The sequence below is a fragment of the Spinacia oleracea genome, chromosome 5, assembly GCF_020520425.1.
Source record: "Spinacia oleracea cultivar Varoflay chromosome 5, BTI_SOV_V1, whole genome shotgun sequence".
In the NCBI taxonomy this organism is placed as follows: domain Eukaryota; kingdom Viridiplantae; phylum Streptophyta; class Magnoliopsida; order Caryophyllales; family Amaranthaceae; genus Spinacia; species Spinacia oleracea.
In genome coordinates, this window is record NC_079491.1 from 91922648 (window position 1) to 91994736 (window position 72089).

Genomic DNA, 72089 nt, shown 5'->3' on the forward strand with positions numbered 1-72089 from the left:
CGATGGTGATTGCGGTGGTCGTCGGTGCTGGTGGTTGTAGGCAGTGGTGGTGGTTGGTGTTTGACTGAGACGGCTCGGTGGTTTTTGGTGGTAATTATGGATGGTTCAATTCACAGAGAACAAGAGGAATGAAAATTGAAATTTATTTTTGTTTTTGGGTTAGAATTTAGTTGAAATTATAGCTGATTTGTAGAATCAAGAAGAGTGAATGGGAAGGAAAATTTCTTGGGGCTTAAGGGTTGAATGTAGACTGAATTGAGGGTGAGGAGGAATGAAGGAATTCCTTCATTCTTGTACGTGAAGAGCAAGGAAAAGAAGTCAAAAGGAGATTGTGCTTTTAAGGGGAATTTTAGTAATTTTCCTTAGTTAGCAAATTTCTGAAAATTTGGTGTTATTTTAGAAAATTAATTAGAATAGTAATGTTTAATTAAAATCAAGTTTTCAAATAATTCTTTTTAAAAATATTGTTAACGAAAAATAAATTTAGTTTTCGAATAAAATAAGAACGTTTCGAAATTATTAGAAATCCGAAAATAATTAAGATTTAAAAAAAATATCGTTAAGCTCGTAAATATAAAATTAAATTATATAATCTGAAAAATAAATCGTGTAACAATGTTAAAATTCCAAACGAGATAAAGCTTCGTTAAATTAAAATAAAGTTTAAAATTAGGATTTAAAACGACTTAAGCTAAATAAAAATAATTAAGCATAATTAATCGCGTTTTAAAAATTCGGGGTATTACATTCTTACCCCCTTAGAAAAAGTTTCGTCCTCGAAACTTGAAAATTAGATTTATAAAATGATTGTTGAAAATTGAAAACGCTTGAATAAAGGCACGATGTTTTATTTTAAAACCACGATCTCAAAATTTTATTTCAATTCGAACAATGTCTAGCCTGCATTCCGCCATCATCTTTTAGGACTCCGCTTCAACTCGAGACCTAGAATCGAAGAGTAAAGAATGCAAAAGTGGCAAAATTATATATTGATCCTTAATCGTCATTAAGGTCAATTACATTTCGCCATCGTCTTTCGTATCTCCACTTGATTTAATATAATAGGATCGAGGAGCAAAGAACATAAAAGGGGCAAACTTGTTAGCATAGACTAGGCTCCTATTTTACTTTGCGAGATCCTGTTTGAAAATATTTTCCACCAAAAATAGTAGTTTTTAATGCAAAATTATAATTCTGAAAATATATGTATAAATAATGAAAATAAATATTTATCTATCAATTGCAAGACTCAAATAGTTGTAAAAGTTATTTATTATAATAATAATCTCGTACTCTGAGCTCAGGAGAACTTCCATCGAAGACGGCATCCGCGTATAACCATTAGATTACTAGTACAATCATGTCAGCATAAACATAATCCATATCATAGAGACATAATTCTTAAATTGAAAATTTCATATTCAACATAAGCATAACATTCATAATCATTTGATCTAACGCACGAGCATGGCTGACCATAACATAATCATTCATAGAAAACATAGTCATTCATACATCATATCGTTCATGGGCGAATAATTAGAGACATTTCACCTTCATTTGCTATTGGCTCCTTTGTTGCAGAAATCTTTGTCGTTGACTTTCATTATTCGATTCGTTTTGATTTCGATCTCTGATCTTTCTTCTGTGTTGAGTGACTTCGTTAACTGCGTTCGTTGCAGGGGTTCGAATTCAATCACGTGACTAGAAATATATCGTTAGACATACAACTTGGTTACTTATCCTTAGGTCGAAAAATCTCGTATTTTGCGGAGAATGCTAAGCCGTCAAGCATGCCTTTATCATAAACAATCTAGCTTCTAGAAAACTTAGTTCATATTACCTGGTTTTACAGACATGTCATTTTGTCAATTTCTATTCTCAACTCCATTTCATTCCTCAATCATTCATAACTCTTTTCGAATTTCATAACATTCATTAATATCATCAACCTGATAGACAAAATTCTTGATAACTTATTTCAATGCTTTATATGCAACCTCAATTTCATGTCCTCGCCATAAATCGTACTTTTCCTCACAACATTTTTGCAAAACCTTACATTTCCTAGTTCAACTTCCTTTATGGAGATTATAAAGCATCCCTTTTAGATAAATACACAAAAATAATCCCTATTGAAGACGCGGAAAGCAAAACCAAGAATACCATCAACCTAACTGACATACTAATTCCTTATTACTTGTTTTGGTATAATCCTCAGAACATCATGTGTAACTTCAATTTTATCTTTTCACCATAAATCATATTCTTACATAACTTTGAAAAGTTCTATGTTAGTTTCCTTATCATATCTGAATACACACTTAGGTACCTACAACCACAAAAACAATCATTATGAAGGGTGCGGGAAAGTAACTCATATATCAATTTAATCATAACTTAAACGCTTTAAACCTTGAATATCCTTGATTTAATTGGTGATCCTCCACTTATAGAATATAAACTCGTGCTTCTTTTGGTAATCTATCATTCAACCTTATTGACAGACTAATTCTTGATAGCTTATTTTGGTAAAATCCTCAAGATCTTATTCATGGGTCAACTCAACTGGGTCTCTTATCATAACTCATGTTGGGTTCATAACTTTTCTGTATAACTTCTTAGCTTCCTTACTCAATCATTCTAGATAATAGACTTTAGTACTTATAAACATCAAAATATTCATCGGAAATGTAACCCGAGAATCACTTTTGTTCATAACTTTAATACTTTAAAATTCGAATAATCTTAACTTAATTAGTGATCAACCACAACCTTATGCTCGCTTGGTACTCCTAACGTTTATACTATCCTTAAAGATTTCACATCCATTAAAATTCCTCAAAACCATTCATATCCACAAAATCTTTGAGTTCGTACCGTGCTTAACTTAACTTCTTCCAAGGAAATGCTTAAACTTTGCCTAGTCTATCTAGGGTAGAAAACTCATAACATGACATGTGACGATAAAAATAAATCAAGGGAAGTTCGATTCTAAAGCGAGAGAGAGAAAATCAAAATAATATCAGCGTTGGCGTCATCTTTATCCTTTATCATGTAATCTCTTACGTATGTTGACGGGCGTGATCGATTTAGCATTGTTGTTGTTTCGTTCATGATTGGTCGAGGTTGATGTTCCGGTATTTGTTGGAGGTAGTTTAGGACAATCTTTAACGAAATGATCTTTTCCTCGACATCGATAACAAGTATTCTTTTTAGCACGATATTCAATTCCATTCGTTAGAACATTTTGAGAGTCTCGAGTAGTTAATCCATATGATTGACCTAGTCTTCAAATTCCATCGAATTGGCTAGCGATCATAGATTGGTGGATTCGAGGGTGAATAGTGACGCAATTTCGTTTGCATTAGTGACTTTCGTTTTTCGAGAATCTTTGACTAATTCAGTTGACATCGTACTTTCCGTTCCTAATCGTTTCATCATCTTCTTGTGGTCTTGTATAGATTGGTCGTCATAGGAATCATCATGGAAAACATCATTGTGGATGACATCATTGTCAATGTTGCGGTTGTTGTGAGCTTCGTTCATGGCATCGTTAGTAACCTCGATAATCGATATTTCGCATAACATACTCAATCAGAAAAACATAAATAACATGAGAAATGAATCCCTTTTATCCCGTGCGTTCCTACGCTCACACTCATTTCATTTTAACTTAACATGATTTTAGAATATTCCTTTTTAACTTATTCCTTAAAAATCTTTGCTTAAAGCCTAATGAATTCTATTACGTGCAAAACCCGTAAGGTTTAGCACTTATGGTCGCAGAACCTTGGCTCTGATACCAAACTGTAACACCCCGACCTCTAAATCACTATTTAAAGCATAATTAGCAGCGGAATTAACCTAATTTGGTCGGGACATTACCTGCCGTAATTCCCTCTTGGAAATTACAAGGCAACATCATACATAAGCCATAAAAATCTCCAATTTAATATAATAATCATTTATATTCCCAAAATACAAGTACATAACTTACTAAAAGTCTTTAATTGAACTATTAAAACATTAAGCATAAACTAGGTGAATAATAATAAAGTGAAATTCCTCGCCACTACTCATGTCCATCGCTCCCCGCAGTACCTAAAACAGAAAACAAAACGGTGAGCCGAAGACTCAGTAACGACTACCCTAGCAACGTAAATTCATTTCAATTCATTTTATTTAATAACACAGGGAGAACAGAATAAGTAAAACATTTAATAAAACATCATATTTAGTTCATTCATAAACTTTTAATGAAAAACGTCATTCATAATCTTTTAATTAACATGCTAGTTGTCGCCAAGTACGAACCGTGAAGGAATTCTCCACTAGGCCTGGGCCCATAAGAGCCTGGTCTCATCATCGAACTGTAACAATGGTCCTGGCCCCTAAGCCTGGGCTCATAACCATGGGAGCCTGGGCTCGTAATCCATGGGTGGACAGGTGTCTGTGGTGCATGCATGCCCGATAGATAGGAAGATGGTAGTTTATATACCGCCAGACAAACCAGGTCTTTCACTTTTATTTATCATGTTGTATGTAATTTTTACCAAGCCTTGGCTTGTATTTCAGTTGAAATAACATAACTCATTTAACTCATAAAACATCATTTTGATCCTGGGATCAATAAAATATCAATTCTTTCATAGCATTGCATAAACATCATTTTATGAGAAAACTCAATCAAATCATATTATAGGAAACAATTCAATCAAATCATATTTCATCCCACAATCCATAAAACGCATTAAAACATTTAATTCATAAATTCAATCATAACGTCATAATTTTATAAATCATATTTATAAGGGGATTGCGGGTACTAGCAATAGCCTTTACCTCAACCGTAGTTTTATACTTCCCGTCTGATGGATCGTTCTTCCTGAGCTCCAAGTTCGATTTCTTTCAGAATATTAAATTTATTGAATTAGTATTAAACGATAAATAATCTAAAATTAATATTTTATAAATAATAAATTTATAAGCAAATGGTTTATAAATAAAGAATTTTTAATAATAATATAATTCCATAATTAAACGAAAATATAAATAATCGAAATTTTAATCGAAATATATATATTTATATATTTCATAAATCGGTTTGCATGAAAACATTATATAAATTCGATTTTTGTTACATAAAGCTATTAATTTATTTTATTAAAATTGATAATTAGATATAATTTCCTTTTTGAAAATAATAAACAATTTCATTAAAAACTAACTAAATTATCAAATTTATTAAGACATGCAAATTCATAAAGAGAAAATCTGAAAATGCAATTCAGATCCTAACTTACCAAAGGCCCAATTCAATTGGCCCAACCTTAATTTGGGTTTGAGGGGAAAATAGAAACCAAAGTTAAATATTCTGAATTTTGGGTTTTTGGTTTTCTGGAATTAGGGAGCACGAACAGGGAGGGAGGAAAGCACGAGTAACAGGGCAAGAGAAGAAGGGAAGAGGGAGGTGGCGGTTGGGTTGGGTTGCGTCGATTAATACGCCGGTGAGGGTGGTGGCTGGGCGGCGGCACGTTGGTCAAAAGAAGAGAGAATGAGGTGCGAATTGAGGAAGGAACCAGAGGAGAACGAAGGGGGGGAGGAGAGGAGGGAGGGCGGCTGAGCTGGGCGGCGACCTGGGTGTCGCAGCAGCGCGATACCGCGCCGGAGCGCGACGATGATGGTGAGGGTGGTTTTGCGGCGGAGGTGCGGTCAAGAGAAGGGGGTGAAAGGGTGAAAAGAGGAGGAAGCAGGGGAGGTATAGGGTGGTTTTTGGTTGGTTTTGGGGGAGGAGGAAGTACGGTGGTGGTCGGTGGTTATGGTGGTGGACAGTTGGTGGTTATCACGGTGGTGGTGGAAGATAGTAGACAGTCGGTGGTTGCAGGCAGGGCAAAGGAAGGGAGAGAGGCAGGGAATCGCGAGGGGAAGAAGAGGATGCAGGGAGTAGTACGGTGGGTGTGCGATGGTGATTGCGGTGGTTGTCGGTGCTGGTGGTTGTAGGCAGTGGTGGTGGTTGGTGTTTGACTGAGACGACTCGGTGGTTTTTGGTGGTAATTATGGATGGTTCAATTCACAGAGAACAAGAGGAATGAAAATTGAAATTTGTTTTTGTTTTTGGGTTAGAATTTAGTTGAAATTATAGTTGATTTGTAGAATCAAGAAGAGTGAATAAGAAGGAAAATTTCTTGGGGCTTAAGGGTTGAATGTAGACTGAATTGAGGGTGAGGAGGAATGAAGAAATTCCTTCATTCTTGTACGTGAAGAGCAAGGAAAAGAAGTCAAAAGGAGATTGTGTTTTTAAGGGGCATTTTAGTAATTTTCCTTAGTTAGGCAAATTTCTGAAAATTTGGTGTTATTTTAGGAAATTAATTAGAATAGTAATGTTTAATTAAAATCAATTTTTCAAATAATTCTTTATAAAAATATTGTTAACGAAAAATAAATTTAGTTTTCGAATAAAATAAGAACGTTTCGAAATTATTAGAAATCCGAAAATAATTAAGATTTAAAAAAATATCGTTAAGCTCGTAAATATAAAATTAAATTATAGAATCTGAAAAATAAATCGTGTAACAATGTTAAAATTCCAAACGAGATAAAGCTTCGTTAAATTAAAATAAAGTTTAAAATTAGGATTTAAAACGACTTAAGCTAAATAAAAATAATTAAGCATAATTAATCGAGTTTTAAAAATTCGGGGTATTACATTCTTACCCCCTTAGAAAAAGTTTCGTCCTCGAAACTTGAAAATTAGATTTATAAAATGATTGTTGAAAATTGAAAACGCTTGAATAAAGGCACGATATTTTATTTTAAAACCACGATCTCAAAATTTTATTTCAATCCCGACAATGTCTAGCCTTCATTCCGCCATCATCTTTTAGGACTCCGCTTCAACTCGAGACCTAGAATCGAAGAGTAAAGAATGCAAAAGGGGCAAAATTATATATTGATCCTTAATCGTCATTAAGGTCAATTACATTTCGCCATCGTCTTTCGTATCTCCACTTGATTTCATATAATAGGATCGAGGAGCAAAGAACATAAAAGGGGCAAACTTGTTAGCATAGACTAGGCTCCTATTTTACTTTGCGAGATCCTGTTTGAAAATATTTTCCACCAAAAATAGTAGTTTTTAATGCAAAATTATAATTCTGAAAATATATGTTTAAATAATGAAAATAAATATTTATCTATCAATTGCAAGACTCAAATAGTTGTAAAAGTTATTTATTATAATAATAATCTCGTACTTTGAGCTCAGGAGAACTTCCATCGAAGACGGCATCCGCGTATAACCATTAGATTACTAGTACAATCATGTCAGCATAAACATAATCCATATCATAGAGACATAATTCATAAATTGAAAATTTCATATTCAACATAAGCATAACATTCATAATCATTTGATCTAACACACGAGCATGGCTGACCATAACATAATCATTCATAGAAAACATAGTCATTCATACATCATATCGTTCATGGGCGAATAATTAGAGACATTTCACTTTCATTTGCTATTGGCTCCGTTGTTGCAGAAATCTTTGTCGTTGACTTTCATTATTCGATTCGTTTTGATTTCGATCTCTGATCTTTCTTCTGTGTTGAGTGACTTCGTTAACTGCGTTCGTTGCAGGGGTTCGAATTCAATCACGTGAATAGAAATATATCGTTAGACATACGACTTGGTTACTTATCCTTAGGTCTAAAAATCTCGTATTTTGCGGAGAATTCTAAGCCATCAAGCATGCCTTTATCATAAACAATCTAGCTTCTAGAAAACTTAGTTCATATTACCTGGTTTTACAGACATTCATTTTGTCAATTTCTATTCTCAACTCCATTTCATTCCTCAATCATTCATAACTCTTTTCGAATTTTATAACATTCATTAATATCATCAACCTGCTATTTATAGAAACCTGCTAGTTATGGAAACCTACTAAAAATAGTAACTGCCGTAATGGGTAGTTGTTAAAAGTGGCAAGTCATAAAAGATAGAAACCTGTCAGAATTAGGTGTTGCACTCCAACATAAATCCTAAATGAGATAGAAATTGCGAGAGAATCCTATTCCTAACATGATTCGAAATTAAGAGTTACGTATTAATTAAAATCCTAACGAGCCTAGAGTTCGTAACGGGCCCAGACGCATTCCGTCATAAGGTTAATACGCACTAAAAGACTCAATTAAGTCTCAAACACTCCGGATTCTAGGAATCCGAATCTGACTGAGAAAACAGCCCAGACCCTATTTTCAACGCCTGGCTCTGGGCGCCGAAATCTTCGGCGCCCAGGCCTGGGCGCTGAAAATACCTGGGACGTGTTTTTTCCTAATTCCTCGTGGATTAGAGTTCTACAATTCTATCTTTCCACGAACTCTGTTCTATAAATATAGCCCAAGTTCGACGTGAAAAAAGAACAACACACAATTATTATTCTGAGTATTGACTCTAAACCCCTAAGCCTAAGCCTCACGCTGCAAAACTGATCACGCGTTCTGTCGCAATCGATCCATAAATCGAACAGAACGTATCCCGTCCCATAATTTGAGATTCGTTAAATAAAAGGAGAAATAGCAAAGTCAAAGTGGTTAGTTTTCTGAGAACCGTGACGCACCTCTCAAGGGTGCGTCGTAATGTGTCCCTTTTCCATGGTTTAATTGCTTTCCTCGCCCTTTTATGAACTGTTAAACTAATTAAATCTGATTGTTCTATCACGCCTAATAAAGATAATATTTTGGGAAATTGGATTATCATGCTAGGTCCCTTAATACAATCTAAATCAGATAATCGCGCTCGATCTAGTACTATATGTTGCATATTGTTAAAACCAACTCAGATTAGTTTAATAGTTAACGCATGTCCCTTCAATTATTTATGCTGAGCTAGTAAGGATATCCTGCCTCTGGAGTTATCGAAGAGCGAGTACTCCTCTCGGTAGTTACAGTCCCCCAAACCCTCAATCTCTACCTTGCGGGTGTATGTTGAGAGATCCCCACACCAGGGATCACAAGGGAACCTACGGCCGTCGTGGTCAAACATAATTGCACTCCCTTTATGTCACGATAACCGGGTTTTGTCAGTTTTTCTCATTGTCGTTAAAAACTGAATGGCGACTCCTATATTACTAGTCAATTGGGTGTAAACTCACAGGAAATCCAATTACACTTGATTTGACAAAAAGAAACGTCACACCCACGAGGGACAAGGTCACGAATTAGCCTCGTGCTTTTTCGACCCCCTCACAGTGGCGACTCCGCGTGGGATAGTGAAGGAAATACTCGTGCTTGTAGGTAATCAAAATAGCCGAAGGGTGAAACGATCCTACCCCGCGTTTATTTCCCCATCAAGTTGGGACGACCTAAAAATCAGCATATTAATGTGAACGGACAGAACCGCATAACGAATCTTGGCTCCCTTGATGTTTCATCTCGGGAGTTGGGACTAAGGATACCCATCGCCAACTGGGGGGTGCATACGCTTCGAATGTTGTCCACTCGGCACTTTCGCTTGTAGTACACCCGTCCCAAACCCAATCGCTCGCCCATTAGGTCCCTCTCATTGGTGCATGCCCCCTTGGCTTACATCGTGATTGGCCTCTTGGGCGAAATTCGTCTGTTGAAGGCACTACCTCGACCGGGGCATGTGTTGGATCTGCGATAGAAGCGGTACCAAGCCGGCGTAAATACTACCCATAGAAGCCTATCATAAACTACATGACATATTATTACTTTGCCTCATGATGTAATGTTAGTTATGTGTAGCGAATTATGTGATTGTGTGTGACAAATAATGCTAGAAAACCAACGACCTTAAAAATTGCCCAAACATTCATAAACCAATTGGCGGAAGAGTTATACCAAGATACGTGTTCCGCAAACCCGAACGATCGCCACAAAAATAAGAGACGCTCGGGATGGCCTGTAACGAATCCCACAAACGCTGCACAACGCGTAAAGGACGTTATTGGGCAAGCACGCAAAATCGAAGTCGCATAAACAAAAGTAGACGCAAACAGAAAACGAGAACCAGCCAGGGACGCATTTTAAACACCCCTGGCTGGGCGCCATAATTTCTCGCGCCCTACGCTGGGCGCTGAAGTTGCTGCTTGGTCTTCTGGTCAGGCGCAGCAGCCTCGGTGCCCGCGCAAAAGGAAAATACGTAGCACAAAAAACCGTTCGTAAAAAAATTGCTACGAGAGCGTGAGAAAAAGCACTCGATTCTAGAAGCGACTTAAAAAAATAAAATAAATAAATAACTCTTTGCGTCGTTGTTAGGCCTCCTACGACGACAATGCTCGGCACCAAAACCGAACATGTTAAATGACCTTGAATGTCACATGGGCAAAGTATTCAAAAAATAATGTTCAAATAGAGTCTTCAAGGAAAAATAATGTTCGAATAAAAAATAAATCCGAGTCTAGACTAGGCTATGCCAAAGTACAATCTAAATCCTAAGTCTTAGTTGTCTTATCCATAGAATCGGTCCTAATGCTTGGTGTCGTTCTGCAAGTTAAAAGGTTAAACCATATTGAGTCTCCCTTCCTAACATTTAAAGCAATAAGCACCCATATGTAATTGTCATCCCTTGCTAAGAATCTACGGCCTCAATACTCTCTCTCACCAATAAAAAGAATATATTATGTAATTCAAGTATTTGCAAAATGGAAACAGTCACATTCTGAAAATCATTCCTCCATAGTCGCACAACCCCCAAAGTGAGCCTAAGGTGTCAATACCATTGGCAAGAAAAATTAATGGCCTCAAGGCTTATGATCACATTGGGTCACGACTATCGTAGTCCTCTCAAGCCACTCGCTCCTTTAAATACTCTTAAGTACGGACTAAAAGATTTTTCATGAATGCAACATGACGAACTATGAAAATACCCAAATCGGCATACCATAAGGCTACCATTGGGGTAAAGCAATACACGCTAAGAGGGAAGCCGCACTAATGATTCTAGTCTGGCAAAAATAAAAATTCTATCTCCCCAACTAACTACCTTGCCAACATTAAGCAAAATGGCGCATGACAAATGAACACCCAAGGGTTAAAATCTAAAGTGTCAACCAACGAAAGTTATGGTCCAAATCTGAGAGTCGCTTGGTCAAGTATTATAGGCTTACGCCACGTCGTTATTTTGAGTCTAGGCCACCTCCTTGTATTCATACACGGGTTATAATCAGAAAGATTAATGAAAGTTTGAGTCTAAATCACAACTTCCAATTAAATCCCAGAAACAGGAGTCTGAAAAGAAACAAAAAAAAAATTATTTTCGATGTAATTCTTTCGTTAAATTTCAATAAGGTAAAAATAACATTTTGAATCTACGCTATTTGCACATTTTAAGGAAACGACTAAATAGGCTTGCAAAGTAAGACAATTTAAAAGGTCCACCCTAGGCCTACTAAAGCTAAAGGTCCACCCTAGGCCTACTAAAGTTAAAGGTCCACTATAGGCCTACCAAACGAGGCTCACTCAGTCTCGCCTCGTGACTCAAAGACCACAACCATCTACCTTTTAGCCCAAATAAAAAATTTAAAGGATTTATGTTTGGGAGAAATCCCAAAAAAAAAGAAAAAAAAAGAGAAAAGGGAGAGCGAAAGGAGCAAGCCATGAAATACTTAAATAGAAAGAGAAAAGGGAGAGCGAAAAGAGCGAGCCATGAAATACTTAGCCCGTACCTCCCAAAGTGCGAAATTTACCCAAGTAAACGAAGGAAAAGAATTGAGTCAACCAATCCAAATCATAAAGTTCTACGATGTCTACCCTTTCCAATCCTTATGTCCTTAGACACCTTCGCTCTGGGGCCCCTGTTCAGCTCATTTAACCGATCCATGTTCTCATTGCCATAACCCAAGAAACCATTACCTCGACTCTTGTTCTTGAACTTGTTGTCAATTGCAAACCACGTACGGCCATTGACACGTGCGTCATACCCAAAGCCCAAACCTGCTCTTACACCACCATTAGCATAATGACCATATAACTTGTTTGGATACATCCTGTTGATATACCCTTGAGCCGTCCCCATGTTACTCATTGGCCTTGGTTGATGTAAACTCATGACACTAGCTTGAGGCTGCAAATTGTGAGTCCTAGAAGATGTAATCCTTATGCTTGACCAATACTTATACAACTTATCCAATCTCATTCAAACCATCTTTCAAGCCGTCTTGAGTCACAAATAAAAAAGAGACAAATGAAAAGTACATTCTACGCTCAACGTAAAAATAAAAATAATAAATAATAAAAAAGCAAACTTTGCAAAGCGCCTTTAAAAGTTCGTCTAAAAAGAAGAAAAAAAGCATTTAGCGCACCAAAAAAGATCCGCCCAGAAATCATTTTAAATGCCCACAGCTGGGCGCCGAAATCTTTAACGCCCCAGCCTGGGCGTTGAAACTCTCTGCCTGCCAAGTTTTGTTCAGAAGTGCTCGTCATTTTATCCGCACATACACGGAAAAATAACGAACACTTGGAGGGGTACAACACGTATTCAGATATACGTACCAAAAAATACGTGTACTCAAAAATTATGTACTCAAAAAAATATATAAAACAAATTTACGGCTTACGGCAAAGCAGCAGATTAAAATAAATTTCACCCTATTTCAAACATTACGATTCCACTTGAACGTACTTGTTTAAAATCGGCATTCTAAGAAACCATTTTCTAGGCTAAGAACTACGCAAGACCTGATTCCAAATTAAATCTATTTAAGGCGGATACGTAGGCAATCCATGATTCGGTCCAACCAATTTGCAAAAATATTAAAGCCTATAGAAAAACAAGAATAAAAATAGAAGTCCCTTATTGAAATTTAATTACTTGCAATCCAAGTCGAAAGAAAAATTTAAGTCAAAGGAAAAATCCAAGTCATTAAGATGCCAAAACAAGCACACATCGAAAGTAAATAAAGGCACGTACCCTTGCCAGAAGGAGCACTCACACTCCTAGGCACTTAGCCAAGACTCAAAAGATCGCTTTGCCTCAATTGAATGGGGGCTAGCGCAAGCGTCCATGACCTCTAAAGTACTCGACTTGACCCTCCCTAAAGCGAACTAACTCACTTAAAGACCTTCTTTCACCACTAGACATAGTCGTTCGCTTAAAGACCTTATTTCACCCCTAGACACAATCATAATCGCCAACAAGTAGTATAGGTAGTAAGCTTGCAATAAAGAGTATTGTTCTACGGCATCGCCCCATCGTTCCTTCGAACTCTGGGCACCCGTTCATGGTAATTCAAATGCTTGCGAATCTCCTTTGAAAAAAAAATCAGACATTGTCAATAGGACTTGACACTTAACCAAGGCTCACCCTATTCAGACATATGACGCGGGCATCTAAAATCGAAATCTGAAAGCATCATTAATGGGAAGACATAATAGCAACTGGGGGCTAAAAGATAAAAATGAAAGAACTAGGGAAAGACCTAAGTATACCTTGACCTTTTGTACGGACATACACCAAGTAAATCTAAGTCAATTTGAAAACTGTTTATATTCCCGCAATTCTGGAAAAGATGGCCCTAAAAGCCTAAAGCATATGCCAAACGGGCACAAGTATATCTTGACGCCTGCACCCTGGCTTCCAGCAAATCTTTAGACAACATTCCAAAAATCGTAACATATTTTGATTCACTCATGTAATCCTGTACGAACCCTTCTATAAGTCAACCTACTTAGGACACCTCAAATTGTACACAGTAGGACTCGGATTTCAAAAGATTTTCAAAGACTTCTTCGAACATAATAAAGTGTCGTTGGTTTAAGCTAAGTATGCGTTTATCTCGATGTTGCAAGTGAGTCAAAAGATTTCTAAATATGATTATGGGTAAAGAAAGGCACCTAGCTTTTGGTCAAGGCACACTTCAACATGTGACTACCTTGACCATGGCAATGTCGCACAATACGACATTTACAAGAGAAGTAGCAAATCACTACTCGAACGTGCCTCGCACTAAACGAGTCTGGTTCAAACTATTCATGATCCATGTCACCATGAACGCATAAAAACGTATGCCAAGCATTCTAGCACCAAGCCAATCCCGTAGCTACAATTGGGGGCTTGAGAAAAACACTCTAAAAGTGCTCGAAATGACGATTTTATCGCAAATTCTCGACGCTAATGCTATACACACGTCATAGGGGCACAATCCTAAGGTTTGATCGTGTAAAACGAACCTTAGAATGGCTACAACCCCTCCCAAATTCTAAAGCACTACTTAGAATGTATAAAGTCACCCCTCTATCAAGGGTAACTGAAAATCGCGAGTCACCAAAACTCCGGTCAAACTACTGCACATAACGCTCGCTCTATAAAGCACCCGTTACACAGTCTACGTCGTTCCAAAGCAAAAACGAAAGTCCTACCTGGGGCGCACTTTCAAAGCCCAGGACCAGGCGCCAGAGATTCCGACGCCCAGCTCTGGGCGCTGAAAATCAACTCCAGGCAAAGGCTGTCGAGGATAAACAAAAAAGAAACATCTATGAATCCTGGCATCGAACGAAGTAATAATCCGTGCAAACCCACGCAGAAGGTGCTACACTTGTTCGAGCACCTGAACGAGGCGTGACGAAGTACTCCAATGTAAAAAATAATAATGTTATCCCAACACCTGGAGGAATGTTCTAAGACACGCCGTTAGGCCACACAAGCCTACGTCGCACCATCAGTTCAACCATCCCACGGTACAAGTCTAAAAAAGGAGAGTAAGGCATATTGCACTAATGCGGGCACGACCAAAGAGCATGTGTAAAAGAGGCAAAGACTACTTATCGCCCAAATTCAAAATGCAAGCCACACGACTTCTACATTAAGGATTAAAGGTAGCAAAATATTACCTACCACGGAAGGGATAGCTCGCACCTACACGAGCGGAACCCCAAGGCATCTTTCTCGAAAGAACCTACAAAAATCGTACGCCAAAAGGAAGCATCCCAACATGCATACTTGGGGGCTCCAAGCTACGAAACAACCATAGCAAAATAAAAAAATCTCGAAGCAAATGTTTGAACAATCGAAAGGGCACGATGTTTGAGCCCACCTCGTGAATGGGCCTGAACCCTATCAAGCTTCTAAGCAAACTATTCAAAATCAGTCATTGCTAAAAAAAATGATTCAAACAAACTGATTAATGGACCGCACACAACGGCCATTCTATGAACGCTCGTTCGCACATACATATCATCTTTTCTAAGTATCGAACATTTAGGAACGCGTTCAAAAGAAAAAAAGAAAACGAACGAACAAGAGGCCAACTGTGTCATCAAGAAACCTCGCCAGAAATCATTTTCAGCGCCCAGCGCTGGGCGCCTAAATCTTTAACGCCCAGGCATGGGCGCCGTAAATGATCCCAGACCCAAAAAGGCCCCTGAATTCTATAGGGCCCTACCATATTTATTCGACTTGAAAATTGCCGATTCCTTTACTGAAAGTCGCACCTCACGCCTTTGTTAAGAGTAGCAAACCACCACAAAGATCGCTCGCACTTACGAGCACAATCCCAAACACGATCAAGGACATTACAGAATGCGTATCCCCAAGGAACCTCTTTGACAAGAAATGACCGTCAAGCACGAATGCTTGGGGGCTCGAAAGAAAATATATATTATGCAAAGTTAAAACAATATTCCCAGACTACGCTGTACGAAGTCCCGTGTTTGGATGTCTCAAAAAATAAAACCGGTTTACGACCTCAAGACAAAGGTCGCCATTGACACTTATACATAGTCCCCTAATCAAGGACCCAGGTAGTGACAAGATTGAGCCGTAAAGACTAGCTCAAAACCATGAAAGATGATGACCACAAGACAATGGTCCGTCTAAGCATGTTGTCAACCCACATTCAGGTTACAACTAAATCCGAGCATCCCTCGAAAGAATTCGCTCTTACAAGAATGAATAAAAGAAATTCTCAAAAGAAATCACAATAGGGACTTGCCCACCTCAATCGGGCAAGATCGCGCCACGAACCACGCCAGTCCCAAATCAAGAAAAAACGAATTCAGGGACGTCCACCCTCAGCGGACAGGGCTCGCCCACCTTCAGCGGGCGGGGTCTGCGTCACTACCCGCGCAGGTCCTCAGTTTTTGAAAAATAGAATCTTCAAAAAACAAAATGAAACAGGCTCGCCATCTTCCGCCGGCGGGGTCTACGGCGCAAACCACGTAGGTCCTTATTTAAAAAAAAAAAAAAAAATAAACACAAAACAAATTTCAAAATAGATTCGTCCACTTCTATCGGACGGGGTGTCCACCCTTAGCGGACAGGTTCGCCGTCTTCAGCCGGCGGGGTCTACGCCACAAACCGCGTAGGTCCTTATTTTCAAATTTCAAAAACAGATTCGTCCACTTCTATCGGACGGGGTGTCCACCCTTAGCGGACAGGCTCACCATCTTTAGCCGGCGGGGTCTGCGTCACTAGCCGCGCAGGTCTTTAGTCGCTGCAGCGATAACTTTTTTTGGTTTTCCGTTTTTTCCAAAAAAGAACGATGTGAGTAGCTTTCCCTTTTTTTCTTTAATTTAAAAGAATGGTTTTCCGTTTTTTCAAAAAAAAGAACGATGTGCTGGATTTTCCTTCGTTTTACGTCCCATAAAAACAAGGGGGTTTTCTCGTTTAGCTAACCCTGAAAATGAGAATCTTTTAAAACATTTTTACCTCGTGATTGGGCTTGGCCAGGCCCAATTACACTTTATAGCTTTGATTTCGAAAACATCTGTAGCTACTCCCAATGACAAAGTGAGGGAGTTCCTACGCCTCTTTAGATACTTCCAATGACAAAGTGAGGGAGTATTCTATACTATCCGTTGACAAATCCCAATGACACGTGAGGGATATGTCGACATTTCAAGTGATGACCCTTAAGTCAAATGTTATCACTCGGGGGCTCGTGAGACCCTCGCAAAACAGGTCACATACACCATGGCTTGTGTGACGCACTCCGTCCAGTACTTTGACCATCGTCTTACTCCAAGACTCAGTCAAAGTGGGGGCTAACTGTAGACACCTACTTTTGTCCCCATTCCTGAAAGGGAAGGTTCGATGATGAGAACGTAAATCTCCACTTGACAACGCATCTCCTATTAAATAACGAATCTCAATTCCCCTTTTCATTTCACCCGAAACCTGCTATTTATAGAAACCTGCTATTTATGGAAACCTGCTAAAAATAGTAACTGCTGTAATGGGTAGTTGTTAAAAGTGGCAAGTTATAAAAGATAGAAACCTGTCAGAATTAGGTGTTGCACTCCAACAAAAATCCTAAATGAGATAGAAATTGCGAGAGAATCCTATTCCTAATATGATTCGAAAGTAAGAGTTACGTATTAATTAAAATCCTAACGAGCCTAGAGTTCGTAACGAACCCAGACGCATTCCTTCATAAGGTTAATACGCACTAAAAGACTCAATTAAGTCTCAAACACTCCGGATTCTAGGAATCCGAATCTGACTAAGAAAACAGCCCAGACCCTATTTTCAACGCCTTGCTCTGGGCGCTGAAATCTTCGGCGCCCAGGCCTGGGCGCTGAAAATACCTGGGACGTGTTTTTTCCTAATTCCTCGTGGATTAGAGTTCTACAATGTCTAGCTTGCATTCCGCCGTCATCTTTTAGGACTCCGCTTCAACTCGAGACCTAGAATCGAAGAGTAAAGAATGCAAAAGGGGCAAAATTATATATTGATCCTTAATCGTCATTAAGGTCAATTACATTTCGCCATCGTCTTTCGTATCTCCACTTGATTTCATATAATAGGATCGAGGAGCAAAGAACATAAAAGGGGAAAACTTGCTAGCATAGACTAGGCTCCTATTTTACTTTGCGAGATCCTGTTTGAAAATATTTTCCACCAAAAATAGTAGTTTTTAATGCAAAATTATAATTCTGAAAATATATGTATAAATAATGAAAATAAATATTTATCTATCAATTGCAAGACTCAAATAGTTGTAAAAGCTAGTTATTTATTATAATAATAATCTCGTACTCTGAGCTCAGGAGAACTTCCATCGAAGACGGCATCCGCGTATAACCATTAGATTACTAGTACAATCATGTCAGCATAAACATAATCCATATCATAGAGACATAATTCATAAATTGAAAATTTCATATTCAACATAAGCATAACATTCATAATCATTTGATCTAACACACGAGCATGGCTGACCATAACATAATCATTCATAGAAAACATAGTCATTCATACATCATATCGTTCATGGGCGAATAATTAGAGACATTTCACTTTCATTTGCTATTGGCTCCTTTGTTGCAGAAATCTTTGTCGTTGACTTTCATTATTCGATTCGTTTTGATTTCGATCTCTGATCTTTCTTCTGTGTTGAGTGACTTCGTTAACTGCGTTCGTTGCAGGGGTTCGAATTCAATCACGTGACTAGAAATATATCGTTAGACATACGACTTGTTTACTTATCCTTAGGTCGAAAAATCTCGTATTTTGCGGAGAATGCTAAGCCATCAAGCATGCTTTTATTATAAACAATCTAGCTTCTAGAAAACTTAGTTCATATTACCTGGTTTTACAGACATGTCATTTTGTCAATTTCTATTCTCAACTCCATTTCATTCCTCAATCATTCATAACTCTTTTCGAATTTCATAACATTCATTAATATCATCAACTTAATAATTTGTTTTTGTTTTTGGGTTAGAATTTAGTTGAAATTATAGCTGATTTGTAGAATGAAGAAGAGTGAATGGGAAGGAAAATTTCTTAGGGCTTAAGGGTTGAATGTAGACTGAATTGAGGGTGAGGAGGAATGAAGGAATTCCTTCATTCTTGTACGTGAAGAGCAAGGAAAAGAAGTCAAAAGGAGATTGTGCTTTTAAGGGGAATTTTAGTAATTTTCCTTATTTAGGGAAATTTCTGAAAATTTGGAGTTATTTTAGGAAATTAATTAGAATAATAATGTTTAATTAAAATCAAGTTTTCAAATAATTATTTATAAAAATATTTTTAACGAAAAATAAATTTAGTTTTCGAATAAAATAAGAACGTTTGGAAATTATTAGAAATCCGAAAATAATTAAGATTTAAAAAAATATCGTTAAGCTCGTAAATATAAAATTAAATTATATAATCTGAAAAATAAATCGTGTAACAATGTTAAAATTCCAAACGAGATAAAGCTTCGTTAAATTAAAATAAAGTTTAAAATTAGGATTTAAAACGACTTAAGCTAAATAAAAATAATTAAGCATAATTAATCGAGTTTTGAAAATTCGGGGTATTACATTCTTACCCCCTTAGAAAAAGTTTCGTCCTCAAAACTTGAAAATTAGATTTATAAAATGATTGTTGAAAATTGAAAATGCTTGAATAAAGGCACGATGTTTTATTTTAAAACCACGATCTCAAAATTTTATTTCAATCCCGACAATGTCTAGCCTGCATTCCGCCATCATCTTTTAGGACTCCGCTTCAACTCGAGACCTAGAATCGAAGAGTAAAGAATGCAAAAGGGGCAAAATTATATATTGATCCTTAATCGTCATTAAGGTCAATTACATTTCGCCATCGTCTTTCGTATCTCCACTTGATTTCACATAATAGGATCGAGGAGCAAAGAACATAAAAGGGGCAAACTTGCTAGCATAGACTAGGCTCCTATTTTACTTTGCGAGATCCTGTTTGAAAATATTTTCCACCAAAAATAGTAGTTTTTAATGCAAAATTATAATTATGAAAATATATGTATAAATAATGAAAATAAATATTTATCTATCAATTGCAAGACTCAAATAGTTGTAAAATCTAGTTATTTATTATAATAATAATCTCGTACTCTGAGCTCAGGAGAACTTCCATCGAAGACGGCATTCGCGTATAACCGTTAGATTACTAGTACAATCATGTCAGCATAAACATAATCCATATCATAGAGACATAATTCATAAATTGAAAATTTCATATTCAACATAAGCATAACATTCATAATCATTTGATCTAACACACGAGCATGGCTGGCCATAACATAATCATTCATAGAAAACATAGTCATTCATACATCATATCGTTCATGGGCGAATAATTAGAGACATTTCACTTTCATTTGCTATTGGCTCCTTTGTTGCAGAAATCTTTGTCGTTGACTTTCATTATTCGATTCGTTTTGATTTCGATCTCTGATCTTTCTTCTGTGTTGAATGACTTCGTTAACTGCGTTCGTTGCAGGGGTTCGAATTCAATCACGTGACTAGAAATATATCGTTAGACATACGACTTGGTTACTTATCCTTAGGTCGAAAAATCTCGTATTTTGCGGAGAATGCTAAGCCATCAAGCATGCCTTTATCATAAACAATCTAGCTTTTAGAAAACTTAGTTCATATTACCTGGTTTTACAGACATGTCATTTTGTCAATTTCTATTCTCAACTCCATTTCATTCCTCAATCATTCATAACTCTTTTCGAATTTCATAACATTCATTAATATCATCAACTTGATAATTTGTTTTTGTTTTTGGGTTAGAATTTAGTTGAAATTATAGCTGATTTGTAGAATCAAGAAGTGTGAATGGGAAGGAAAATTTCTTAGGGCTTAAGGGTTGAATGTAGACTGAATTGAGGGTGAGGAGGAATGAAGGAATTCCTTCATTCTTGACTGAATTGAGGGTGAGGAGGAATGAAGGAATTCCTTCATTCTTGTACGTGAAGAGCACGGAAAAGAAGTAAAAAGGAGATTGTGCTTTTAAGGGGCATTTTAGTAATTTTCCTTAGTTAGGCAAATTTCTGAAAATTTGGTGTTATTTTAGGAAATTAATTAGAATAGTAATGTTTAATTAAAATCAAGTTTTCAAATAATTCTTTATAAAAATACTGTTAACGAAAAATAAATTTAGTTTTCGAATAAAATAAGAACGTTTCGAAATTATTAGACTTCCGAAAATAAATAAGATTTAAAAAAATATCGTTAAGGTCGTAAATATAAAATTAAATTATATAATCTGAAAAATAAACCGTGTAACAATGTTAAAATTCCAAACGAGATAAAGCTTCGTTAAATTAAAATAAAGTTTAAAATTAGGATTTAAAACGACTTAAGCTAAATAAAAATAATTAAGCATAATTAATCGAGTTTTAAAAATTCGGGGTATTACACAAAGTCGTGCAAGTAATTATTTTAGTCAATCAAATTAATTGGAGCACTAAAATTTCACACTTTCACATTGAGACATTCCAATATCATATTTTGGATAAAAGTGAAAACATTATCAATAAACATAATTTCTAAAGTTTAAGTAAAAAAAGGAGAAACCTTTATCAACATTAATTAGTTGTTAAATCGTGTAAAAATTATACCAAACGTAAAGAATAAAAAAGTATGGAGGAAGTACAATGTTTATTCCCCCTTCAAAACAAAACAAACAAACAAACAAACAAACAAACAAACAAACAAAACTACAATGTTTATTGTTTGTAATACCAAAACATATATAAATATTGTCTGTGGATTTTATAAAACTCTAAACCCTGAATTAAGAAACTAAAAAATGTCAATAATTTAGCTTTAGTTAGAATCAGGATGATCTAACCAATGAGGTCATCACATATTGGTTAATATTGAGGGTTTGTGTACGATAATCTCATATTCGAATCCCTATGCCTCATTTGTAATTTGTATTTACATTGCGGCTCATTTGCACCAAGAAAATCATGATCGGTCTGTGAAGAATTGAAACACAAAAAGTAACCATATAGATGATTTAATTCATCCGAGATTCTGTCGTAAACAATATCAAACATCATTTGCACAAATGAATTGAAATCATATACTCCTCCATTTTTTTTGTTGGTTACAATTTCTACTCTCACCCTTTTTTTGTGACAATACATGGTCAAGACGCTACTTTTAAAATGTGTAAGTGTTTGACAAGCTAACGGTTTAGGTATCGAGTAGCGATAGAGGTAGCGGTTGGGTAACTTTTGTCAAACGTTAAAATTAGTAGTGTTTAAAGGTAGCAGGTAACATTAGATATATTTGTAATGAAGTTTTAAACAATATAAATAACTTTTACGATACTAGGTATCCTCTATTTTGACGTCTAACCGTTAACCGCTACTCTAATTGTTACCTATTACCCGTAATTTTTCCGAACAAGACCCTATGCTTACGCATTTAGTGATTCAGACTTTCGCACCTTAGTGTCAAAATGAAGAAAAACAAGGCTTGATCTTAGTTTTCTGATGGATCAAAATGATCTCATATGTTTCTCTATTTCAGTGTTTCTGTGTGTTACAAAAGGGCTCAAAGTCACTACTCTCCTATATATATGCAAGCTATACAAAACCCTACCAATCCCCAACCTAGCTAGCTGTACAAAACAACAAGAAAGACATCAATCTTCCTAGGATCAAACAAGGAGAAAAACTAGGGCAAAATTAGTAATAGGACAAAATTATTAATTACAATCAACTATATTCACATGGAGATGCGTAAACAACATGAGGACCAACAACTAATCCTCCACCTAGCTACTGCATTGTAGTTGCACACACACATAAAGGTGGTTGCACCACCATATACATCACACCCATATTCTCAACACACCCCCCTCAAGTTGGTCCTGTGTTAAACAGTCCTAACTTGAACGAAAGAAGATTGTGTTGTTGTTCACTCAGGCCTTTGTCATAATCATCTAATTGTAGGAATGACCTGATGTGCAACACTTTCAGAATACCACTAGTAATTGGTCTCTAACATAGTGACAGTCCACATTGAGATGCTTAGTTCTTTCTTGAAACACAGGGTTATGATCCAAATACAATGTTGATTGATTGTCACTGAACATATCAATAGGTTTGGGAATTGAGTGCCCCAAATCTGAAAGAATGCCTTCAATCCACACTATCTCACTGGTTGCGTGCGACATGCACTTGTACTCAACTTCACAAGAATACTTGGATACAGTCTTTTGCTTCTTGGTTTTTCGAGGATACAAGAGATTTTCCCAAGAAAACACAGTATCCTGTCAATGATCATGCACTAAAAGCAAAACTTCCCCAATCAGAATCACAGAAACTTGACACTGTCAGTTATGAATCTACTGAGTAGAACAATCCCTGATTTACACTACCTGCCAAATATTTAATCAAATGAATTGTTGCTTGCAGATGTGGCCTTCTAGGTTCATGCATGAACTGACTAAGTTGTTGAACAGAGTAAGATATATCTGGTCTTGTGAGGTTGAGGTACAACAACCTCCCTATGATTCTTCTGTATATCTCTGGATCATCCAGGATCTCCCCATCATCAATGGACAACTTTACTCCCTTAGGGAAAGGGCACTTGGTAGTCTTGCATCCTTCTATTCCAGTGCTTATAACAATATCAATGATTAATTTTCTTTGGTTCAACATGATACCTTTACTGATTGGCCACCTCAATTCCAATAAAGTATTTCATTTGTCCCAAGTCCTTCACGGTGAAAGCTTTGTCAAGACCTTGCTTCACTCTGCCAATTTCTTGTTCATTATCTCATGTAATGAGTAAATCATCCACATAAACTAGGATTATAATCTATTTTCTATTAACAGTTTTAGAAAACAGGGAATAATCTCTCTTTGATTGCTTAAATCCTTGGTGAGCTCTATGTTCCATTGCCTTGAATCTTGTTTCAATCCATACAAGCTCTTCTTCAATATACATATCTGACCTTCAGTAGCTCCTTTATAACCTTTTGGGGGTTTCATGTACACTTACTCATCTAGATATTCATGCAAAAAAGCATTGTTGATATCTAGATGATGCAGCTTCTAATTCAATGCAGTAGCCAGGGCTACAAGAGTTCTTACTGAAATGAACTTGGCCACATGAGAGAAAGTATGCTTGTAGTCCTTTCCTTTCACCTTCTTTTCTCCCCTTGCTACCAATCTTGCCTTCAGTCTTTCTATTCCACCCTTTGGTCTAAACTTGATCTTGTATACCCATTTACTATCAATAACCCTCTTCTCAGATGGTAGTTCAGTTACCTCCCAAGTCTCATTTTTCTCTAGAGTTTCAATCTCCTCTTCCATTTCTTCAATCCAACCTTCATATGCTTTTTCCTCCCCATAGTGCATGGGTTGTCTTTCTCTTAGAACATTGTTCAGAGAAGCCATATACTCTTCAGTGTAGTATTCAGATTCATTCAGCATTTCCACAAAGAAACAAGATGCATGTGTTTCTTTGCCTTCCTTTATTTTTCCTGGTATGTCATAAACATAGTCTTTGAACTTTCCCCACACCCCCTTCTCTACTCGACTTCCTCACTATTTGTTGAATGTTCTCAACATCAACTTCAGGTTCACTTTCTTCCATTTCATTGTTCAGACTATGTTCTTCATTGTTCCTAACTTCAGGTTGATCTGTACTCTAATTATTTTCAGCAGTCTCCTGTCTCTCAAGCTCATTAAAGATATGAGATAAATCATCAAAAGACATTTCATTCTCAGAACTAGGTATTGAGCTGTTTTGCTCCACACCAAGTTCTGATCTAATTTTTCCTTTCCTTATCAGGAAAGGAAATATCTTTTCTTTAAAAACAACATCTCTACTCACAAAGATCTTCTTGGTTTGTAAATCCATTACCTTGTTTCCATTCTGACAGTAAGGATATCCTATTAGAACACACCTAATTCCTCTAGAGGAAAACTAGTCTGGAGGCCTTTGGTGAGGACTAGCATAACACAAGCTTCCTATGATTCCCAATTGATCATAGGATGGTTCCTTCTTCATCATCCTTTTATAAGGAGTCTCCCAATTCAATACAGCAGTTGGTAAGAGATTTACCAAATGTGTTGCTACTAAGATGCATTCTCCCCACAGATAACTAGGCATTCCTACATGAATTTTCAGTCCTCTAGATGTTTCAAGCAAGAACCTGTGTTTCCTTTCAACTCTATCATTCTGTTATGGTACACCAGCCACACTTCTTTGATGTATGATTCCCTTTTCTGCAAATATTTTGCCACATTCTTTCTGAAAAATCTCAGTTCCATTATCACTTCTTAAGGTTTTTACGTTAGTATATATTGAAATGATATTCAACATGAGAAAAGAAAGAAATCATAATTTCTTTCACTTGTTCTTTTTTGGACAGTAAATGTGTCCATGTTACCTTGCTGCGATCATCTACTATGGTTAGGAAATAAGTAGCACCTGTTAGAGCCTTAGTCCTGTAAGGCCCCCACAAATCAACATGAATCAAATCAAAGATATTTGCTGCAACTTATTTACTAAGTAGAAATGGAAGTTTGTGATGTTTAGCAACATAACAATTATCACAGAAATATTCCTTAAGGTTTTTAGACTTGTAGAACTCCAAATGCTGCATTTTAGACAAAGAAACATGCCCTGGTATAACATGATTTAATTACAAACTCACTACATTACTACAACTAGCTTCTTCATTCTCCTTGATTTCTGCTTCCATTGACATCTTTCCCTTCTCTTACATCTTCTCCCCAGTTCCCTTCTCATGCTTATACAGATCATTCACCTTCCTTCTAAAGAATCCAACCTTCTCAATGGAAGGGCCCTATAACATACATCCATTTTATCAAACAGAATACTCATATTTCCCAATTCCACCAACTTAGCAACTGACAGAAGATTGTGTTTAAAGTCACTAATATATAAGACATTATGCAACGTGATTTCTAGGTTCAAAAAAACATCTTCTATCTTAGTAACATGCTTAATGCTACAATTAGGCAAACCTAATTTCACTTTCCCTTTTAGATTTCTCAAGTTAACAAGAATTTCTTTGTTTCCTGTCATATGGTATGAAGCTCCAGAATCTATTAGCCAAATGTGAGATTCTGATGCATTTTTATTTAAAAATGCATTAGAACAACTGATCTTACCTACAAAACTGATATGACTTCTTCCAGATCCTCCTTGCTTCTCCATCATTGCCTTCATGACCTCCTGAGCCACAGAGGATATGAACTTGTTGTCCTGTTTTCCCCCACCTAACTCTCCACTTTGAGGTGTGAAGTCCAAAGGGTTGTCTTCCATTTGAGTTTCATCCTCTTTTATCACATTAGCAGCCTGTCTGTAACTCCCTTTTCCCTTAGGATTGTTCTTAAACCATTCTAGATAGCCAATTATTTTGAAGCATTCATCTCTTACATGCCCCTTCATCCCACAATATTCACACTTCTTTGCATCCTTGTCCAATTTCTCAGTCCTCATCTTCTTGTATTCTTTCTTGTTAAAGTTCTGCAGTGGCCCTAGGCTAACATTGTGCCTGTTCACAACAAGTGCACTGACTTCATGCCCTAGATCCATCTCTCCAATAATTTTCTTCTGTCTCTCTACTTGTAACACCAGATTATAACCCCTATGCACAAGAAACAATGGGTCACTGCTCAGAAAGTTTGTTTTCATCTGGTCATACTCTTCATTCAGCCCCATAAGGAACTTAACCAGTTACTTAGCTGCTTGTAGGTCAAGCATCTGCTTTGCCAAGTTACAACTGCATTTGGACATGGCTCCACAACTACATTCTGGTATTCCCTCCAAGTCTGCTATCTGATCCCACAAACCCTTGAGTTTACAGTAGTAGTCACTCACACTTGAGTTCCCTTGTTCTGCATCCCACAGTTCTTTCTTGAGTTGAAATAACGGTGGTGCTTTTGTCTGACCATACCGCTCAAGAATTTCCTCCCATAAAATCTTAGTGGACTGCATAGTCACCAAGCTTCCAGCTATTTCAGGTTTCTTGGTTGCTTGCAACCAAGATCTTACAATATAGTCACATCTGACCCATTTCTGTATTTCGTCTGCACCTTCTGTGGGTTTTGGATGCTTTCCTTCCATGAAAGCAAGCTTGTTCTTAGCACCAAGTGCTATCGTGATGCTTCTGCTCCAGTTCATAAAGTTATTACCATCAAAGATGATACTTCCCAGAGGAACAGAAGCATTTTCATTCACAGCAATGAACAAAGGATCTATGTAAGGGTTCAATGTTGGGCTTATTGTGCTTTCGTTTGCTGGTGCCATTTTGTTTCAAAGTAAACATTGGATGTTTTATTTTGGTTTGATAAGATCAAGATTAAGAACAACTTCTCTCACAGAATCTCCTTAATCCCGCTCTGATACCATGAAGAAAAACAAGGCTTGATCTTGGTTTTCTGATGGATAAAAATGATCTCATGTGTTTCTGTATTTCAGTGTGTTACACAACGGCTCAAAGCCACCACTCTCCTATATATACGCAAGCTATACAAAACCCTAACAATCCCTAACCTAGTTAGTTGTACAAAACAACAAGAAAGACAACAATCTTCCTAGGATCAAACAAGGAGACAAACTAGGACAAAAATAGTCATAAGAGAAAATTATTAATTACAATCAGCTATATTCACATGGAGATGCTTGAACAATATGAGGACCAACAACTAATCCTCCACCTACTGCATTGCAGTTGCACACACACAGAAAGGTGGCTGCACCATCATATACAACACACCCATATTCTCAACACAAAAAATAGAAAACCTTAATTCCCAATTATGCAATACATATTCAGTGTTATTGTTCAATTCTAGCTTTTAGACGTTATTTTACTTTTCCACTATTTATTATTCATGCATTTAACTATCTACTTTGGTAAGAATTTCTTTTTTGTGTTAATTTTTTTTTTAAAAAATGGAGAATTCAAAAGTACTCCGCATTACATATTACTTCCATTTTATAAAGATCTTTACGGTTACCATTTGCACAAATATTAAGACAAAAGTTGGAAAGTCTGTTGGATATAATAAAATATGGATAAAGTAAGAGAAATGTGTTAAAAAATGGGTGGGTGCAAGGAAAAAAAATTAAGAGAAAATGAATGGAAAATTGTAAATATTGTGGGATAAGAGTAATGTAGTAAATTTCCATGCTCAAAAATAGAATAAAGTAAAGATAAATAACATATGAAACGGACTAAAACGAAAAGTGTAAAGATAATTTTGAAATGGAGGTAGTAGTACGAAGTATCAGGTTCCCTTAGTTTTATCGACTAGAGAAGACCTTGATACATTGTTTTTTTTTTCAACTCAAGACTTTGTTACTTTTGTCATATTTATAATTGCAAAGTGCAGTCACATTTATAAAAGTTATGGGGCGACGAATTTATAGATTGGTGGGGAAGCAGAGGACGTGGACGGAGAGGTCCATATCAGATATGTGCCTACAAACACATATCTGAGGGCACGGTGGTAATATATATATATATATATATATATATATATATATATATATATATATATATATATATATATATAGAATTGCACTCAAATGAGAAGGGAGCTTAAAATGAGAAGAATGAGAAGGAATCGTGTGCGTTCATCGTGATTAAATCTAACCGCTGAAAACAAATCAATCGCGGTTTACTAATGGCATTTTCGTAAATATGAAAAAAATCAAATGAGCAAACTTCTTTCCTCATTTTCGCGTTTTACTTTTCTCTCTCCTCATTTCCAGAACTCACGTTTTCTCTCTTCATTTTCTCTCTCCTCCATTTTCACTCGCCACCGTGTTCTCCTTCGTCACTTGCTACAACCGTCGCGCCGCCACCATCTCCAAATTTGTGACATTATCAACGCGTTGTCTTCTCTTCTTCAAATTTGTGAGTTTTTTTTGTTTTTTTTGTAAATGTTATGGTTTGCATTGATGATTTATTAATTTCGTTTTTAATTTTTCTCATTTGAAAAGTAGTTAACATCAATTTTATTCTTGTTTTATGTGACTAGGTAGTAATTGAGGAAATTGCGAACAATTTTTGGCGAAATTCACTGCTCCGACAACTCTTCGCCGACGGTCACCACTCCGGCGACTTTTAACTCATCGCCGATCGTCTCAATATCTTCGTCCTCTTCTTTAGTGAGTGATTTTGGTGTTTTCAATTTTTAGGGTTATATAATGTGTAATTGTAGTTGATTTTTGTTGTTTGAAGTGAAATTGTGTAGATCTAATTTGACATAGCATTTAGTTTTTTTGTTTTTCGTGAATTATTTTTTATTTTTAGTTTTATTTTTTAATAAATTTAGGTCATATTTAAATAAGCAATTACTATTTTGTGAAATTGAGCAAATAATTGAGCAATTACTATTTAAAATTAGCCATTTATATTTATTTTTGCTCATTTTTCTGGTTTTGGAAAATGTGTTCATTTATGAAAATGATCATTTTTCATATTGTTCTGAAAATCATGCTCGTTTATTTTGTTTTATAATTTGCTCATTTAATTTGTCTGGAAAAGTGCTCATTCTTGAAAATCTTGATCATTTTATTAATGTTTGAATTGAAACATTTGCTCATTGTTTGTAAATGAGTAAAAATTATTGTTTCGGATTTTAGAAATTTGTTCATTTATTTAAAATGAGCAAATAAATAACTACTCATTTGCTTCCATTTTGCTCATTTCTGAATCAACAACTATGCCTACTCTAAAATTCCATTTTATTGACTTTTTTTGATATTTTTTTTAACAGTATACATGTAAAATGGCTGATAACACTTCAACACCGAAGTTGCCTAAAGATGAAAATGTCACTGCTTCAAAAGCTGCTAAACCGAGGTACTAAACTTTTCATTCTCTGCATTTTGAGACAATGAGCAACATAACTTATACGAGAAACTTTCTTCTTCTATTAAAATTTGCTCATTTGACCAAATGAGCAAAATTATATTTTCCAGGCAGTTACTGCTTGTTGCAAAATTTGCTCATTTGTCCAAATGAGCAAAATTACATATTCTTGGCAGTTACTGCTTCTGCCAAAGTTTGCTCATTTGACCAAATGAGCAAAATTTAATAATTGATTATGAATGTGTTTTTTTTTAATTTTAATGTAGCTTGCGAACAGTATCGTTCAAACATATTGCAAGGAAACCTACAATACCTATAAAGAAAGAACTACCCAAGTTGTTGACAAGGATGTCCCCGAATAGTATTGCTCAACTGAACAAGACGATTTCTGCTTCTCAACGAAGTGCAATCGAGAATGTAGGCTTTGGGGACCTTTTATCTTTGAAAATCTCCAAACTGCCACTACATCTAGGTTTGTTTCTTGTGGAGAGTTTTGATGCTAATACGTGTTGTTTAAGAATTCACGGAAATGAATTCTTCATCACTGAGAAGGACGTGCACGAGGTGTTGGGGCTTCCTCTAGGTGTTGAAGAGATCAACTTGGATAATGATTGTAAGGACGTAGAAATCTTGGATTGTTGGAAGAAACAATTCAAGAAGTTCATGAAGGAGAAAGCAGCGAAAAAAGCAAAAAAAGTTAAGGCAGTTAAAGGTGAAAATGTGAAGGTGAAGGAGACTTTCACTCAACTGATTCCTGTTGGGGTTCTTACTGATCATTTGAAGTCAAGTAAAGCATCTTCGGATATGTGGTTGAGGAATTACGTAGTTCTTGTTACTTCGACTCTTATTCATGGAGGACAGAACCAATTTGTTAACTGCTGGATTCTGCGTTATTTGAAGGAAATGAGTCAAATCAAAAATTTGAATTGGTGTAATTTTGTGCTTCAATGCTTGGTTAACAGTAAGATGTACTGGGAAGAGGTAGAGGGAAGATGGTTTGCTGGATCTTTGGTATTTCTTATGGTAATTACTGTTTTTTTCTTCTTTTTTTTTTTTTATAAATTTCATTCACATTCTCTTATTTATCATCTAATCTTTTTTTTTTTTTTTTTTAGCTGTTCTATGTGGATAAAGTTGCCTTAGAGGAAGTGCGTATTGAAAGATCACTGCCTATAATAAAAGGATGGAATTGTAATATGCTATCCACACGAGAAAAACTTGAGATCGAATTGGGTAGGATTGCATTCCACGGGATGAATGATGCAGTAGATAAGGGTGAAACATCTGGAACTCAAAAGGTATTCAATTCAATACCTTTTTAACTGCTTTTCCTTTTTTTTTTTTTTTTTTTTTTTATTATTTTGAGTTTGAATAGTATTAACTTTTTATCACTTTATTTAGCAACAAGAAGAGGTTATTGAAAATGAGAATCCCGAACAAAATGTACCGACTGAACAAGAAGTTCCTGAATATCAATCAAAGGTTAATTTTTGTATATTTTTATTTCATATTGTTTAAGCACTTTATACCCCTATATTAACACGGATTGTTTTTTTTTTCTTGAAGGAAAACGCTTCTGCTTGTCCTGAAGAGAATGAAGCCCCTCAAATTGTAGAAAATGTCAACCCTCCTGTTGAGAAGAACAAGTTTCAGTTGAAACAAGTAAGTAACATTTGTTAAAATGAGCATTCTGAAACTTGCTCATTTGTTAAAATGAGCAAAATGTAACTTGCTCATTTTGACAAATGAGCAAAATTTGAATTGTTCAATTGTCCAAATGAGCAAAATATAACTTGCTCATTTGTCCAAATGCGCAATTCAAATGTAAGTTGTTCATTTGTCCAAATGAGCAAAATGTAACTTGCTCATTTTAACAAATCACCAAAATTTGGATTGCTCATTTGTCCAAATGAGCAAAATATAACTTGCTCATTTGCACAAATGAGCAAAATTTGAATGTAATTTACTCATTTATGCATCCCTGATTAAATTCGTATTTATCCTCTCGGGACTCGTGTACCCAATTTCCCACTCCCTCGATTTATGCTGATCTCATGTATACGTGCTTATTGATTTCTCAATCGTTCAAACGAGCAATGAAAAAATACAGAGGTTTGAGTCAAAAATAAGAAATCAACAATCCTCAAACTTCCTCAATTCTATCACATTGATTTCACCACCATCATAGGATTTGAGTTGAATTCCCTAAGCCTGTTTTAGTTCCTCGATCAGAATATTCTCATTTAAAGTTCGAGTTTAAAGTTTTGCTTATTGTGTCATGTTTGTAGGATTGTATTTTGGAGTTGGCTGTTGCTGCTAATGAACTTGCAATGGCAATGGAGAAGTTTCAGCTAAAGGCGCAACAAGCATATTCTGATTTCCCAGATGATCAAAGAATTCAGTCCTTGAGAGATTCAGCTTCAGTTGTGTGGGACAACTGTTCTTCTACAAACAACGTCAACCAAACAGAGAATGTTGTTACTCCCAATCCAAATATAACAGAGAATCAATCTGGGGTATGATTACGACTTTGTATAATTTTTATCGATCACCTTAATTACTTTTGCTGTTGCAAATGGTTTTGATCAGTTGAAGACATATTTTACTAAACCAGGAAAATGAGTGTTCAATATATAGTCTTCCCAGTTAATAGCTTTTTGATCAAAGTAGAATATATCTGTTTCCAACCCTCTTTCTTTCGCTGCCATCCTTAACTTGTCGGTGAATATATCTTTGTGAATATTAGAAATGAGCTAGTAATTTTTAATTGAGTTATTACATTTTTTGTGTGGAATTTGGGATTGATTAAATTGAGGATTTTTGGTAGAGTTTCTGGGTGGTCTGGGAGGAGGAGGAAGAAGAAGATATTAGAAAAATTACTCATATTCATGTAAATGAAAAAAAAAATTTACTCATTCTTTTCAAATGAGCAAAAAAAAAAATTAAAATGAGCAAAAAAATCTGCTTATTTAAAACAATCTGCTCATTTGTTCAAATGAGCAAAAACATCTGCTCATTTGTTCAAATGAGCAAAGATAAGGACTGATTCATAGAGCTGCTTAGATTTCTGATTCTTTTTTTTGTGCAGATTCCTCGTGAAGAGCGTGCTGAAATTCCTCGTGAAGAGCGTGCTGAAATTCCTCGTGAAGAGCGTGCTGAAATTCCTCGTGAAGAGTCTGTTCTAAGATTTAGCCAAGATGAAGATGATGAGTTTTGGAGGAATCCGATTGTGATTAAAGCTTGGGATGATATTGTTGAAAAAGGGATACGAAACAAAAATGCAAGATGTGCACAGGAGCTGGTACCCCCGTCCTTTAGCCTTGGTCTTGACTCACCGCTTAATGAAACTGTTTCTGAAATTGCTGCTGATGTTTTACACAAAATTTTGAAGGATAACGAGGTTGAGGTGGATGATACTCTGCCAGGGATAGACACTGTTATTAAATTCCATGAAAATGCAATTTTTGAAGAAGCCGTGTTTTTAGAGAAAGAAGTGGCTGAAAGAGAACTGAGGTTGGATAGAAGGAGGAATCAGAAAAAGAGGGATTCACCAACAAAAGGAAAAGGACCCTGTGAGGTAAACAAAAGGCAGAAGGTGGAGAATAGGGAAGTTACTCTGTCGAAGTCTTTGTGCTCACCATATAAGGATCGAATGGTGAATATAAAAAGTGCGCTACACCTGCACAAAAAGCCATTGTGGATTATGTGATAAACCCTCAAGAACCTGCTGAGTATGTTTCTTATCATTTTTTTTTTTTAAAAAAAAGTCATTTAACTTACATTCTGATTTATTACTTGATTTTTTTTTTCAGTGAAAAACTTTTTGTGTGGAAAGTTGGTGAACGTGATGAATTTTCTTTGACAAGGCTTCATTTTCAGTCATTCAAACAAGGCAATGGAATGTTCTCTCCCATAATTGACGCTTGGTCGTTGATTCTAAATTCCAAAGAACAGTACAAATCTGATTCCTCACCAGCTCGTTTCTTTTTCAGTTGTCTACCAGCAGTAAGTTTTTATTTCTTGTTAAAAAATCTTCAATGATTTTGGTTGCATTTAAGTTTCTCATTTAGGGCATTGGCTATATCATCTCCTGAATTATCAGAATGCTTAGTCCCCCTCCCCTGTCTTAAGGCCAAGGGATGGACATTCAGCTATTTGAACAAAACATTGGCACATTGCTACAAATATTCTAAACGAATTAGTTTCTGCCTCTCTGGTGAGAAACTGTTTGAGTACGCTACTCCTGTAGTCTCCCAACCCCCTATTTCACTCAGAGTTTTCATTTTTCACTAAGTAGCCATGTCAGTTAGTGCTTGTGCCAGAAAGTTACTTCTTCTATTTTACTCATTTGACCAAATGAGCAAAATTATATTTTCCAGGCAGTTAGTGCTTGTTGCAAAATTTGCTCATTTGACTAAATGAGCAAATTTTCATATTCTAGGCAGTTACTGCTTGTGCCAAAATTTGCTCATTTGCCCAAATGAGCAAAATTACATATTCCAGGTAGTTACTTCTTGTGCCAAAGTTTGCTCATTTGACCAAATGAGCAAACTTTGCAGAATCGATGTTGGCTTTGCTTCGGCACCCCTATTATTGCATATCAGCTTATTCATTTGCTCAATATTCTCATTGTTTAAACATAAACACATATCGTCTTTTATTTATTTCTTACATCTATTTTTTATCATTTTAGGAAATGATTTTGGAATTTAGCAAGGAATCTGTTAAACTTAGGAATGCAAAGTTTTTAGAAGCAGCAGACAAAGAATTGAAGAGAAGTCGGTTTGAAATCAAGGATATTGCGTTGTATTTCTTCCCTGTTTGTCGGGCTGCCCATTATTTTCTTGTCTGCTTCAACACTCTCCTAAATTCAATGGATTTGATTGATTGGGTTGAAGGTTTTCCAAGTTATTGTAACCTTATGAAGAACCTGGTATACAATTATAATCTCTTACATTTGTTTATCTTAGCTATTGATATTTACTAATACACGTGTTATATTTTATACAGAGGTATGCATTTGCCCACGTGATGGGAAATCAGGGCTCGGTACAAGGTAACTTGTTGAAGAAAGATATCATGAATATGACTTCTTGTCTGCTGCCTTTTGATTGGCAATCCACTGATGCTGCGCACGAATACTGTGGAATTTCTCTTATGCGGCACATGGAGGCCTATATGGGAGTGAAAAAGTGGGATTGTGGTTTGAAGAAAAACGATGTAAGTATTTTAATATTGATAGTATTTTTAGTAGAAAATAGTTGCTTTCTACTGTTTTCTTCCAGTGATATATTTCTTGTTCAAAATTTTTCTTAAATCAATCTCTACTCTTCTACTGTAAGGCATGCACCATAATTTTACCAACCATATTAAATGAAAGCAGTAACAATCAAATTCAAGCAAAACAAAATTAATTTGCTCATTTGATCAAATGAGCAAAATTAATGAAAAATCTGCAGTTTTGCTTCCAAATAATCTGCAGTTTTATAAAGTAATCTGCAGTTTTTGTAGATTACTTTATAAACCTTTCCTCCAAATAATCTGCAGTTTTTGGATCAGAATTCTGGAATTTTTTTATAAAGTAATTCCTTTTGTTTCAAGTACTCAAGTTCATCGCAACATGGAAGGGTGTTTGCTGTTTACTAGGTCAACGCCACTAAATTTTGATTAACGGATGTTTTTTTTTGCAGCTATTGACAATGGACAAACTTGCTTCCAAATATTGCGTGGATATAATCAAAAGTGATATCAATGAAGCATCAGTCATCATAGACAAGAAAATCAAAGGCAAAACCAGAGTTAGCTAAAGATGATCTCATATTCTTCTAATTTCTGCAAAGAAGGAAATGATGGGTTGTTCTGCACTGCTGATTCCATTAGCGTCCTTGACTTCCGTCAGCCATCTGGTATTGGTCTTAAGATACCTAAGATTGGTGTAACTGTTCAGTCAGTATCTTCTCGAGGGGATTCTGTATATCTTGGTTGTAGTAGTGTTGTTTCAGCAGTAAAGAAATAGGTGCAATTTTGAAAGTTAAACATTCGGTCATTCTTTGTAAATGATCAATTTTGAAAGTTCGGAATTCAAACATTTGCTCATTATTACTAAATGAGCAAATATTAAAGTTTCATTCATTGTTACTAAATGAGCAAATAGGAGTCTAAACATTTGCTCATTATTTATAAATGAGCAAATATCAAAGATCTAATTTATATTTGGTGTTTGATAGCTCATTTGGTTTTATATGAGCAATTTTTTAATTTCGGAATTTAAACATTTGCTCATTATTTTACTAAATGAGCAATTTTAAATTTTAAATTTCGATATTTGAGCAAATTTTAAATTTCGAAGTTCGATATTTGCTCATTGATTGTAAATGATCAATATTTGAAGTTCGGTTTTTTTCTTTTGCTCATTGTTCCTAAATGAGCAAATATTAAAGTTCGGAATTTAAACATTTGCTCATTATTACTAAATGAGCAATTTTTAAAGTTTGGAATTTAAACATTTGCTCATTAATACTACATGAGCAAATGTTAAAGTTTCTAAATGAGCAAATACTAAATGAGCAAATAGGAGTCTAAACATTTGCTCATTTGTCTCTAAATGAGCAAATTTTAAATTTCGAACTTCGATATTTGCTCATTGATTGGAAATGAGCAAAATTTGGAAGTTAAAAGTTAAACATTAGTTCATTGTTTTTAAATAAGAAAATTTTGAATTTCAATTTAATATTTGCTCATTGTATTTAAATGAACAAAAAATATAGATTAGATTCTAAATATTTGCTCATTATTCTAAATGAGCAAATATTTAAGTTTCGAATCCAAATATTTGCTCATTTGTTTATAAATGAGCAAATTTTAATATTCCTTATGTTTTGCACTCCTCTACTGAACAATGCAGTTCAGATCATCAATGCAGTTCACAAGAAATAAATAGAACACTGAACTAAGCAGTGCAAGATGTAACACAAGAAATAAACACAGCAAAAATATTTTCTCATTTGTTTCCAGTGCCAATTGTATTCCACAATAATTAGTTGTTACACTTAAATACGTTCCAAAATGTACAAAATTGTACTCAAAAAGAATAACTAAGCAGGAAATGTTTATGTTGCTTTTGCTCATTCTTCCCAAAGCTTCCCTTGCTAAGCATTCAGCAGCTTCTTGACGATCATCTACGTGCCTAAATATGTCCACTGCTTCTAGATTCCTAGTTACCTGAGAGAGCCAAAGAGAATGTTTCTAGTAAATAATGTCCACTGATCCGGAAAGAGCATTACACAACTATGAATGAATACTGATCGAGTGAGTACATTAATTACTAACCTGTGATGTTGATGTTGATGTTGATGTTGTGGCATCAGATTAAACCAGACAGGAGATTTGAGAGGGGTTTGTAAGTTGGGGCATTGTGAAAACAAGGTTACCCTATCATCTAGTAGGCTGTAACCAAACAGAATTACACTTCCAGTCAGAGGTTTACAATAACCAAACAGAATTACACACAACAACTATAACAGAATAGAGATGGGTGGGTGATCAAGAGATCACGAACGTAACATTAATAGAGTAACCATTCTGTTATCTTTGCCACGTGAAATAAATAATTCTAGGTTAAAACACTTATTACTAGTCACACTTTCTGATCCGCAAAAGAGACAATATCTTCCCCTCTAGCCCTTACAGTAATATCGAGTTACAGAACCGACAACAATAAATGGTTACTCCATCTTGCAGAGTGGATTAAGATTTTGAGGTTTTTACTCGTGATCATTACCCCCAATCAGCACATAAAATTCAAAACCGCACCCAGTAATCCAGGAATCTATCATAGCTTACTTTATACTTTACCCGACCCCGACCCCCCTCCTCCTGACACACCTCTCCTTCAACCCTCTGTAAATTAATTCTAATCCCTCTCCAAAAGGAAAATGCAATATGTTGAGCTAACAACAATAAACAACTAGGCAAGAGTATATATTGACCATCAACATTTAGGGAAAACTTGCCCACCAGCAGAAAATCAGGAGGAGACTTACAGTAAGAAGGTATTAAAAGAATAATTGTGTTGATGTTGATGGTCAATATATACTCTTGCCTATCATCTAGTAGGCTGTAAGAAGATACAAATTTGAGATCATCATCATTAACAAAGTAGACACAATTCCCTTGGACTCCATGAAAACACCACACATCAAAACTTAATCTTAAGCTAGAATTCATGTAAACCCCATACATCAAAACTTAACTGGTGAAAAGGTGCCAAAAACACAGATTGACAGAAAGTAAATAAGCTGAATTTAATTTGGCAGTTACCTTGCTTAGGTTGTAGTTTTGTTCGGGCAGTTACGACTGTCGTGATAATCATATGCCCCACAAGCTTTACATTTTCTTTTGGGTTTCTGACTTTGCTCAATTGCTGCCTCCTTTTCTCCTACTATTCTATGTCTCTTGCCTTTATTCTTTGATGGTATTGGATTTTGGATATTGAGGTTAGAAGACGCACTAGGACCAACAAAAAGCTCCATCTCTTGAGTTTTTGTCATTGGCACACACTTTCCTTTTTCTACCAAATTCTTACTAAAATCTCTAAGATTATCGAGAAATTGTTGCAAATTTTCCTCATTTCCCTCTGCAAGGCCTACACAGTTAAAAATCTCCGACCAGACTTCCCCTAACATTTTAGTTGTTGTGTTCATCTTCCTACATTCTTCAAGGAAGTTACCATGCATATCAAAAATTAGCCTTTTGGTTGCCTCTTTTGTCCATCGATCAAGAATGTAGTACTCTGGAATCTTTGTAACTTGTCTTGCATTTAAAACACATATTGCATGTTTACATAAAATCCCCAATCTCTCAAACAATTTGCAAGAACATGATGTCATGAGATTTCCAGAATTAAATGTTACCTTACTTGTTTTCTGTCGAGAATGGTCCATGACTTGTGCGATTTCAATATTTTCTTCCATTCTAATAGAACTAATCCCACATCTGAAACAAGCCTTGTACACCTCATCCTGGAACATGTAGAACATTTTTCTGGTATACACCTCAGCTGCATGTTTCTCCAAAGGCAATGGAGTTATAAATTGAGGAACAGAGTGAATGGATTCTGTATTTAGCTTATCTTGCTTGTGCCTTTGTGCATCCATTGCACTTTCAAAACGCATGTAGAATTCTACAAGTGTCACATGCGGATTGGTGAAATTATTGAAAAAACTATTCTCACTTTCTGATCTAGAGGTAGTTCTTAAAATGCCTCCTAACCTGCATTCAATAGCTTAACATATGAAATTTATGACATTTAAAACAAAAAAGTAATCAAAAAATTTTCTGCTCATTTGCACAAATGAGTAATATTTTTGCTCATTTAGACAAATGAGTAAATTTTCTACACAAGTAACTATTATGGTTTGAACAGATTTCTGCTCATTTCCAAAAATGAGTACCTTTTTTGCTCATTTAGCCAAATGAGTAAATTTGTTTTGCTCATTTGTCTAAATGAGTAAATTTATTTTACTCATTTAGACAAATGAGTAAATGAATTTTGCTCATTTGCAGAAATTAAAGTTTTTGATTTTAAATGAGTAAATTTATTTTGCTCATTTGTCTAAATGAGTAAATTTATTTTGCTCATTTGTCTAAATGAGTAAATTTATTTTACTCATTTAAACAAATGAGTAAATGAATTTTGCTCATTTGCAGAAATTAAAGTTTCTGATTATGAATGAGTAAATATATTTTGCTCATTTGTTTAAATGAGTAAATTTATTGAGATGAATGCAATTCCAAAACCCCAAATCAAACCAAATTTGAATTACACAAAATGCAAACATCATCTGAACAATAAAAAAACAACACCCCAATTATAGAAAAGGAGCAAGAATAATTAATAAAAAAAACAAAAGTTGTACCTAATTAATCAAAAAAGGCACAGAAAAAATCAGAAACCCACAAATCTAATAAGGCAGGATTCAAGAAGACAGGATACAAGAAGACTTCAAAAAAGTGAATGCAGGACGTAACTGATCTGGAAAGAGCATTCTCAGCAACTTAATCTTAAGCTAGACTTCAAGTAAACACCATACATCACAACTTAACTGGTGAAAGGTGCCAAAAAAAACAGATTGACAGAAAGTAAATAAGCAGAAATGATATCAAATTTTTGATGAGATTAAATTAGATTAACAAAATAACAAAATTTGACATCAATGCATATTAATAAAGAGAGAAAATGCTGCCATACCTGAGATCTCTAAAGTAGCATGGTATCCAATGTTCTCTTATTGAAAACATATGTTGGAACCAACCATTCTCCACAAGGTTATATTGAACCATAAGCGAGTTCCAAGTAGCTTCAAATTCCTCGGATTCTTGTTCCATGTCCCACACACACTCATTTAACAACTTAAGAAAATCTTCATCTTGTTTGAGCTCAGGGCCTACTTTTTCAGGAACTTTTTTCATTATATGCCACAAACAAAGTCGGTGGCGAGTGTTAACAAACACCTCATTTATGGCAACTTTCATTGCCGGATCTTGATCGGTTATCAAATATCTAGGCTCACAATTTCCCATAGCATTAAGGAAAGTCCTAAAAAGCCATTCAAATGATTGAGCATCTTCTTTAGAAAGTAAACCAACCCCAAATGTTATGCAAGACTTGTGATGGTCTACTCCGGTGAAAGGAGCTAAAACCATTGAGTATGTGTTGGAGTCGTAGGTGCAATCAAAGGATATCATCTCTCCAAACAATGAATAATTTTTACGGCTAGTTGCATCCGCCCAAAACAGATGGGAAACATGATCATGTTCATCTAGGGCATAATCAAAGTAGAACCCATTGAAAACATCTCTTTTTCGTATAAAATTCTCAATTAACATCTTAGCATCATCACCCTTGATGTGCTCCTTCAAATCTCTATGAAAGTTCATAAAGTCTTTCATTGTGGCTCCAACATTGTCGTAACTACCTACATTTTCCTTAAATAGCCGAAAAGATTTCGTTGGCCCAATGTTCATTCTTGTATTATTATTCACAAAATTCTTGTGAACCATCGTCATTTTCCTTGAACTTCTCAAATATGGCATGGATGTAGGAGAGGCTAGGCAATGGTTATGAGGCTCAAAAAATTTGGTAACTTTGTATTCTCCATCTTCATTGATAAGATTCCAAATGATTCTAGCCTTGCAACCAACTCGCTTTGAGTTTCTTTTACGGCGTCGCTTCCCTTTTTCATCATAATTACCTTCGGATTCTAAGATACCTTCTCTACTACAAAGATAATACTTTTGAATGATACCTTTGCTATTCTTGTATACCGTAGCTGAACGAACGTCAAAACCACATATTACAGCATACTCCTTATAAAATTCGATAGCCTTTTCTAAAGTTTTGAATCCCATTCCTTCACGTGGTTTCTTATCTTCAACACAATATGGAATCCATTCCCTAGTTCCATCTTGAGTCAGATATGTTTCTGCTCTAGGACTTCGAATATATTCGATTGGTGTAGGTTGTTCTGTAGGCACTGTAGAGACTGGTGTAGGCGCCGTAGGTACTGTTCTATGCTCCATAGGTTCTGTTGTAGACTCCATAGGGACTGTCGTAGGCACTGTAGATACTCTTGTAGGATTTGCAGGCCCCTCCTTTGCAGGCTCTGTAGGCTCTGTTGTAGGAACTGCAGTAGGAACTGAAATAGGCAATGCACAAGCCAAAAATAATTACATATATTAAATGAAAGCAGTAACAATCAGATTCAAGCAAAACAAAATTAATTTGCTCATTTGACCAAATGAGCAAAATTTAATATTCCAGGCAGTTACTGCTTGTGCAAAAATTTGCTCATTTGACCAAATGAGCAAAATTAAAATGAGCAAAATTAAAATTAAAATTAAAATGACCAAATGAGCAAAATTAAAATTTGCTCATTTGACCAAATGAGCAAAATTAATTTGCTCATTTGACCAAATGAGCAAATTTACATATTTCAGGCTTTTACTGCTTGTGGTAAAGTTTGCTCATTTGACCAAATGAGCAAAATTTAATATTCCAGGCAGTTACTGCCTGTGCTAAAATTTGCTCATTTGACCAAATGAGCAAAATAATTTCTTCCACACATTTACTGATTTTGTCCATATTTGCTCATTTGAACAAATGAGCAAATAATTTCCAAAAAATCAGTTTTGCTTCCGTAATTAGCATAAATGAGCAAAATTAGCATAAATGAGCAAAATTGATTCACCCTAAATAGTTGTAACAACTTTGCTCATTTGCTCAATTGGGGGTTTACACTCTAAACAGTTGCAACAATTTTGCTCATTTGGTCAATTGGTTCACATCCTAAATACTTGCAACAATTTTGCTCATTTGCTCAATTGGTTCACACCCTAAATACTTGCAACAATTTTGCTCATTTGCTCAATTGGTTCACACCTTAAACAGTTGAAACAATTTTGCTCATTTGCTCAATTGGTTCACACCCTAAACAGTTGAAACAATTTTGCTCATTTGCTCAATTGATTATCAGTTGCACTCTCTTTTTTGTTTCTTCAAAAACCAAACAGCAGGGACTTTAAACCCTTCCTAAAACTCAACATGAGTAATTAAAAATTTATGCAATTTACATACCTAATTTTCGCAATTTTCATTCAAAATTACTAATCAACTCTATTCACTATAAATTAATTATTGTTTCATTTATTTTAATATTTTCGCAATTAAAAACAGGGGTTTACTCTCCCTTTCAATTTCTCATGAACAACCAAAGACACAATCAAAATTTATGCAAAATTCATTCAAAATTAACGCAATTTTAATCAATTCATGTTCACAATTAATTTGTAATTTGTTCAATAATTTCGAAAGTTTAGTTTTAAAATTAAAGCTAATTAATTTCAACTAAAAATTAAAAAAAGTACCTTCCATTATGGACGAATTTGAATAGCTTAGCAAGAAGGATGATAAAAACGAGTTGGAAGAATTAATTCTTGGTTTCAGCCATGGACGAATTGCTCATGATTTCTTTAATTCTTGTTTCTTGGATTTCCTAGGTTTTCGCCATTGAAGAGTTTTCGAAAGAAGAAAGAGAATTGTCGGGGTTTGGGGGGAAATTATGTGGCGTTATTTCTTGGTTTGGGGGTTTGTCGCGTTTTTTTCACGCGCCAGATCTACGGCTCAGAATTTCGCGAGATCTACGGCTACGATGGCTTCCTATTCTTCCCATTTTAATGTCCTTCTCATTGGAGGGGGACCCTATATATATATATATATATATATATATAAATCGGGATCTGGTGAGAACCACCCCTTAAGATGAGAACTGAGAACTAATCTCAGCCGTCGATCAAATCAATCTAACAGCTCATATTTCACCAGCTCAAATCAGTCATTAAGGGTGTTTTGGTAAATGTACGCCGCTGAATGACCTCCTTCCCACACATTAGCTGTTGCCATAATTCTTTCTCTCTCTTCATTCAGTTTTCTCTCTCCTCCTACAAATCCTCTCTCCTATCGGGTTTCGTCTTCTTCAACTTCGTTGATTCTCGTTGTTCTTGCAAATATCTTCATATTTTTTTGCGAATTTCTTCCAATTAATTTTCCAGGTACATATTTGATTTTTTGGATTTTGTTTCAGTTTTTGCTATTTTTATTTCTCTCTTCATTCAATTAGTATGAAGTTGTTCTTCGATTTTGCTGATTATTTGGTTGTTCTTCGATTTTTATGTTCATGTATTTGATTTGTGTTCAATTAGGTTTTTGAAAAATGTGTTGTTCCCTTATTCATGTTCCCTACCTTGTTCTATTGATAATTTCGACTGATTTTACAAATTAGGGTTTTGAATTAGTGTTTGTTTGTTTGTTTGTTTAATTTGGTTAAATTAGTGTTTTCTATTGATTAATTTTTTTATTATTCAAATGTGTTGTATATTTGTAAGAGAAATAATTGAGTCATCTTTAGCACCACTCTAGAGCAAAGAAGATCTGATATTAAAAAAAGGGAGGATTTCTTGTATGTTTTAAACCATAAAGAATTGTATGTTTTACTTTGAGTTGGTTTGCTGGGGTCTTGTACATGTTCTGTCTGCAGTATGGTTCAGGTAAGGTCTGCAGATTGTGTGCATTTCATGTTCTGTAGAGAGGCAGTTGCTAGTATTCAGATTGTGTTGAACATTTAGTGACATCTTTTATTTGCAGTGATAACAGATGGATGCTCCCAGCTCTGCAAGTTTGATTTACGTTGTTGTCTTTAGTTATTGTAGTATAAACCTATCAGTCATCTGTTAGGATTAAGAGTCTGCATATATCAGTGACAATGCAGACTGAAGATGTGCATATATTAGGAGTCTCCCTTTTAACTAGAGATGTGAAAGTGACAATGAAAGGTGTAGGAACTCTTGGAGAACTGACATTCACTGATAATTCAAGCTGCATAAGATTATAAGAAGCAGACAGTTCAGATTAAAATGGCAACTATTGTAATATTTAGTATTTTCTTTGATCTTACCTTTCTGCATTACGAAATGTTATGTTGCACTGATAACGTTTCATCATTGGCATGACATTTCTGCTGACTGAAGTTGGTTACAGCACCTGTCATTGGTGAGACATCGGTCTATCTACCTTAGAATGTGATTCAAGAAGTGTAGAGCCTGGTTATGAGATGGTAATTTGTGTTTTCTGCTGCAGGTGTCATGTGATGGAGGTGGAATCCTTTGAGAGTGAAGAAGTTGCAAAGCTTGTTAGTATCAAGGTCAGCTTAATTTTTTATTCAAGTCTTTTGTTTCTGTAGATTCCTATTTGTTTTGTTGGAGGCATTGAGATCCTTGGAGCTATATCTATTTAACGATATATTGTCTTCATACCAGGTTGACAGGGTGATAAGGCCGGATGTTGACATGGTGATAAGGTCGGATGTTGACAAGGCCGGATGTCAGACCAGAGAATGGGGCTGCTAGGTAAAAAAAAAAAAAGCCTTTGCTTTTGAATTATTTTGATTTACTTCAATTCTTTTGGTTTTTTCTTTACTTTTTTTTATTCTATTTAAAAACACCAGCCTACTAGCTCAACTGGTAAAACATTGTGCAAAAGCACAAAAGATGTGGGTTCGAATCCCTCGTAGGTTCGTTTACTTTAGAGTCTATAATGTTTACTTTTGAGTTTCCTTTATTTACTTTAGAGTCTATATTGTTTACTTTTGAGTATATATTGTCTACTTTTGAGTTTATATGATTTATTTCTTAGATTTTTCGAATTCTTTCGGAATTTTCCTTCACCTTGAAGCTAGTTAAAGGGTTGCTGGGTTCGTTTGGAGTTGGCATAGGAATTGTTCAATGAAATGACAAAGGTACTCATTTCTGTGCTATTTGATGATATTTACTTTTGAATTGATTCTATTTACTATTACGGATCCTTTATCTACTTTTAAATTGAACAAAAGGTAAAGCATATAAGTGTATTCTTATTACTCCTTTATTTTAAATAACACTAGCCTACTAGCTCAACAGAGGCGTAGAGCTTTGTGCAAAAGATGCGGGTTTGAATCACACGTAGGTTCATATATCTTTACTTTTGGTATTTATTCATTTACTTTTTGTATAAATTTATTTACTTTTAGTTTAAAAACCTTTACTTTGACCGTTTTACCTCATATAATTCTTTCTTATTCGATTACTTTTGCTACGTATATACTAACTACTACTCTAGATGAAAGGTCTCCTATTGGTTGATGTTAATCATTTACTTTTGAATCACTTCTATTTACTTTTACGAGGTTTCTATCTACTTTTCGATTGAATAAAAGAAAATTTATGTAATCTATTTTAGACAAAAAGTTTAAATATCCTCACAAAAGGCATATCAAGTGAAAGTTTTGGATCACAATTAAGAAGCTAAATACGTCATTTACGGCAAAGGCTTATACGAATTCATAACTTGCTTTACGAATTTACTTTTGAAGCAAATTGATTTACTTTTACCAAATTTTGATCTACTTTTTCAAATAGGGGGAGAAAAATACTTAAGGGGTGACTCCATTCACACAACTTACCTCTATGAATCTATACAACATGGATTTTTTTAGCAAACCCAGATGAATGACTAATCTCTGGAACATCCGAATTCATCCTTATAAATACATGTGTTCTCATCAACCTATGTAGGATTCGAACCTACATCCATGTGCAATGACACATTGCTCTCCCATTTGAGCTAATAGGTTTGTTTACTTTTAAAAGAAATTGTGTTTACTTTTGAGTTTATATTATGTACTCTTTAGAATTTTTTAATTACTTTATAATATTTTCAGTTACTTTATAGAAGAAAACAAACAAAATCCTACAAACCTACCACAAACACAACTGAGCAAAATAGGCGCCCCAAAAAACACTACTAAAAGAGTCAACAATGACCAAAATTGAAAAAACAGAAGCAACCCCATACACTGCTCTTTATGTCAACAACTGCCAACAACAGCCCAACTTCCAATCTGACCTGAAAAGCTCCTTGAATGCACCCAGCAATAACAGTTCAGACCAACAGTCAAAGAATAGAAAAATTATGTTGGAAAACAGACCCTAGCAGACCATATTATAACATACTCAGAAACAAACCAAGCTCACAAAATGTACACTCCAAACTCAAGCCAGAAAAAAACAACTCCCAGCCACGAGCACTTACCTCTAAACATTGCACGTTTTTTTAGCTCTGCAGCCAGGCTTAGAACATACACAAAAGAAGCTGATCTGCAGCAGCACAGAACAAAATAGAACACAAGCCACTGCATTTCTATAATAGTCGTCACAAGAATTCAGAACCAGGAAACCAGCCTCACGAGTTTACTTTTGAGCATAATTGATTTACTATTACCCTCAATTAAGAGCGCAAGAAGGACATCTGATTTTAATTTTGTAACGAACAACAACATCACCAACAGCAGGCTACAGAAGCAGCAACAAAACTATTAAGTCATCTGATTTTCTAGAGATTTAGGTTTACCTTTAGAGAGGTTTAGTTTACTTTTATAGATATTTAGTTTACTTTTGAATGAGCAGTTCTAAAGACCTGAAATTCACTGAAAAATAGGCACATATTGGAACAAGTCAGCAGAAAACCTCCCCTGCTTCATATCTGCATAATAGTGTCTGGCACGAGCATACCAATCATAACTCAAGTATGCTAAATCACCCACAGGAATGGATCTTCCAACTAGGCATTAACATTCCTGTGATCCAATTTGCTTCCTTTGGTCATTCTAAACTCTTAATAATGATTGTTTAAATTCAGCAGAACTCATAAGCAACAATTTTGGACAAATTAAAGAAGAATTAAGATACCTAAAAACAATCAAGCCTGAAACCTGATTTCGAAATCAATTCGATCAAATCAATATCTAACAATCTGAGTGAAGAAAATTCACATCCCTTACCAAATCACACAAATTCAAACCAAAATTCACAAAAGTTCAAGCGCAATAAACCTCGACAAAATTGACTAAAAATTCACTGAATTTGTAGTTATAGGTTGCGATTTTGTAGTGAATTATGGAAAAACACAAAAAAATAGGTGAAAATTACTTCTCCAAATCATATTACGGGACTCAAGTAATACCTGATTTTTGGCTTGCTTTTGCGATTGGAGTGAGTTATTCTTTTTCGCGTGAGAAACTAGAAGTAAATTCTTCAAATTAGCATTCAAATATGCAGCAAAACCATGACGATCTCCAAAATTTCGGGATCAATTTTCTGAAATTTTGAAAGAAAAATTGAAGAGAGAAATCGCAGTTTCAATTAATTAGTCAGGGGTTTGAAATTGGGTGAGGAGAGAGAAATTGACGTGAGTGGGTGCGTGAGGGAGAAAGGAACCGCGTAAATTCATTTAATTCGCGAGATATAATCTCAGCCAACCATTTTGTTTTAATCCAACGGTCATGAGAGGTTCTCATTGTAAGGTAGTTCTCATCTTAAGAGAGGTTCTCACCGGAACCTGGTATATATATGTACAAACATAGCCCATCGTATATAAGTCATCTAAGACATAATATAAGTATATAACCACACATTCAAAAAACTATCTTATACTTACTTAGTAGATTATAGATGGCTCATTCAATAACTATCATTAATTAGTGATATAACTCCGATTAAGGAAACTAGAAAATAAAGGTTAAATTATACGGCTTTGGAAAAAACCAGATTACTACAAAAAGATTGAAATTAAGGTCGTCGAAATGGTCTTGATTGATGAAAATGTACCTTTAATTATTTCGTATGTGACAAAGTATATTTGTTGTAGGTTTTTCACGTTGTTTATTATCATTCTCATAATTTTTTTTTGTCACAGGGGTCTAAAATTCAAGCCATCATAAAAAAATCTCTCATTGATAAATTTAAAAATCTTATGAAAGAAGGATCTTCACGCATTATTGCTAATTTTGGAGTAGAATCAAATTTGGGCAAATTATTAGAGGGCATTGAACAAATAGAGAGGAGAGAGAAAATGAGAGATGATTATGGGGATTGTTCTTGGATTTTTGTAGAATTTACTTTGCCATGTGAGTTTTATTCCCAGAAAATAAAAGAGAAGGGAAGGGGGAGAGAGAAAAAAAAAGTCAAAGTAAAGAAGAAAGGTTAATTAAGTATGGTTAGTTATTAATTGTAAATCAATTAAGGGTAATTTGTTGATTTTGAATTAATGGCTAACGGTGTCCGTTAGTCAATAGGGGTATTTGGTATATTTTCATAAACCTCAGGGTTATTTTGTGCATTTCTGAAACTTGATTATTTCGTGTATTTTTTTAAATCTCGGAGGTATTTCATGAAAAAACCGAAGAAAAAAATCCAGCATTTTCAAACATTATGAAAATCTAATTTCAGTTAAAGTATGTTGCTTGATCCACATGCTCCATGATTAAAAATTTAGCAATTTAAACCCAACATGACCATATGTCTTCATTTTATAATCTCATCTAAAATCAAACACACTAATGTGAAAGAAAAATCACAAAAGTTCAAATATAATTACCTGAAACAACAACAATAATCATCATAATCAAATGAATGATATGACTCTAATGTGATTTCTAGATTGTAGATCATCCAATTGTAGATCTACATTTTTTTTTCGTTGTCGCTTCTCTTGATTGTGATAATCACAAAAGAAATGGAGAGGGGAATAAGGGTCCAAAAAATTTATTTAGAATTTGCGAAATCATCCACTAAAGTTGATGATGTTCGAATGAATGAAGTTGAAGGATGAAGTTAATCATCGTTTTGCCACTGCCGAGTAGGGTGTGCAAAAATATCCGTTCCGTTTGATCCGATTCGAAATACGATAATTCGATCCGAAATTTTGGATATCCGGTCCAGTTTTAAGGTTTCGGATATTTCGCATCGGATATCCGAAAAAAATTCGGATTTTCGGATTGGATTTGGATGAACTTTTTGTTCATTTCGGATATCCGAAATATAAAAATACGGAGTATAAAAAAATATTAGAAATTCCGATAATCCGATCCAAATTTTCGAATATGCGACCTGATTTTAAGTTTTCGGATATTTCAGATCTGATATCCAAAAACAATCAGTATAAAACATGATTACTTTTTTAATTTTTTTTTGAAATTCGGATAGTTTTCGGATTTTCGTATATCATATCCAAAATATCCGATCCGGAAATTTCGGATCTGATACAGATCACATTTTCCCGATCCAAAATTTGGGATATCCGACATTTCGGATCGGATCGGATCCGATATCCGAAATTGTATACCCTTATTGCAGATAGTTACGAGGTAAGAAGTATGTAGCTTTCCTTTTTTTTTCCTTTTTTTTTTAATTTTTTAATTCCTAATATTAATCTTGGAGCTTCGTTAATATTATTTTTCAATCAACTTATTGGATTTCCCATTTCATCTTTTTTAATCACTTACTCCTATTCTATGTACTTTCTCATGTTTTATACCATTCGTTGTTGATGATTTAGAGATATACTTCCAAATAAGAAAACTTGGATTTGGTCATAAACTCTACCCGCGTAATTTTCATCTTTATGCTTACTTAAGGTCTTTAGGCCAGTAATATAATCGTATTCTCTATGTTACCTAAAAAAATCAACTACTTAAGAACGTATACAGGACGTGTGATACAAAACAATATAAAAAATGATATTGGTTGTTTTTATCAATTTAATATATGAAATACTTAAAAAAGACATATATTACACACACAAAGTAAAAATAAAACATATACGAAACTAAAATAGAAATTGATAAGCAAACACAGCCTTTGAAATGTAAAATGTGCAAGATTGACCATGTGCATTGCAAAGAGTAAAAAAAAACTATAATTTACAACAATTAGTTACTCGGGAAAAATTCTAGAGAGAGAAAGTCTAGAGAGAGAAAGTCTAGAGACAAAATACAACTTGTTCTCTTAAAACACAGTTTGAAGATCAGGGATCATGGATCCCCATCCGAAGCCACCAGATGATTCTTGTATGGTTGATATACCTATAACAGAACAAGGACCTAATGAAGTTCAGAATTCATCGAAGATTAGGATAACTCAAGATCAACCCAAGCAAACTTTTAGGGAGGTAGTAGCCCATTCATCGCAATGGTTCTTAGAGGCAAAAAAGATAATTAGTACCTCTATGGAATGGGAGGAACAGGAAGATATACCACCACAAGAAGATATGGCTGTTCAATTTAGTAAGGTCACTTTGGATAGGCTATGATCTCCATGGAAATTAACGTTAATGGGAAAATGTTTGGGGATTCAGGTTAAGCCGACGTATATGGAAACTAGGGTACGGTCGATGTGGAGGACTAAGGGAACTCTAGAGGTAATTGATATTGGAAAAAATGTATTCCTTTTTCGTTTCAGCCAATCAGATGATTATGAGAAAGCTTTGTTTGGAGGGCCATGGTTTATTATGGATCACTACTTGATGATAACCACGTGGAAACCAAATTTCAGACCTTCAATTAATAGTTTTGATAACATGTCAGTTTGGATTCGTATTGAGGAGTTACCAGTGGAGTACTATGACAAGGAAGCATTGTTTGAGATAGCGAAGATCATCGGAAAACCGATTAGGGTGGACTACGCGACGGACAAAGTTACCAGGGCCAGGTTTGCCAGAGTTTGTGTTGATCTTGAATTGTCTAAACCCTTGGTAACACGTGTTTGGGTAGGGGGGTGTTGGCAATCAATTTTGTATGAAAATCTCTCCACACTGTGTTTTGCATGTGGAAAAATTGGACACGTAAAACACATGTGCCCAACGAACGAGTGCAGGCCCAGGGAGGCAGTTAAGGCCCAAAGTGGGGAGCAAAATTCAGAGCATTCACAGAAAGCTGAGCCATTAGAAGATACATTACGTGTAACAAACAAAGACAGTAAGGATGGGGCGGTCCACAATGAGGATGCACAGGAAGGTTATGGGCCATGGATCATGATTCAACAGAAAAGGAACAATAAACCCAATAGGGGGAAACAAAGAGAAGACAATACCAAAATTAACGAATATAAGAAAGGAGGAATAGGAAGAGAAGGAATTGTAAAACACTATAGTACTTCAGAAGCTCGAAGGAATATGGTGGGACAATTGAATAACCAATGGAAGGAGAGAGTTTTATCGGCATTGCCAATTCCCAAGGAAAACAATAATGATGGAAACTATCGAGCAACGGAAGGAAGTAAAGGAACGAATGAAACAGGAGAGGCTGCCGTACACTTGTCTAACACCTTTGAACACTTGGCTAATGAGGATGATTCAGCTACTCCCAATTGCAATTTTCAAAAGGATTTAAATCTTGCGGTAAACCAAGATAACAAGTTAATGAATAATTCACTCATTACTAAAAACCTTTCAGCTCCTCTTACTCGTCTTCAGCAAGACTCATCTTTCACTCAACAAGAGAATGAGCAACAGGGAGAAGGTGCAAAGTTCGTGGATGTCCACTCAACCAACACACAGACAGTTCCAGAGGAGGGGAAGAAGCAATTGGATACAGAGGGGGCCACGATTCGGCAAAAACAGGGGGGAAGCAATTCAGATGGAAGGGGAATTGCAGTCAGCCCAATGTTCATTGACACAACCGAAAACTCTTCAACTTTTTCCGGAGGAGATAGGGATTCTACCATGTGCGACAGAGAGGGGACCAAGGATGCTGGAGGCGGATCTGTTTCACCCGAGTTACAGAAGACAAATGGACCCGATAAGAAGCCCGACACCCAGGCCCAGGTTAGAAATTGCGAATTCGGAGATAACGCGGATACCAGCGGTGGGGGCATCGCCGGATTTCAATCCTATCAATATGAGACCTCACCTGGTTCCACGAGCTCCAAGCGCAGTAAAGATCGTGCCCTTGCAGTTAGAAACTCATGGACAAGACATGGGAAGGGAATTTCACCATACGGTCACGTACGTCACACAGAGGGAGGTGGTAGGGGTCCAAATCCAGGCCAGGTACTACCAACATTTGCTAGACCCAATGAGAATCTTCACGTACATCACTCCGATTCGATTGGAGGATGTGGGGATGATGGGAGTGTCGGAACATTAGCGGGATTGGGAGGAGTACTTCCGGCCGCCAATACCAGGAACGAAGGAGGTATCTAGTGTGTGGTTGGAGAAGCCAATTCCAAGCTTAAATATGAAAATTTGTGTATGGAACGTGCGGGGAGCCTCAAGGGATGATTTTATCCCTCATGCATGGGCTGTGATAGATGATCAACATCCTGCAATTTTAGTTTTGTTGGAAACTAAAAGTGATGATCACAGAGCAAGAGAGGTTATGAGGGAGTTAAGGTTTGATGCTTACAAAGTGGTATCTCCAGTTGAAAGAAGGGGTGGCATCTGGCTTTTCTGGAAAAAAACGGTGGATTTAATCTTGTTTACGGCGGATATTAACCAGTTGCATGGTCTATTCCATTTTAAAAACATAAAACCAGAGGTTTTGGTAACGGGAGTGCATGCTCCAAGTGTTTCAGGTGCAAGGCATCAGTATTGGAGGGAAATGAAGGATAATCTCCCACCGCCGGAAACACCTTGGATGGTGGTTGGAGATTTAAATGAAGTAACCACTCAGGCGGAGAAATTGGGTGGTAGACCTTTTCGTCCAAGTCAATGCAAGGATTTAAATGATTTCAAGGATGCATCAGGGTTGGTGGACGTGGGATACAATGGCTGTCCATATACATGGACAAATTCAAGGGAAGGTTTAGGCTTGATCAAGGAGAGGCTAGATCGTGCGATGATTAATTCTCCATGGATGCAGACTTTTCCACACACCAAGGTACATCACTTACCACGAACTCATTCAGATCATGCACCTTTATTAATTTCCCTTTGTGATGATGTTACTAGAGGAGTGTATCCCTTTCGATGCAAAGAGGTGTGGATTGAGCACCCTCCGTTTCGTGAGTTCTTTGTTAATAATTGGGTTAATAGCAATAACAATTTTATGCTAGGTAGGCAGACTTTTTTAGAAAATGTTAAACTATGGAATAGTAATATTTTTGGTAACCTTAGGAATCAGAAAAAACGTTTAATTGCCCGTATTAATGGAATACATATTGCTTTAGCTCGTAAACATAGTAATTATCTGTACAATCTAGAGAAAATTTTACTCCAGGAATTAAAAGATATCTTTAATAAGGAAAGGATTATTTGGGCTCAAAAGGCGGGCATAAATTGGCGAAAATACGGGGATTATAATACTCGATATTTTCATATGTTAGCGACCGTTAGGAAAACCCGGGGTAAGATTTTTACCTTAAAAAATGACTCAGGGGTGTGGATTACCAATCCAGATGACTTAAAGAATATGGCAGTTGATTTTTTTGCAAAAATTTTTACCACTCAGAATTTAAATAGCCATTGGCCCATAATCACGAGTACTAATAATGATCCACTAGATATAGATTTGGGCCATTTACTAGGCCCAGTTTCAAGGGAAGAGGTTAAACATAACTTGTTTTCAATGGACCCTATAAAAAGCCCAGGACCAGATGGTATTCAGCCCGTTTTTTTCCAAAAGTATTGGGAGAATTTAGGAGATAGTTTAACAAATTTTTGTAAAAATTGTTTTGATACTGCCTCTATTCCAAAAATGGTTAATGAATCTTATATCACACTCATCCCAAAGGTATATAACCCAGAAACAATGTCAGAATTCCGTCCAATTGGGCTTTGCAACACTATTTATAAGTTGGTTACTAAAATAATTTCTAGTAGAGTTAGACCGGTCCTTTCGAAAATAATTAGCCCCCTTCAGTCCAGCTTCATAAAGGGTCGAGGCATCGAAGATAATGTGATAATGGTTAAGGAAATGGCCCATTTATTTCATAAATGTAGAAAACGTAATAACATTATGGCCCTAAAATTGGATCTAACCAAAGCTTACGATAGTCTTGAATGGAGTTTTATTAGGGAAACCCTAATGTTTTATCATTTCCCTCAAGAATTAATTGATTTGATCATGAGTTGTATTTGCACCCTAAACATTACGGTGCTTTGGAATGGAGAGATTACCAAAAGTTTTGCTCCAACGCGAGGAATAAGACAGGGGGATCCTCTTTCTTCTTATATATTTGTACTTTGTTTGGATAGGTTGTCCATCCTTATAGAGGATCAGGTGAGTAGGGGGGCTGGAAACCTATTAAAATGACTAAAACTATAGCATTGTCCCATGTGTTTTACGCGGATGACGTTTTCCTATTCGGGAGTGCCACTACTTCTAATATGAACTTGATCATGCGAACTTTGGGTACCTTTAGTAACATGTCAGGATTACAGATTAATATGAACAAATCAAGTCTTATTTTTCCTTTACATATGAGTCACGTGGTGCGCAATTCTATTGCTTCTCTTTATGGGTTTAAACACGGTACTTGTTTCGGAAAATATTTAGGGGTTGATATTAGACCACATAAACTAAAAATAGCAAATTTTATGGGCCTTTTAGACAAGACTTTAGATAGAATTCGGGGTTGGCAAGCGAAGCTTTTAAACATGGCGGGCAGATGTACTTTAATAAAATCAGTGTTGAATACTTTCCCTTTATATGCGATGCAAACTTCTATTCTCCCGATTAGGGTTGTTAATTTACTTGAAAAACAGTCCAGGAAATTCTTATGGAATAAAATTGATAGAAGTAGATACATTGCCAGAATTTCATGGAACACTGTGACTAAACCAATGGGATTGGGAGGGCTGGGAATTAGAAGATTAAGGGACTGGAATGTAGCGTTCATGGCAAAGTTAGGTTGGAAAGTTCTTAATGATCACGACAAATTATGGGTTAAATTTTTTAAGGAAAAGTATCTTAAAAAAGGAAATTTTTTAGATTGTATTCCAGGATCGCATCAATCTCCGATTTGGCGAGATATTTTAAAGGGGCGGTCCTTGTTGAAAAAAGGTTTAAAGGTTGGAATAGGGGATGGGGAGTCGACCTCCCTTTGGTATCATCATTGGGTGGGATCGGAACCTCTCTATAAAGTAACCACTAGGGAAATCCCGGACAATATTAGTCATTGGTATGTCAGAGATATTATTAAAAATGGCAGTTGGAATATTGAGAGGATTAGGGACTTGGTTCCACCCCATATTTGTGATCTTATTAGGAGTGTTCGCCTCTCAAAAAATAGAAATACAAAGGATTATATACGATGGATACATACCAAAGATGGCCAATTCACAATAAAATCAGCTTATGCTTTGTCTTTTGAGTCTCCGGATCCTGTTGCTACATCTGTGTCTAATTTTAACTGGAAAAATCTTTGGAAAATCAAAATTCCTTTTAAATATAAGATGCTTTTGTGGAATTGCTGTAATGAAATTTTACCAGTGGCACAAAAACTTTCTTCAATTGTGGAAGCTATTTCCCCCACTTGTGTTAGATGTTATCATGCTTTAGAAAGCCACCTTCATTTGTTTAGAGACTGTTGGGAATCCTCAATTATCTGGAATTACATTTTTGAAAGAACAAAGGTTGCAACTGTCATAAATTTGCAATTATTTTTTAATTACAGTTGGAGGGACTGGATCTCTTATAACTTAAAACAAAATCAAGAATGGAAGGTTATGTTCAGTACAGCAGTTTGGCATATCTGGATTGCTAGAAACAAAACAGTCTTTGAATTTAAGGTCACCAAGCCCTTTTCAATTTACAATGCCTTGTTCATAGACCATGCTTCTATTTCTTATATTCTTCAGGGGAAAGAAATAACAGTTAGCAGGGGTCCAAAACCAACCTGGTATCCACCCGCTTATGATTATTTGAAGCTGAATGTGGATGGCAGTTGGAAAGATTTGAATGAAGCAGGGGGGGCGTTTTTAGGGGGGTTTCTGGAAATTGGTACATGGGGTTTTCAAGCAAGTATAATGCTTCCACACCATTAGCAGCTGAATTATATGCCATCAGAGAGGGTTTAACCATGGCAGTGGATTATGATATACAGAATCTGGAGCTGGAAACAGATGCAGCAATTTTATTCAAGCTTCTTCAGAACCTGGATGGCACATACCATCATGAGTTGTCACCAGTAATTAACGACGTGGCATGTCTTATGAGAAGATTCAGATCAATCGAATTCACACATATTCCTCGAAGCACCAACAAGGTGGCCCATTGTCTTGCGCAATACTCATTCGCCATGGCGGTTGGGCACAAGATGTTTCTCAGTCCACCACCATTTGCTAGAGTTGCGTATGAAGGAGATCTGGAAGGATTGAGGGCAATACCAGACTTGAACAAGACAGGGGAGCAGAGTGCGCAAGAGGTGGGGGAGTCGAGTGTAGTAGAAACAGATGCACCAGCAATTGTGAGCACACAGATCCTTTTTGGAACAATACCAACTATAGTTACAACAAGTGTTGCGAGTTTGAAAAGCACGAATACAGGAGAGAAAGGGAAGCAACCAGTGAGTGAAGATCAGCAGCACAAGGAGTAGAAGAAAGAGTTTGTCGGCCATTCCAAAGCTTGAATGTCTACAACATGGAATATAATGTGTGATGGCCTAGATAGTTTTTTGTGCAAGTTTTTGATGTATTATAGAATACAGTTTTTCAATCTTTTTGGGGGTAGTGTTAGAGCAGCAATCCCAGGAGGAATGCCCACAGGTTGTAAACTTGATTAATAGCTAATATAATTTCTACTTTTGCGTTAAAAAAAACAACAATTAGTTACTCAGTATGATTTTTGCAATCCGAACTTTTTTTTACAGAAATAGTAGATATCATCACTCATTTAAATTATTTTATTTAAAATATCGGTACAAACTTATAAAACCGTGCAATTGCACGGTTACTATACTAGTTTGCTTCGAAAGAAGAGGGAAGTGAAAATTTTGAGTAAAATTCGTAAAAATAAAGGTGGGGTACCCTAGTTGGCTTATGGTGTCGATTAATTAAGGGGATAATGTGGCAATTCCAAGCCGATACGGTTATCAACAAATCAATCTCTATAATATAAAGGAACAGCTGAGGCCGTTGTAACATCACTTTCCGTGTCCCCCATGTAATTTACAGAAATACCCTTTACTGTTTCACAGTTTAAGCCAACTACAGACCTGATTTGATTGCCAAATTATTCTAACGCCCAAAAACGTGATTTATGGCCCATTAATTGTACAATTTACTGCAGTACCTAAATTAGGGTTGATTGAGCATTTAAATCAGGAAATGAAATAAAAATTAGGAAAGAAAATATTACAAATTATTGCAATCACCAAATGAAATAAAAATTATTAAAAAATAGGAAAGGAATAATATTACAGCTTATTCTAATTGCCAAATTAAAACAAATTTACAGAGTAAACCAAAAACAGTCTAAAAAAATCTCCAGAATTTGCAAAAAAAAAAAAAAAAAAAAAAAAAAACCATAAGCGAAAAAAAAAAAACGTTCTACAACACTGATTCTCAGAAGAAGAAAAATCATTCGCAAAGTTTGATTCTCAGAAGGAAGCCATTATCGGAAGAACCACACCACCGTTCTTGAAGTCGCTCCCATACAAGTAAGTATACTTTTCTCACGAATCCTTGCAAGAAAATAAGAACAGAAATTAAACACACTCTCAATAGAGATTCGTGAATTTTAATGCATAAACCAACAACAACAGAAACTAAATTTTTAACAAATTCATGAATTTTTAATTTATTTAATTCAAGGATAGAGTCATTAAAATCTGTTTGTACATAAAAAATACATGGAATTATTGTACGCATAAAGATTAATGTTTTTTTTAATAAAAACAGAAATTAAACAATTTTTTAATAAATAACAATTCGTGAATTTTTATGCATAAAAATAGTTCTTTAAAAAGATTGTTGCCATGTAAATTAAATCTGTCTAACTAACACACTTTTCGTTAATTTATTTTGCAGATTTGAAAATACAAGGTATGTAAGTTTCATGCTTTTATGAATTTTAATTAACCATTTCACATTTTAATTCATGCTTTTAATTAAATAATCTCTTATATTTTTTTAATCTCTAATTGCAGATTTCAAAATATAAGGTATGTAACTTTCATGCTTTTATGAATTTTAATTAATTATTCACATTTTAATTCATGATTTTAATTAAATAATCTATTATATTTTTTTAATCTCTAATTGCAGATTTTAAAATATAAGGTATGTTTATAGGGTTTTGGGGAGAGTGCAATAGCTTATGTGTAATAGAGATGAAGTAAATTTGTATTATTAGACTTATGAATTGGAAAATAATTGACTTGAATCAGTTTTTATGCAGATTTTAAGGTGGGTTTGAAGTTCATAACGAGATACAATAACGAACGACATACAATATGTGATTTAATTCTTTCACTATAACGAACAATCTCTTAAAAAAAATAGTAATAGGCATGCTTTTAACCGATTTTAATTAATTATTTCGGATTTTAATTCATGATTTTAATTAAATTATCTCTTATTTGATTTTAATTACTTTAAGTACTTTATTAAAATCGGTTCATTTTATTTTCTTAATAATTAATTTTAATCATTATTCCAGATTACTTGATTAGAGTTTTTAATTTATCTGAAGTAATTATTGTTGATTAAAAGAAAATAATTTAAATTGGTGAGTATAATTTGTTGATTATTATTGCTGAAAATTTGGTGATTATTATAATTTTATCGGTTATTGCTGATAATTTGGTGAGTATAACCTGGAATAATCGGTTATTGATGATAATTTGGTGAGTATACATTGGTGTGTATAAAAAACATTAGTAATGTAAATTAAGTCCATTAATAATGTAAATAATGTAAATTATGCCCATTAAAAAAACACAATCCACTAGAAAACATTCAAAACACTCTAAACAACAATTTAAAAAACAAGGTCAAACCCTAATTAATCCCCTACAAATCACACTAACTGAAAATAATAACATGATTTTCACTAAAATACTGAATTTCCGCATTCAACGCAAAAAAGTGAGGATATTTCTACCAACAAACAACACCAATTCATAATGCTGCTTGGGTAGACCAGAATATTAGGTGAACACCAAGATACAAATCGCCCAAAATATTAGATGTTATATTTGATTGTCATGGCCCACGATTTAACCAACTAAACTTAAGTTATAGACCATTGCTTACAAATATAAGATAATTGATTGATTTTTTGAGATTAGCTTGGACTTTTTGAGATTAGATTGGGACAGAAATAATACTCGATCATAATCATGGCTTTACATTATGTTTGGTTAAATCTATTTTTAACGAGATATTTGGTTAAAAAGATTGCTAGAAGTTATTTACAACTCCAAGCGATATTTATTTTTACGGAGTACTTAAAACCAAGCAAATGAAAAAGCGAAAGCCCATAAAAACTTAATATTTATCTTTACAAACAAAAGTTAATAAACCCAAGCAGCGGGAAAACGTAACGAAACAGTATTAATACTAACTGCTCCTATTAACACTCAATAAAATCATTTATACGTAGTTAATTGGATAAGATCAAAAATCATTTTAATATTTCCATATTATTATTTGCACCCATCAAAATCAATTCTCACATAATGGCCGGTCAAATAAAAACTCAAAGCAGACAACTTTATTTCTCCTTTCTTTTTCCACATTCTCTCAATTTTTACAGTATTTTCCAAAATCTCATTTTTTTCGATTAAAAACCCCACCAAGAATTTTAACAAAAGACACAAACTACGTCAACAAGAAGCCACACCATATTCTCAAAATCCTAATCTTATTGACTCTCAACAAAATTGATTAACTAAACAGAAAAAAATAATTTTCAAATTCACAAGTCAAAAACATGCAGAATAATTCAACCAGGATAAATTCAACAATACATCATATAAAAATTTCACAAAACCAATCAAGGTCCAGAATAATCAAACAAATCTACATCAAAATCAATCAAAATTTTAAAATTATAGTAAACCGACGCAAATAAGAGCTGAACAACATTTATTAATTAAAATCTTATCAAAATCAACCGAAACAGGAGCAGAACAAAATTGATTAAAAACAAAAAAAATTAAAACACAAGAGTTGAAGCTAAAGAAATTAAAGAAGATTAGAAGAGAGAAAGAGAGCAAGCCTCGCCAGCGCCTCGCCAACCGCCTTTGCATCTTCCTCTCCATTCCGTTGAATTTCAGGACATGCAAACCAAAAAATCCATAAAATTATTGCTTAAACAAAAACAACAGAAATACGATAAATCAAAACCAAAACAACAAGATCTGGAAATTTAGAAGGAAATAAAAGCAAAAAAAATCATAGTTGAGTAGTTCTTAGCAGGGTATAGTAACTTACACCAGCCTACTCGTCTAAGGTGTTGGAACTTGGAACTGTGAGCAAGCTAACATTATGCTCAAAACAAAGAGCTTTGACTAATTTGAAATATTCGGGCTGGTCAGTCTTCTACCAGCAAGCATAGCTGAGCATCATGCTTCTCTATCACCTTGGCACTCTGGTGAACACCACAAATAAGGCCACCATGAGCAATAGACTTATTCAATACAAGCTGAAGAGAAGTCATTAAGTCTATGTCTCCCCCAATGGAGTAGGGGTCTCAGTAGCAGGAACAACAACAACAACCTCCTCACTGAAATTTAACCAATAACCATACCATAGTCAAACATTTTATAAATTACAAACAAGTTTATTGACACGTCAAAGAAATCATATCAAATCAAGCATCCATTTGAAGTAAGTACATACCCAAACATTGTGTAAATTGATGCAAACTTCTCTTATCTTAAACAAGAAATAATCAAAGCGACAAGTCAATATTACAAACATATATTATGAAATATAATCCAATTAACCTACTCAATTATAGCAAACCAAGTTACTAATTTACCATTTACCCTCATGCTCAAATCAAATGTTATTCAATCATTTACCCTCATTGAAAAATCAAATATTATTTAATTAATCACAAACCCTCATCAACAAATCAAGAGTTATTCAATTCGCCTTACTAATTCAATTTTCTATAAATATTTATAATCTCTAACCTAAACTATTTCCAGAGCAACACTCTTCTGATATCAAAGCTATCACTTTCAATGATTTATCTGGATTTAAGAAAGATAGTGCGAAATTTCGCTTTAAATTGCTCAAATAATTTGAAATACATTCATCAAACACAACTTTAAAACGCTCAAGATAGAATGTAGAGCATTAAACCCAGTAGCACATGACTAATTCGAGAATTTTAGAAGCTTAATTTATGCATTTATGAAAAGTTAATTCCAAATTAAATTAGAAACCACAACATTTCAAAGCCTATAAAGCTTACAAAGACAAGATCTCATAAACCAAACATAAAAAGAACCACCAACGAACTCCAATCTTATTAACACTCAACAACAAATCATACCACCACCAAAATTCAAGAAACATATAAATAATTGACAAACCTAGAATGGTAACAACAAATCTCACCAAATTAAAACAAAGTTAAATATAATCTGACAATCGCATCGCCCAGCGCCTTCGCCACCGCCTCGCCAGCGAATCACCACCTTCCTCTCCAACCCATACAGTGATACGACATGCAAACCAAAAATGCAAAAAAAAAAAATTTAGTCAAGAAACAATTAAGCGAACAAACACAAGCAAAAATTAGTTAAGCAACAATTAATCCTTAAATAAAACCCTAAATACCCTATCTACAAGAAAATTTTAGCTTATATTACATAAAACCCTTATTCTGAGTTGAATTACTTAAATTAATGATTTTTTGAACAAAACTTATTATGAGTTAGAGAAGAGGTGAGAGGGAAAGGCGAGAGATTAACCTTATATTTTGCGTGAACACGATTAATCTTTTTCGCGTGGACAAATCGTAGTATTTTGATCGGATCTTCAAATCAATTGGATTTGACGTGGATCGCCATTTTTTAGAAGAGAAAAGGAAGTAGAGCAGAGAAATGAGGAGAGAGAAAGGATGAGAAACAACATGAAATCGGGTTAAGGAATGAAAGGAGCGGCAGAACGAAACAAAATGAAATAGGGTTAAGTATCGAAAGGGGCAAATATCTAACTGGGCTTTGAGAACCAAATGGGCCACTTTTTGAACTTTATTAAAACGATGTTATTGAGAGACTATTAATTTTAAAATAGTAATGTCGTGGTTTATAAAATAAAAGGACGAAAATTCTATCATCTAAAGTTCTTATAACAATATTAATACGAAAACAAAAAAATTTAAATTGACAAGTTATGTTTTATTACAGGAAATAGACTTTTGTTTTAGTGGAAAAGAAAAATAAAAAACATCAAAATAAAATATTTATTTTAATTTAAATTAAAAATTTCGTTTAAGCAGAAAAGAAAAGCAAAAGATAACAAAATAAAATATTTATTTTATTTTAATTTAAAACTTTTGTTTTAGCAGAAAAGAAAAACAAAAGGCATCAAAATAAAATATATAATTTATTTTATATTTTATATAAAAACTCGATTTTAATCTAAATATAACCCTAAAATTATACTTTTTTAAAAAAGAATTTGTGACCAAGTTACATTATCCACTCTACAATATAATTCGTACAACGTTTGTGGTTTTTTATTTATGGGTTTGTTACTGATTTTGATAGGGATATTATTATAGAGTTAGTAACTGGGAAATTGAGTTATATCAAAGATATTATCGGTTATTATGACCCTCTGCGGTATCCTCTACTGTATCCTTATGGTTCTTACGACTGGGATTTAAACAATCGAAGTTCGACTGATAATAAGTTAGCATGCCGGAAATTCTATGCATACACGTTTCAGGTGCATATTTCGAATAAATTTTTTTGTGCGTCTTATCCTTAAAATCTTATACTTGTATTTTTCTGACCAAAACAAGTGTTTTGTATTATAGACGCGACAACATCTTGATTCTCTAACTTTGAGAGGCGGTCGTCTACTCCAACAATTTGTTGTCGATAACCGTGTCAAAATACAAGCCAATAATTTCAGGTGGATTGCACTCAACCAAGATAAGATACGTGTTGATTTATACAAGGGTTTAGAGGATTATTTAAATGATGGAGAGCATAACTGAGATTCTGATTTTTCTTTGAGTTATGTTAGTTGCACCAAAATAATTTTAACTTTAATTCATACTTTCGCACGCATCGCGTGCATATAAGATTGGAGTTGATAATGTTGTGTATATTCTTTATATTGTGATAATATTTTTTTTCTTAACTTTTCAACCATGCATTTGTGATGGAATCTTCCAGTAGGTATTAAACCATTGGATAAAAATACTTTCTGAAGAAAAATATAGAGATAGTCATTCTACGATAATAATTATTGATTTATTAATGTTGGTTTACATGCACTCTAAAATTCATGCACACATCTCGTGCATAAAATACTAGTACTATATACTAAAAGACACACCAAGAATGACATGTGTCATCTCCTGGTGCGTCCTTACATTTTTTTTAAAAAAATAAAATTTGAATTAAATAATCTTTTAAAATATCTAATTCCCTGATTTATTTAATTTTTTTTTTCCAAAATTACGATTTCATGTGTATTATGGCAAGAATTTAACATAATATATTAATACTAATTTTAAAAATATATGTCAGGAATAGAAAAATCACAATTTTTATGATATTATTATTTTTATAATATCGTAATAAGTTGCTACTCCGTAATAGCAAGATAGTATTTTGATTTTCTCAAACCTTTTAAAAAAATTATACTCTCAACCTACATGCATTAGTTTTAAAAAATAATGTGTAATTATATGTCCACACCAAAATAAGCATTTTTTATTATTATTTTCTTCCATTTTATGTAGCGGGTACGGGTATAGTTACAGTTATGGATATCATTCACTTTTAAAAGAAAATGGTACCTGATCAAGGTATGATAAGTTTTTTTTTGCCCAACTTAAGTATTTTTTGTCGAAAGCCTAAACACCTAAGATTGCACTAATCACTTTATAATTCGAAAAAATAATAATTTTCTCTAATTTTCCAACAACCCATGATAAAAAAATTATATGGTTTTGTTTTAAATAAATTAGATAGAATAGAGAAAAAAATTATTTTAGTCTCATCCGTGCGTTGCACCGGATCTAACCTAGTTTCACTAATATAATACAGTTATTGCAGCGAATGTGAAATTGCTACCTAATAATCGTCACGAAAACTCATTTTTCTTATAGTGACAGAAACCCGAATCCACGACGGATGATAAATGAGAAGAGATTGATCTCAAAGCTTTGTCGGCTATGCAACTATGCCTCTCAAATGAGGTTTTGCGGGAAGGTGCAATGGAGGTGACGACACTAGGTGTAATACCCTGAATTCTTAAAACTCGATTAATTATGCTTAATTATTTTTATTTAGCTTAAAATCGTTTTAAATCCTAAAATTCGAACTTTATTTTTAATTAACGAAGTTTTATTTCGCTTGAATTTTTAAATATTGTTACACTATTTATTAATTTTCAGATTCTATGATTTAATTTCAAATTAACGAGTTTAAGCTACTTTTTAAATATTAATTATTTCGTAATTGATTTCGGATTTTTAATAATTTTAAAACGTTCTTATTTATTCGGAAACTAAATTCATTTTTCGTTAACGATATTTATATAAAGGATTATTTAAAACTTAATTTTTATTTAAACATTTCTATTCAAATTAATTTCCTAAAAATAGAAATCAATTTTCTGAATTTTTGCCTAACTAAAGTGAAATGACAAAACAACAAAATGCTTTAAAAGAACAAAAACTTCATTTTTTTTCCCTTTCCTTGCTCTTCACATGTACCAGGAAGAAGGAAGCAATTCCTTCCTTCCTCTCTTTCCCTCAATTCGGTCTACATTCAACCTTGAGCCCCAAGCAAATTCTCCTTCTCATTCACTCTATTTGACTCTACAAATCAGCCATACATGTCCAACTGAATTCTAACCAAAAACAAAATCAAATTTTCAATTTTTTGCTTCTCTTGTTTCTGTAATTCGAACCACCAACAACCACCACCACTGCCGTCCCCTTCTCCCCTTCGCTGCACCACCGTGCTGCACCCCCATTCCCAGCCACCGTCACCACCATATCCAGCGCAACACTCGACCCAAAACCCCCTAATTTCCCTTCCCTTCCCGCAGCCACCCACTCCCCTGTTCCCTTTTCCTTTTCTTCCCTTGCGGCACCACCAGAGTCGAACCGCCGCTCCCAACCACCACATCCACCTTGTAAACCAACAGCCTCCCCCAAATACTCCGGCGAACCGTTGCGCCGCCGCCCAGAACCAAACAGAAATACTCCCCTGTAATTCCCGTGTTTTGCGCAAACTCTCCCCCTTCCTCGTTGTTTCTCCGCCGTGAACCACCCACCCCACCGCCGCCTCACCGGCGCGGTTCCACGCTGATGCGCCGCCCATAAATCCGGTCACCACCTCCCCTCCCCTTCCTCCTCGTTCTCCCCTGTTTCCTTCGTGCTCCCTTCCCCTGTTCCCGTGCTTCCCTTTAGAATGAAACAGGTTCCAAATTGAAACCTTGTTTCCTTAATTACCCACGCCCAAGCCCAAAATAAATCGGCCCAAATTTTTCAAAGTGAATTTTACTATTTATTTAAGCTCTAATTAATTGTTGTTATTTGCTCTTATACTAATTATAAGGATTTTAAATGACAATTAAATGTTTATATTTTGGGCTGAAAGTTGGATTTAAATAATATTTTTGTTAATTCATGAAATTAAATAACATTTCATGTAAATCGATTTAAGAAATGTATATATATGTTTTGATTGAAATTTCGTTTAATAATATTTTCAAGAAATTATAAACATTCATGTTTTTATTAAATTTATCATTTTAAAATTCACTATCTATAAAAATTATTATTTATAAATATTAGTTTTAAAGAAATTTATCGTTTTAGTAACTAATTCAATAATTGGATACTTTGAAAGAAATCGAACTCGGAGCTCAGGACGAACGGACCAACGAAAAGGCTTAGCAAATCGTGGAATTGAGGTAACGGTTATTGCTAGTACCCGCAATCCCTTCGAAATGTATTTATGAATGATGTTATGAATGATTGATGTTTTATAATGATGTTTTATGATTTGCGGGAATTACAAGCATGATTTGATTGAATTATTTTATGATAATGCAGCTTTATGCAAAGTATTGATTTAATGAATTATTATTCCTGAAAGAAATGATTTTATGAAATAACGAGATTTAATGATTTTATTGAACTATCCTGAATGAATGATATTTTCCTGATTAATGTCCCATTAAAAGAAATGTAAACATGATAAATGAAAGTGTAAGAACTGGTCAAGTTCCCCTGATATGGAGCCCAGGCTCCCCCTGATAAGAAGCACTGGCTTCCCCTGATATGGAACCAAGGTTCCCCCTGATAAGAAGCACTGGCTTCCCCTGATATGGAACCAAGGTTCCCCCTGATAAGAAGCACTGGCTTCCCCTGATATGGAACCAAGGTTCCCCCTGAAATGAAGCACTGGCTTCCCCTGTTATGGAGCATTGACTCCCCCTGTTATGAAGCACTGGCTTCCCCTGTTCGTAGGAGACGTCCTACCATGTTTTCCTGTAAAGTCCTGACGACCAGAATAATATTGTTAAAAGGAAAAACGTTAATGAAATGATATTCCTGAAATAATGTTCCTGAAATTCCTGAAATGATATCATTGAAAATGATATTTCGAGATGATGCTTCTGAAATGATGATTTATTAAATGTTTTACTATATTCTATTCTCCCTGTTTATTAAATAAAATGAATTGAAATGATGTTACGATGCTAGGGTAACTCGTTACTGAGTCTTCGGCTCACCGTTTTGTTCGAGTAGTGGCGAGGATTTCACTATAGCAAAGGTCACCTAAGTTAATGATAAGTTGTAACAAGTTAAGTATTACTCTGGATTAAGTTATGTACTGTGATTAAGGAATTAAAAAGGATTATTATGTTAATTTCGGAGTTAATAACTTATGATTGATAGTTGCCTTGTAATTCCCAAGAGGGAGTTACGGCAGGTAATGTCCCGACCGAATTAGGTTAATTCCGCTGCTAAGTATTCCTTAATAAGTGATTTAGAGGTCGGAGTGTTACACATGGTCTATGGTTGAGATTTGAGCAATTGTACATGACAAAGAGTGTCACAAAACTCTTACTCAAAAGTAGGCTTCATGACTTGTCGACTTGAGAAAGGTAATTCTCTAAAAGCTCACCTTGATGAATTTTCTTCGATTGTTATGGATCTTCAAAATATTGATGTTGAGCTCTACAATGATGTTCTTGCAATGTACTTTTTGTATTCATTACCACCATCCTACAAACATTTTCGTGATAAAGTCCTATATGGTAGAGATAGTTTGAGTATTGATGATGTGACCGATGCTTTGACCCAAAGGATTTGATTGACAATCAATTATTTCTAAGTCATCAAATAACTCTAGTAACGATGGCTTGTTTGTGAGGGGTAGAAACCATAAGAAGGGTTCTACGAGATATAGTGGAAATGAGAATGGTAAGAAGAAGGGTAGGTTAAAGTCAAAACTTGCTAACCCTAACCGCAACAAGACTTGTAACTATTACAAGAAGAAAGACCACATTAAATTGGAATGTTAACCTTGAAAAGGAAATCGGAAGGCAAAAGCAAGGAACCTCAAACTAGCGCTGAGGCTAGCTATGTAGACACCAATAGTGATTGTGATGCATTAATTGTCATACTTGGAGGAAACAAGGGAAAGGATGAGTGAATTTCGGATTCGGGTTTCACTTTTCATATGACCCCCCACAAGGACCTCTATAGCTCCTATGAGGAGTATAATGGAGGTAATGTCACCATGGATAACAATGCTACTTTTAAGGTGATTGGTATTGGGATGATTTCCATCAAAATGTTTGATGGTATTATGAGAACCTTGACTAAAGTTTGACATGTTCTGAAGCTTAAGAAGAACTTGATCTCTCTTGGCACCCTTGACAATAATGGGTGTAGATGCATAGGTGAAGATGGAGTTATGAAGGTTGTGAAAGGAGCTCTTGTGTTGATGAAAGGTGCCAAATTGGGGAGCTTGTATGTACTACAAGGTTCCACCATGGTAGGCTCGACAAACGTCTCCACCAGCATTATGAATGATAATTAGACCAAGCTATGGCACCTGAGGCTTGGTCACATGGGAGAACGTGGAATGTCAAAGCTATACAAGAAAGGTTTATTAGGAAGCATGAAGCTTGGAAAACTTGGCTTTTGTGAGCATTGTGTGTTTGGAAAACACAAGACGATTAGTTTCAAACACGCGATACACAACACCAAAGGAATACTTGAATATATCCATTCGGATTTTTGGGGTCCTTCTAGAGTTCCCTCAATTGGTGGTTATAACTATTTGCTCACAATGATTGACGACTTATCTAGAAAAGTGTGGGTGTTCTTTTTTAAGCACAAAGATGATGTCTTTATGTATTTGTAAATTGGAGGACCATGATTGAAAAGAATACGGAGAAAAAGATCAAGACTTTGAGAACTGACAATGGTCTAGAGTTGAAAAGAAGTTCACAAGGTATTGTCTCAAGAATGGTATTGTGCGGCAATGAACTTGTGTGGGTAGACCTCAAAAAAATAGGGTTGCGGAGCTTATGAAAAAACTCTCCTTGAGAGAACTAGATGCATGCTCTCACAAGAAAATATGGGAAAATCTTTTTGGGCGGAAGCCATTTCTATGGCTTGCTAGTTGGTGAATCGTTCGATCTCCTCACCCTTAACTTCAAGTCACCTCAAGAGGTCTGGTATGGAACTCCCATTAATTATTCTAATTTGAAAATATTTGGTTGTCCGGCTTATATCCATCAAATTGAGAGTAAACTTGACCCTAGAGCTAGAAAATGTATTTTTGTTGGCTATGGGATGAGCGTTAAGGGTTATAGAGTATGGTGTGATAAAATAACAAGAGTTATAACTTCTAGGGATATTACCTTTGATGAAAATTATATGATTACTCAAGGAAAGGAGCTTTGCATTGATAATGATGTAGGTACTTCCCGTGATACAGAGGAGGAGGTGGAGCATGATAAGCATCCACATGAAGATGGCCCCTCACAAAGGAGGCCACGTTAAGCTACACCAAGTTCCCAATAGACATCCATTCCGGTGGAGAGAGAAAAGAGGCTATGGAGGAATGTGACTATGTACAATATGCTCTATCCGTTGCAAGTCAAGTAGAGACCGTCATCGATCATCCTTCCTACAAGGAGTCTATGTCTCTACAAGATGGTGGAAAATGGTTGATGGCCATGAAGCAAGAAATGTAATCATTGAAGAAGAACAATACTTGGAACTTGTGCTTTCACTAGAGGAAAAATCCTTATAAGTGGCTCATCAAAGGTTTCCCTTATACAACAAGAGCAACTTTTGATGGTTAAAAAAAAAGAAAAAATATTAAATCATTAAAACTTTCCCTCCTTTTGACATAAGCGCAACTTCAACCTACTCCATACTCTCGCAACCATCTTTTTCTCTTCTCTCAAGCTCGGAGTCACGTACTCCATAAGCCTCCTTCTTCTCTCATGCAAGTCAGCCCCTCCGGCCACCATCACTGCCCACCATCACCACCGACTCCTCTCCTCCAAAGTCCGGCCGTTCTTCTCCTCCAAAATTCGCAGTGCTGGCCTCCAGACTCCGCCCGTTCTTCTTCACTGGCCTAGCTGCGTCCCCCTCTGCGTCATCTTCACCGGCGACGAGGTTCTCCTCTTCACTTTTCTAGCCTTTGCTCAATTTGTTGTTTTTGGGTCAATTTTCAATGCCTTTATTTTGTTAATTTGATGTGGGTGTGTTTGATTTATGTATGGTGTTAATTGGGGCTTTAGAACATTTAGCAGTTATTTGATTGATTGCTCAATTATACACATGGATTACATAAGCCAAATCGTTTTAACAAGAAAAACAACTGGTTTAAATACTATGGAGTGCTTCCATGAGTTCGGTCATAATCCTTTTCCATGAGGTAACTTTCATGAAAAATGGCGATACTAGATTACTCCTTTCAGCAGAAAATCAGGATATGAAATTCCTCGCAACTTTAATCTCTCCCTTCTTTGGCTTCCCATACAAAATCCATCAAATTTCATGTTTTCTTATATAATTCTGGTGGGTTGTTCTTGTAATAATCCATACACTGATACACCCAATTCAATTGTGATTGTGAATGCTGGATCAAATGCAATTCCAATGTTGTGGTCCCAAATTACCTGCAACTTCCTTCCGTAATTTCTCTTCTGCCAGGTCCATATGTTCTACTCCCTCCCTCTCTTTATCAATTTCAATTGATTAATATCTGGGATTTTAATTGCAAATCAATCAATTGTGTTTATGATTTGGCAAGTTTCAACTTTTAATTTTCTAGATATATATTGCAATACATAGAGAGTTTTACTTCCGGGGTTTGAAATTAACGGTAATGTTGATAGTATAATTTGAACCACTGATGTGCCAACTAAATTTGGACGACTTGTGGTTTATCTGTCTTTGCTAGTAGGCCAAGATCTAATTGTGATTTGTGAGTACTGTTCTTGATCACACATCCCCTACGGAATAATTTCTGTTTTTTATTTATTTATTGCTTGTTTTAAGCATTCTTTCGAATGATTTGGGGAAGTAAGTAAAGTTGGTTAGATCTGTTAAATAATAAAATTTTTATTAGAATGGATAAGTATGAGTTAAAGGCTTAAAGCTGTTAAACCCAATGAGTTTTTTATCTAATCAGATTGGTCAAAAACAGTCCCTTGTTATGTTTGTATGTATGTTAATCACATTATAATAACTTTGTCTACTTGAACAAGCTAACTCAATTCAAAGTATTCTTTGCTGTATGTATTATATTTCTGCCAACCTTACACAAGTTTAATTATCACTCAAATTAAAGTAGCAGCAGCCAGTTTTTTACTGTTTCTGATAAATTTGAAGGTAGTTAAACCTCATTAACCATGAGCTAACGCAGGTTTGAAAACTGCCGTGCCATGGTTTAGCTACTGTTTAGAGGTTTGAGAAAGAGACTGAATGGTGAAATTATTTGGTAGTGCTATTTTTACTGATGGTAAACAAAGATAAACTTCAGTCTCGTAGTCTATGATGCAGTTTCTGACAGTTTTAATGTTTGATTCTTCTCTGGTTTAATCAGAAAATGCTATCAGTTAAGGAGTTTTGATTTCTTGTTTCATCAATTTGGCATTTTTCACACATTAATCCCATTATTCTTGCCACTTATTGCCACAAATACTTTGTTTTCCATAAGAATGAATTAGACTTTCAAATTAGGTTCATTTTTCTCTTACTTTTTTCTTTTTGGTTAGATTGGGATGTTTATTTTCCAGCGTGGTGTTCATTACTTATTAGATTTCTGGTCTCGATTTGGGTGTAATTTGAATTAGCCTTTCAAATTAGGTTTAATTTTCTCTTATTTTTTTCTCTTTGGTTAGATTGGGATGTTTATTTTCCAGTGTGATGTTCATTACTTATTAGATTGCTGGTCTTGATTTTGTTGCTTCTATCTTGAACTCATGTTAATATTAATGTTTTTTTGTTGGGTTTAGAGTGTATGATTTAGTAGAGGAGATTGTTAATAAAATTTTATAACTTTGTTGCTATTTATAGCTTAATAAGTATAGAGTTGTTCTGTTTTGTCTGCGCTACCTGGTGCAACTTCTTTTGTAGGCTGTTGGGTAGTTTTTGCTTCTAGTTTCAGCCTTTTGGCAACAGGTTTGAGTTGGCTTGGTTTTGATTGTAGATTTGTAGTTCTAGTTGAAGGAAATAGTGCCCTTGGTCCAAGTATGCATATAATATTAAGTCTAATAAATGCGGTTCAGTATTAATTAACAAGTTAATAATTCAGTGAGATCAAGTGAGCTGAATGCCTAGCTAGAGGCCGCTTCAGTTCAAGTGGAATTAATGATATTAATCCACAGCTTACTCTTGACTGAACCCGTAGGGTCACACAAATAGTA

At 35.1% G+C, this 72089-nt stretch overlaps 4 protein-coding genes and 1 long non-coding RNA gene across 7 annotated transcripts; 2 read left to right on the forward strand and 3 right to left on the reverse strand.

The window, feature by feature from the left end:
* Window positions 1-3946: 3946 nt before the first annotated feature.
* On the reverse strand, window positions 3947-6202 carry LOC130461864 (uncharacterized). Its single transcript, XR_008921812.1, has 3 exons — window positions 5307-6202; window positions 4846-4908; window positions 3947-4104 (listed from the first exon to the last, which is right to left on the reverse strand). It is a non-coding gene; the product is annotated as an uncharacterized lncRNA (long non-coding RNA).
* A 20255-nt stretch (window positions 6203-26457) lies between these two features.
* LOC110788722 (uncharacterized) lies at window positions 26458-27030 on the reverse strand. The gene has a single exon (XM_021993370.2). It carries the CDS (start codon window positions 27028-27030, stop codon window positions 26458-26460), a length of 573 nt encoding a protein of 190 aa, XP_021849062.2.
* A 1274-nt stretch (window positions 27031-28304) lies between these two features.
* LOC130460882 (uncharacterized) lies at window positions 28305-33553 on the forward strand. 2 transcript variants are annotated; one of them, XM_056828606.1, is made up of 11 exons: window positions 28305-28645; window positions 28770-28899; window positions 29511-29596; window positions 29872-30628; window positions 30721-30903; window positions 31007-31087; window positions 31172-31267; window positions 31894-32121; window positions 32694-32906; window positions 32997-33336; window positions 33418-33553. In XM_056828606.1, the coding sequence occupies exons 3-10, from the start codon at window positions 29523-29525 to the stop codon at window positions 33312-33314; spliced, it is 1950 nt and encodes a 649-aa protein (XP_056684584.1). In that variant the 5' UTR covers window positions 28305-28645; window positions 28770-28899; window positions 29511-29522; the 3' UTR covers window positions 33315-33336; window positions 33418-33553. The 2 variants fall into 2 exon arrangements, with proteins under 2 accessions (XP_056684584.1, XP_056684583.1); XM_056828605.1 differs by having other exon boundaries at window positions 32694-33336.
* Window positions 33554-36583: 3030 nt separating this feature from the next.
* Window positions 36584-41377, reverse strand: LOC110791575 (protein FAR1-RELATED SEQUENCE 5-like). Of its 2 annotated transcripts, XR_008921114.1 has the most exons (4): window positions 39855-41374; window positions 37925-38875; window positions 36935-37051; window positions 36584-36826 (listed from the first exon to the last, which is right to left on the reverse strand). XR_008921114.1 is itself a non-coding variant. In XM_056828650.1 (3 exons), exons 1-2 carry the CDS (start codon window positions 41204-41206, stop codon window positions 37930-37932), a joined length of 2298 nt encoding a protein of 765 aa, XP_056684628.1. In that variant the 5' UTR covers window positions 41207-41377; the 3' UTR covers window positions 36584-36826; window positions 37925-37929. The 2 variants fall into 2 exon arrangements, 1 of the variants encoding a protein (XP_056684628.1); XM_056828650.1 differs by lacking the exon at window positions 36935-37051 and having other exon boundaries at window positions 39855-41377.
* Window positions 41378-41579: 202 nt separating this feature from the next.
* LOC130461699 (uncharacterized) lies at window positions 41580-45383 on the forward strand. The gene is made up of 6 exons (XM_056829870.1): window positions 41580-41618; window positions 42662-42749; window positions 43055-43213; window positions 44189-44210; window positions 44298-44361; window positions 44477-45383. The coding sequence occupies exons 1-6, from the start codon at window positions 41580-41582 to the stop codon at window positions 44564-44566; spliced, it is 462 nt and encodes a 153-aa protein (XP_056685848.1). The 3' UTR covers window positions 44567-45383.
* Window positions 45384-72089: the final 26706 nt, after the last annotated feature.

What these genes read in the sequence shown, in the direction of transcription:
- LOC110788722 (XM_021993370.2), bottom strand. Translation starts at nt 27,030, where the DNA reads ATGGCACCAGCAAACGAAAGCACAATAAGCCCAACATTGAACCCTTAC.
- LOC130460882 (XM_056828605.1), top strand. Translation starts at nt 29,523, where the DNA reads ATGGCTGATAACACTTCAACACCGAAGTTGCCTAAAGATGAAAATGTC. An exon ending in TCAAAAGCTGCTAAACCGAG is followed by an intron (nt 29,597 to 29,871) that starts GTACTAAACTTT and finishes ATTTTAATGTAG; the next exon opens with CTTGCGAACAGTATCGTTCA. An exon ending in ACAAGTTTCAGTTGAAACAA is followed by an intron (nt 31,268 to 31,893) that starts GTAAGTAACATT and finishes TCATGTTTGTAG; the next exon opens with GATTGTATTTTGGAGTTGGC.
- LOC110791575 (XM_056828650.1), bottom strand. Translation starts at nt 41,206, where the DNA reads ATGGAGTCTACAACAGAACCTATGGAGCATAGAACAGTACCTACGGCG. An exon ending in TGCTACTTTAGAGATCTCAG is followed by an intron (nt 38,876 to 39,854) that starts GTATGGCAGCAT and finishes TATTGAATGCAG; the next exon opens with GTTAGGAGGCATTTTAAGAA.
- LOC130461699 (XM_056829870.1), top strand. Translation starts at nt 41,580, where the DNA reads ATGAGCAAATTTACATATTTCAGGCTTTTACTGCTTGTG. An exon ending in TCAGGCTTTTACTGCTTGTG is followed by an intron (nt 41,619 to 42,661) that starts GTAAAGTTTGCT and finishes TGGATTTCCTAG; the next exon opens with GTTTTCGCCATTGAAGAGTT. An exon ending in CGTTATTTCTTGGTTTGGGG is followed by an intron (nt 42,750 to 43,054) that starts GTTTGTCGCGTT and finishes CCCACACATTAG; the next exon opens with CTGTTGCCATAATTCTTTCT.